The sequence below is a fragment of the Cynocephalus volans genome, chromosome 12 (assembly GCF_027409185.1).
Source record: "Cynocephalus volans isolate mCynVol1 chromosome 12, mCynVol1.pri, whole genome shotgun sequence".
Taxonomy (NCBI): domain Eukaryota; kingdom Metazoa; phylum Chordata; class Mammalia; order Dermoptera; family Cynocephalidae; genus Cynocephalus; species Cynocephalus volans.
The window spans coordinates 72904409-72965356 of record NC_084471.1 but is presented as its reverse complement, the minus strand read 5'-3'; the positions used below and the strand labels follow the sequence as shown (position 1 = coordinate 72965356).

At 39.0% G+C, this 60948-nt stretch overlaps 1 protein-coding gene across 1 annotated transcript; it reads right to left on the bottom strand.

Moving 5' to 3' along the window:
• Nucleotides 1-12753: 12753 nt before the first annotated feature.
• SLC38A2 (solute carrier family 38 member 2) lies at nucleotides 12754-26612 on the bottom strand. Its single transcript, XM_063074743.1, has 16 exons — nucleotides 26318-26612; nucleotides 25034-25231; nucleotides 24641-24722; nucleotides 24377-24492; nucleotides 21511-21584; nucleotides 21317-21409; nucleotides 21090-21171; nucleotides 19726-19808; nucleotides 19249-19307; nucleotides 18996-19163; nucleotides 18499-18578; nucleotides 18297-18397; nucleotides 17574-17698; nucleotides 17067-17211; nucleotides 16861-16958; nucleotides 12754-15747 (listed from the first exon to the last, which is right to left on the bottom strand). The coding sequence occupies exons 2-16, from the start codon at nucleotides 25147-25149 to the stop codon at nucleotides 15649-15651; spliced, it is 1521 nt and encodes a 506-aa protein (XP_062930813.1). The 5' UTR covers nucleotides 25150-25231; nucleotides 26318-26612; the 3' UTR covers nucleotides 12754-15648.
• Nucleotides 26613-60948: the final 34336 nt, after the last annotated feature.

Sequence of the window (60948 nt, the reverse complement as noted above, 5' to 3'; positions counted from 1 at the left end):
ATCATAAAGAGTGAAATACTTAGGAATTAACTTAACCAAGGAGGTAACAGACTTCTACAGTGAAAAGTATAAAACATTGCTGAAAGAAATTGGAAGAAGACAAATAAATAAAAAGACATTCCATGTTCATGGATTGGAAGACTTTATATTGTTAAGATTTTAGTATTATCCCAAATAAGCTACAGATTCAATGAAATACCTATCAAAATCCAAATGATGGTTTTTGCAGAAATAGAAAAACCCATTCTAAACTTCATATGGAATCTCAAGGGACCTTGAATAGCCAAAACAATTTTGAAAAAAAATCAAGCTGAAAGACTCACAGAACCTGATTTCAAAAATTACTACACAGCTACATTAATCAAAACACTGTGGCACTGTCAATAAAGACAGACATACAGACCACTGGAATAGAGGAGAGAGCCCAGAAACAAACCCTCAAAAACATGATCAAATGATTTTCAGTGAGGTGCAGAGTCATTTAATGGGGAAAGGACAGTCTTTCCAACATTGTTCTGAGAAAACTGGATACCCACATAAAACATAGTAAAGTTAGAGTCTTACCTAACATCATATACAAATATTAACTCAAAATGGATCCATGACCTAAATATAATACCTAAAACTACAAACCTCTTAAAAGAAAACATAAGGCAAAATCTTCATGACATTGGATTTGGCAATGATTTCTTGGATATGACAAATAGGCAAAACAGACAAACTGGACTTCACAAAAATATTTAAAATTTGCACATCAAATGGCAATAATGGTGGTGAAGGTTGCACATTATGAATGTGTTTAATACCACTGAACTGTGCACTTAAAAATGGTTAAGATGGTAAATCTTGTGTGTATTTTGCCACAATAAATAAAAAAACTGAAAAAAAAAAGAGTATCAACAAAGTAACAAAGTGACCGTAGAATGAGAGACAATATTTGCAAATCATATATCTGTTAAGGGATCAATATCCAAAACACATAGAGTACTCCTAAAACTCAACAACAACAAAAAACTAACATCTTGATTCAAACATGGACAATGAAATGGAATAGACATTTCTCCAAAGAAGATATATAAATGGCCAATAAGCACATGAAAAAATGCTCAACATCACTAATCATTAGGGAAACGCAAATCAAAACTAAAGCAAGATGCTACCTCACACCCATTAGTTTGGCTACTATCAAAAAACCCCAGAAAACAACAAGTGTTAGTGAAGACGTAAAGAAATTGGAGCCCTTGTGCACGGTTGTTGGGAATGTAAAGGAGTACAGCTTCTGTGGAGAACAATATGGCTGTTCCTCCAAAAATTAAAAATAGAACCACCATATGATCCAGCAATTCCACTTCTGGGCATATACCCAAAAGAACTGAAAGAGGATATTGAAGAGACATTTGTACACCTATATTTATATCTGCTAAAATATGGATGCAACCCAATGTCCATGGATGTATCAATGGATAAGCAAAATATGCTACATACATACCATGGAATATTATTCAGCCTTCATAGGAAGGGAATTCTGACATGTGCTACAATACAAATGTACCTTGAGGACCTTATGCTAAGTGAAATAAGCCAGTCGCGAAAAGACAAATACTATACGATTTCACTTACATGAGGTACTGAGAATAGTAAAAATCAGAGGCAGGAAGTAGAATAGTAGTTGCCAGAGGATAGGGGAAAGGGAGAATGGGAAGTTATTCTTCACTGGGTATAGTTTCAGTATTGCAAGGTGAAAAGAGTTCCAGAGTTCCAGAGATGAATGGTGGTCATGGTTACACAACAATATAAATGTAATTAATACCACTAAACTGTGCACTTAAAAATGGTTAAGATGGTAAATTTTATGTTGTGTGTATTTTACCACAATTAAAAAAAAAATCTCTGAGGGATAATCCAAGGAATTATCCTATGAGCAATATGTGTGAATATTAGTGCATGGAGTTTATAAAACCTATTTTGACTTCTTATACATTCTTTTCGTTTCTTTCCTGATTCCCAGCTCTATTTCATGCAAAGGAGCTAGCCAAATAGTTAAGTCTTTTAGCAAATTGTCTTATAAGTTTCTTTGCCCTTGTCTAGGTTCATAACATGTAAAGGTACGACTATGGAGTGGGTAAAAATTTAGGCTCTGGAGTTAGACCTGAAAAAGTTGGAAAGACAAGGATTTGATTCTGAGCTCTACAAATGACTTTGGGAACTTATGCAACCTAAGTCTCAGTTTATTCATCTGTGAAATGGAGATAAAAAGTTAACCTTTGAGGTCTCTTATGAGGGTTAAAAAACAAATGCATATGTAACGAAACCATGCACAGTGTCTGACGCCAGTGAGAGCCAACGCATGCTGTCACACTGAGAAGCCTCAACAGGGTGGTGAAAGGATTCTCTCTTTCTCATTCTACCTGCTGACGAGCTGACTTGATCGACGTTATCAGTGTAAGATAGCCAGCTCACTTTGCAATGTGGAGTGAGAATTATGCCTACACCATTGCTTTATTAGTAGGCAATATCAATGAAAAGGGAATCTGTAATGGATTTTATAAAAAGAAGAATGACTTCTCAATTAAATTTAGAAAACAGGCACGTGGAAAATATACTTACTTCACTTGAGTTTATCCTATAGTCACAAACTGGGCTGGAGGGAGTATGTGGCTTTTTAGAACAGGGATAAAATAAAGCCATTCAAGACTTGATTGTACAAAATTGGTTTTCTCTAAAAGACCTGGAAAACAGATATTCAAGAGATACTTTTAAAACAACATTAATATTTACACTTGAAAGTCTTCTTTCTCTGTTACTTTTTATTTGTCTTTTGGATGAAGCCTGTATATACACACATATACATACATACGAGATGTCTTCAAAAAGTTCATGGAAGAATTTATGTTATCTTTTAATTTAATTTTTTTTTACAAACTATTGAAGTACCCTTGTATATACATATATACAATATATATGCATAGGTATCATTTATGTGTATGTGTAAATGTATATGTGCATATATACATACATACATATTCATGGATGTAAGCATACAGTCATGCATCCCTTAACAATGGGGATATGTTATGGTATATATGGTATAGCCTATGGCTCCTAGGCTACAAACCTGTACAGCATGTTACTATACTGAATATTGTAGACAATTGTAATACAGTGGTAAGTATTAGTGTATCTAACCAGATGTAAACATAGAAAAGGGACAATAAAAATACAGTATTATAATCTTATGGGACCACCATTGTATACATGGCACATGACTATATATATGTGTGTGAGTGTGCTATAGACTGGATGTCCCCCCAACCTCATTGAAGCTTAATCCTCACTGTAAATGTCTGCTCTCTCTGCTTCCACCATCTTTCCAGGTGAGATCCCTGGGTCACTGTCACCACCACCAGATGAACTTTGGACTTCCAAGCCTCAGAAACTGTAAGCATAATTTTCGTTTTTCTTTATAAATCATGCAGTTCCAGGTATTTTGTTATAAGCAACAGAAACGGACTAATACAGACACATATCGTATGATTTCATTTATATGAAATGTCCGGAATAGGCAAATTCATAGAGATAGAAACTAGACTAGTGGTTGCTTAGTGCTGGGAGAAGAAAAAAAATGGGAAGTGAGTTCTAATGGGTATGGGGTTTTTTGGGGGGGTGATGAAAATGTTTCAAAATTAGATAGAGGTGAAGGATGCACAACCTTATGAATATGCTAAAAATCATGTATTTTATACTTTTGAAGGATGAATCTATGGTATGTGAATTATACATTAATTAAAAAAAAATGCTAGACTCGTGGTGATACATTGTTCAGCTCTAGCACTTAATTCACTGAGAAGGATATGGGCCAGAAGAAGAAATGAGGCTCACTTCGTACCCCATGAAAGTCTTAGAATCATTAGCAATAGAACACATTGAGGCTTTCTACCCACGATCTGATGAACCAGAAAAGCATCAGCCCAGGCAGGACAGAGGTTGCATACATGTAAAAGTCAACTATGGACAAGAACTCCTACCTCATGTACTTGCCCAAGTCTACCCTGCCCTGAGTTTCTTCAACCCACCTGTGCTGATTAATCACTATTTGCCCCACTCCCAACTTTAGCCTATTATTTTCTCTTTTCCACCCAAACTGTGATTCTTGAGGTTGACCTTCAGCAATGCATCTCCTGGGCTCTTTGATTACCTTTTAGAGATCAGTTGGGTTTGGCCAATGGGAGGCACTGGAGGTTAGGTTGGCAGGTAAAAACAAAGAGGTTGGAATATTTATTCTTCTGGTCTTCCCCCACCCCACCACTCTACCTACTACTCCCGACGCTTACCCTCTAGTGATCCTAACAGTAGCTTCATTCCTCTACAGCCATAGCTCCTGTTAGGGGGATCCCTCCTCCACATCTCTAGCCCTCACTAGGCTCTACCTTTCCCTCCCCTTCCCCTTTTCAGACCAAAGGGTGATAATGGTCCCTGCTATTGCTTGTTCCAGATGCTTCACCATTCCTTGTCAGTTCCTTTAATCCTGCTGTTTCTTGTGGGGACAATGGCTGACATTCTATCCCTTTCTCTTTGTACCTCCCTGACTGTCTAACTCTACGGCTTCTTGATATAACCCCTGATACACAATTCTGAACTCCTTCCTTATTCTCTAGAGATAACCACATTGATGGAAGAGGGAGTGGGGAAGGTATGGCATATTTATAATTCCTTTCCTTCTATTTTATTCTTCAGTTATTGAGAGATGGCATCTACCTGAGACACAGTGCAGGGCTCTCTCTAAGGATGGTATTAAGGTCAGAGAGACAGAGACAGAAAGAGGCTCAGTGGGCAGCTTGGCTGTGCGCCAGTGCAGTTTTTAGAGATGGCCTTTCACCCAAGTTTCCCTGAAGCATTTGGGACTTCAGGTTTTAGTCATTGTTATTTCTAAACCCCATAGCTTTTTTGAGTGAGGGCTTGTGTTATATAGACCAGCTGACTTCACTTTTTCCAGGAAAACAGTAATCTTCAGAATGCTAGTGTAGTTTAGGGTCAAGACAGGGCCTGACAAGAACCTATAACTATTTTATTATATAAAATGCAGATCTTCTAATGTCAAAAGTTCATGATAAGTTGAACACCTGTCTTAGCCTGATCAGTCCAAGACCACTAAAAGCAAACCATCTGTCAGGCAAAATCAGGTTTATTGGCCCATTGCAATGATGGACACCACACACTAGAGGAATCAAGAGGCGTCTTACCAAACAAAGGGAAAGATAAAGGTAGGATAGAAATCTAGGGAAGGGTAGAGTTTAGATGAAGTTTCAATAAAACATTGTTTCAAAAGTCTCAAAGCAAAGCAGGGCAGTGTAGTTGACATGACATCCAGACTACACACTAGACCCAGTGTAATGCTTCCTTGGAAAAAATGTTTTATAAGAAAACAAGAAAGTTAAGATAGATGTGAAATGTTGTGTGCAGAAGAAGTCCCTTATTTGAAACTCTGCCCTTTGGCTGTAAATGGAGACTGTGTCTCTGTGTCAAAGTAACTTAGATCCCCAGGCAGAGTGGGTTGTTTCTTTCTCACTCATGTAATTTCAAACAATTTGAATCAAACCATTTAAATTTCTGATAGTCTCTGATTTTAGAGGACAAAGTTTCTCAGAAAGCAGTAGTTACTTAAGGAAAGGGGTTGTTATGACACTTTACAGCTGCATTGTGTCCTTGGGGGAAAATACTGTTTCCTGTTAACTTTGCAGCTGGCTTTATCTGTGTCTTTTATGCCAGTCTGATGAATAGCAAGGCAGATTTTTACAGTTCAAGCTAATTTTTACTTTCTCACTACCTTGATGAACTGCATTGGACATGTAGAATAAGCAAAGAATAAACTTTTGCAAGATTAAACTGATGAGATTTGGGGTTTCTTTCATTCATTTGTTTTGTTTTATTGGAGCATAACCAAGCTTATCCTGGATGACATAAAAATTTCTGTTTTAATTAAACTCCCATAAAATGAGATACTGGCGTAGGAGCTGGTGACAAGTGGCAGAAAACTGTTATTGGATGATGGAAGGATGTATATACATATTATGCAGTGGCAAAACATTTGGTAATGTTTTCATCTGACGTAATTTGGAAGGCGCATCATATTTCTAATAACTTGTAGCCTTTGAAGAAGAGATTGGGAAGTAGAATGTTAATAGCCTGTGCTGGTTGCTGATGACTATGTTTGGCAAGGTATTATAAGAAATAGATGAACTCAGAGAAGAATTGGCCAGTTTTCCAGTAGAAAAAGGAATAAACAATGTCTATAAATTTGGGTAATTATAGTATTGTAAATACCACGATTGGTATTAAGTTTGGAAATCACCTGTCTTCCTCATAGCCTGGGCTGGGGGTTAGCTGATGAGTTCAAGATGCAGCAGGATAATGTGCATGCCTCATCACACAAGCAAGCCAGAGGGAAACCAACATTTCTTTGTTTTGGGGGGTGGGGGTTTGTTGTTATTTTGTGGGTTGCTGTAGATTGGATAACCCCCTCTCAACCTCACTGAGGCTTAATCCCCACTGTAATTCTTGAGGGTGGGAAATTCTGTTATGGTAATTGAAAGGTGGGGTCTTGAAGAGGTGATTAGATTATAGGGCCACACCATAGTGAATGGATTAAAAATGGTGGTCATGGGCATGTTTTGGAGGGCTTTAAAAGGGGTGCATGAAGAGTGTCTCTCTCTCTGCTCTGTCATTTTCACAGTGTGATACCCTCCCATCACTGTCATCACCACCAAGGCCTTCACCAAAGGTGCTCCCTGGACTTTGGACTCCCCAGCCTCTGAAACTGTAAGCAATAAATTTTGTTTTCTTATAAATTACCCAGTTCCAGATATTTTGTTACAAGCAACAGAAATAAACTAATACATGGGTTTTTTGTTTTGTTTTGTTTTTGCTGGATAGTAGAGGGAGAAACCAATATTTGCTGATATATGTTAGGTCAAACCATACGAAATTTCCAGTTTTGTAGGTAGAAAAATGATTAAAAATTGGCAATTTTATATGGTTCAGCTTGTGGAAAAGTCACTTTTTTACAGATTTCAGAAGAATATAACCAGACTGGGTAATCAGCCTAGTGTGCACAGCACACTCATGATTGGTCCTTGTCAATCCTCTTGTCTGTCTGTATATCAATTTTTCGTCTTTCCCGTATGAAAACCAGGGAAGTGAACATTGACAGTAGCTTCCATCTGTCTGAATGCTCTCCCACCACATCCTTTCTCCCTGTCCCCATCCCCCCGAAACTAACGACTGTCCTGAATGCTGTGTATATAATTCCCAAGCTTTCTTTAACTGTTGTATCAAATATGTGAAATGCTAATATATATGTTGTTTTAGTTGTTTTGAATTTTATAAAAGGTATATAATGTATGTGATATTATGGGACTTGCTTTTTTTCATTCAACTTTTTATTACAAAAATGAACTGTAGTTCATTCATTTTTTTAGTGCTGTATAACGTTCCTTTGTGTGATGTACATAGTGAAAGGCACTTTCTGGGTTACTTCATTTAGTATCTAAAACAACCCTAAAAATAGGTGTTTAATATTCATCCTTACTTTTAAAGTGAATAGATTAGTAGCATGGGATCAGGAACAGCTTGAGTCTCAGCTCTACCACTTTGAAAGCAAGTTTCTTAACCTCTTCAGGTTGAGGCTTAATCTGCAAGCCTCAGTTAATATGGATAAAAACAGATACCTGCTTCAAGGGTTGTACTGATTACCTTCAGTGCTGTACTTGGTAAACACTAAATCGTGTGAATTATGTTAAATTCAAAATTGTTATAAAATGAGCCAACTGAGGCATGGACAGGCAAGGAACTTGCTGGAGATCACACAGTTAGTAATAGCAAACCAGAACTTGAATTCACCTCTGCACAATTGCAAAGTCATTCTCTTTCCTCCAGACCAGGAGAGCTTTCCAGAAACAATGTGGCATAGTGACAACCAGTGTGGAGCAATTACTGGCATTGTTGATTATTAACTCTTCTGTAAATATTATAGTAAAATATGTGATGGCTTATTGGGAACCATAGCCTTTTAAGTGTATTATTTTTTGCATGGGTTTTGTTGTTGTTGTTGTTTTAAAGGAGAAAGAATGCTTGTTTAGAATATAATTCACTAGTCTCTCCACCACAAGCAAGAAGGAATGCTCTCTTGCTTCATTGCCTCCAATATAAGCTATAAGTACTAAACATTTCTTTTTGGAGCAGTTTATGAGAAAAGAATGTTTCCAAATTTATGAGGCTCTCATGCATTTTGGGAAGAGATTTTCATACTCCACATATTTCCTTCTTTGGATCTTTCTATTTAGGGATCAGTTTAAAAATACAATTCCTCTATCTGGAGCTGAAGGGTTGTGAACCATGAGTTCCACATCTCTTGAGACTTTCAGTTACTTTAGAGGGAAATACAAAGAAAACTAAAGGAAAAAAAAAAAAGAAATACAGCTTATTTTTGGCTTGGAACATAACATGATTCAATGATATTATAAATTAGAGATGCTGGAAGAAAATTTATCATTTACCAAAACTTAATGGGCACACTCCCCATAAGAAAAACAAACAGTTGCTTGTTGGAATTATATCCTTAAAATAGGCATCTTCAATATATTTGGTTCTTTTCATTGCCTATTGACCACATACCTCACTTTAAAAAGTGATATTGGTTTGTGATTTTGCTGCTTTTTCAGTAAGAATGTATGATAACTTTGGAAGCTTACATTATCCATTTAGAACCCAGGAATAATTCCCCAAATTCCTGAGAAACAGATGATTCAGAGAATTGGTTTATGATCACTTGCCATAAAAAGACCTTCAGAATTAGATCTAGCTGGAGGTCAACACATTTTTCTTTAAGGTGTCTTCCTGCTACCTATTTAAAAAGACTATGATTTCTTTTAGCAAACCAAAGGCAATTCTCAGCAATGATGTCGTTGTTGACTAGGGAAAAGCAGCTTGATTATGGGACATCTGTATCTATTTTCCACTTTGATTTCTTCACCCTCTCCATCTTAGAAACACCTGGAAGGATTTAAGTATCTACTCAGCAACACGTTCACAGTCAAGGAGATCTGGCCTCTATATGAACCTCCTGTCAGTCTTGAGGTTGTCGTGTTGTACTGAGATCAAGATGATTGGGTGGGTGGTAGACAGAAAGCTAAGGCCACCACATTGTCAATAAGGAGAAAGAGAGGCTGTTCTCAGAAAATGAAGACTCCATAGCTGAGCTTCAGGCAGGTGGGATTCTTGTCATCTTGGGGTCTTGTTCTCCTGAAAGAACTTAGAGCTATGTTTTTCAAACCACATTTCGTAGGGCCTTAGTTTAGGGCAGCACCTCATGGGAGGGATGGTAGGAGGTTGGGAGGCTGAGTTCTTGGGCTCTAGACCTGACCCATGACCTTGTTCCAACCAGAACAGCTCTGCTTTTATCTACTTTATAGGTTGGGCTCTCCTTCAGATAATTTTAATATAATCAGATGAAAAAATTGAATTAAGCAGAACTCTTTCAGGGAAAATACTGTTAAGTGGTTAGAGAGAATACTTAGAGAAATCATTTAGAAAGAGTGGGAGTCGGAGTAAGATCTTCAAGAGCAGAATGGAAATAAAAACAGATGGCCAGTAAACTGTCATCTGAGGAAGGTAAGTCCTGAAAACTTCAAAACTTTTGTTTCTCTGAGAAGAATAGGCAGGTTTGAAGGCAAAGCTGAACCACTCACGAGAGGAGGAGACATGCTATGAATGGTATGGAAGGGCAGACAGACTCTCCAGTTCCCAACACAGCCAGAGGGACTTGGGAAAAGATATGTCACCTGGTATTCTATGAAGTTGCATGTAGTAGGATGTGCAATGTAAAAGTCTCCTTTGCTATCTAACCCTCCCAACCTCCAGACATTATTTAGTAAAACTTGCTCAATAATACTTTGGGGCTTTCCTTGAGAATGGATTCTTCCTGGAGAAGCCAGAAGACACTCAAGTTTGTAAACTGATGGTTTAGAGAAAAGCCAAAGACCACACATGTTTCATTTGCTGATTCACCAGGTGGACCCCCGATTCTCAATAGCAGGTAACACTCACTGCCAAGATTCATTACAGGAAAGGAAACAGAACATAAGAAACATGAAAAAGATATGCAACAATGGATTCCAGAAAAGTCCAGCACAGGCTTACAAGACCTTCCTTGTCTGAAGCCACACAGGAGAGCTAGTGAACTATAGAGACTCAGGGAAGCCCAAATGAGTCTTCAGGCCCAAGGCTTTAATGGCAGCTGGGGGGGAGGGGGGGTGGGGAGGGGAGTCAGCTAGTCACATAGGCATATTCTGCTATGTAACCAGCCTTGGCCGCCCCAACAATAAAACCAAGTGTACATCATTAATCTTGGTGTTCATGTAAAGTAACTTGATAAACCAGTACAGCATGTTCCATTGCTCCAGATGAATATAACAAAATCACCAGTCACTACCATAAAGAACATTCCGAGGGCCACATTCCCAAGATTTGGCCAAGAGTTACTCACGGTTCCCTTGAGAACATAAGAAGTAAGCAACCAGACTTGCTGTGTTTACTCTTTCCTCACAATACGGTATGTGCGGACAACCAGATCTGGCTAGGATTTGAAAAAAAAAGGATTTCAATGCCACAAAATAACTTATGTGGTAGAGTTTAAAGATAGTTTCTGCCCCTTGGAGGCAGATCATGGGCTAAGCAAGAAAGCCTAATGTTGTAGGCCTCTGGTTGAAGATAAGTAAACTACATCTTTTAAGGCAAAGTATCCTATTTCATGGTATGTGCTGTATTTATCTTGCAAGCATTTAGTAAATTTGTGCTTTAAAGTTCGAACCTCACTTCAACTATACTATAGAAAATAAAGGGCATATTTATTAATTCAACAATTATATTGAATACTTATGTACCGTTTGTTAGACACTGTTGTGAGTGTTGGGTATAAATAAGTGAAAAAACAGATGTCTGCTCCTATGAAGCTTGTAACTCTTGTGAGGGAAATCAGAAAAAATGTGATTTGAAGAAGATACAATCCTTTAAGTTGGGGCAAAGTCATAGAAGAAGGTTGATGTACTGTATGGAAGTCTAGAAAAAGGAAATCTAAAGAAAATGAATTTATTGGTATTTTGGGGCTGTTTTTTGGGTGCCTGCCTAGCTAGGATTACCAACCAAAATAGTTTGCCTGGGACTCAGGATGCATGACTTTCAGTGCAAAAACTGGGACAGTTGGTGACTCTATTTGTTGGCCAGGACCATCCCACCCTTCCTCTGAAAACTATTCTCCCAAACCATGGGGGTGGGTCCTGGTAGCCATTTGCTATACTAGTATTTGAGTAGATCAGGGTGGATACTTGACCCATTACTGGCCAATTAGTTTATCTTGAGAAATTGAAAGCTCAGAATCTAATTGCACAGCTCCGTAGTAAAATTACACACACTTCTGTCATTGAGATCTTGAAAACAAATCCGGTTTTTTACTTTTGGAAGAAGTTTCTCTAACTTCTGTTTAATTCTCTGAGGCAATCTCCTTCTAACAAGTTTTCTCCATCTACCAATTTTGCTTAAGCTAATTTAAATGGATTTTCTTTGTTACCAGGAACTTAACTAAACCAACTCTCTAGGTAAGGGTATTTCCAAGTCAAGACAAGCAGCTGATTATTTAGAAACGTTTCTAGAATATTCCTCAGGCTTAATGGAAACCTCTTGGAATTAGCTGGCTAACTGGTTAGAGTACTATATTTTCATCTTGAATGGACCTACCCACCAAATATATTTCTAATTGTAGATTAATAAATTATCTTGGCGATTTTTTTTTTTTTTAAAGCATAATCAAAGTGTACAGATTGCTAGAACCCATTGGTCTGATACATAATCCCGCCATCTTTCCCATGGCTACATTAGTTGCACATACACGTAGGTGTCCGGTTAGCTTGTGAAAATTCCACAAGTCCTTTTTCTTCAATTCAGATTTGTTGCAAATTCTGCTGCATTTCCTAATCACAAAGGATTCTTTTCATTTGACCGTAATTAGTAACTGGGTATTAGTTTCTCACAGTAAGGTTTCCTGCCTTTGGAACCACTTCCAAGCACACTTGCTGTCCTGAGGTATCTTTTTTTTTTTTTTGGTCCAGTTTTGGTTATTTCATGCTACAAGCCCCAACCTTCTAAGGTTACCAGTAGGCCTTATCTATCCTGTGTATCTTAGTAACCCTCACTTCTAGTGTCACTCAGGTAAACTATGCTGTTACATGATGTACATTGAAGCTGAACTAACCCGACTTTTTCCCCAGCCCTTTTTCAGTGCTCAATTGTAGCTGTGCACCAGAATCACCTGGGTAGCTTTCTGAAAACACAAAATCAGATCCTGGACTAGACTGCACTCCAGCCAGAGCTAAGCAGACTATTTAGGCAAGTGCTTCAGAAAGCCACATTTTTAAGAAGCTCTCCAGTGAATTCTGATGCACTACTGGCCTATTTAGTCCCTTCAGCAGGGCAGGGTCCTTCAGATAACTTTTAGCAACTTCCCTCCAAATCCTCAACAAGACTTCATTCCTTTCCACTTTGTAAATTTAGAATCTTTAGGAAGTTAAATTAAAAAACTTTTTCTGATCATTTTTCCTTTATCATTATAATCACTAACATATGGACACCTACTAAGTGCTAGGCATTGTACTTAAAATACACCAGACAATGCTTATCTCACTACCTCAAAGAAAACACCACTACTCAGGATTAAGCATGTATTTATTTAGTTCAGTTAACACAAACGTACATAGTTTCATTGAAACGGTGTAGCACTCTTTGCCAACAAACCATACTGGAATTGTTGGCCTCTAACAGTACAGTGGGGATATTTATACTATATACACAAAGTTAAACACACTCAGGTTTTCAAAGTTCTTTCATGACACTGGATCACATTTGATTTCATTACATAGATCACATTTTGATTACTACTGCATTTTGAAAATTTAGACCTTAAAATTTAAATAAGAGATCTGAACTTATACCAAGTTTTCATGAAAAAATTTGATACCCAACCAGTTATTGCAAATACAATTTAAACAAGTGTTTCTTCAGTATTTGTACACAATTTGCCAATTTTTAAATATCAAATTCTGTACAGGTACTATTGGGTACAATTTTTATAGATACATAATGTGAATTCAAAATGCAGTTAAGTTACAGGAATATATACACGTGAACCCAAAACCCAAACCTGACAGTATATACAACCTATTTACAAATACATATGAACAGACAATATATGTACATAGATTATCATAAATATTGAAAAATAGGTTAGCTTTAATGGATTAATGTTGTTCTATAAATAACATTACAGTTATAACTGAAACATCCACGGAAGACAGTAATGCAAAATGAAGTGACAAGACAGTGGTTTTAATACTGAAGACTGCTCATTAATGGGAATTCACCATTTAGGAACCTCAAGGCAGACAAGATAGCTCCAAGAAAATCATGCATTGAAATTTACCCAAGGCAGTTGATTTTGAACCTCAAACCACCAAAGAGGATTGGAGGAGCCTCCCCACATTGATTTGCTATGAGGATTCTTTTTTTCCATTCCTTCCTTGGTGCCATTGCTATTTCTTCCCATGTGAAAGGATGTAAAAACTGTAGAAAACAACTTTTTACTTGGTGTTGTTCCCCGGCAGGTCTTAGATACAAAATCAGCAACTCTTTCCAGGAACTCAAGTGGAAGTGCCAATTCTTGGTCTGAACTAGAGGTGAGGTTCTGGATTCGAATGGAGTGCCCATGTCCAATTAAATGAAAGCAGTGCTGTAGAATTCATCTTCTCACTGCCGTTTAATTTCTAGATGGTCCTCAATTATTTTATCTTCGTAGAAACAAAGAAAAGTGGACCATTGGTTTCACCCAATGTAGCACTACAAGACGTCTTCCAGTTCCATAACGGTCTTTAGTTACAACGTATCTTGTCTGTAAATTTAGTCACATATAATACAAGAATGCGTAACATAAACCATGTCTGCCACATTTCTGGTCCTTGCCCAAAACTAAAAATGTTTAGTTCAAGAGAAAACCTTACAGCCAGATGACCAATTGATGATTCCATTATTTGCTTCCCTCAACCACTTAATGGAATTATGTATATTAGATTTTAGACATTATGCCTGATGAGCAAAGTACCACATTATTTAATAATATATTCACCATACACTGTAACGTACAATAAATGTGCTCTTAAAGCCAAGTTTCAAAGTAATGTTTTCACTCCTAACTGGGATTGAAATGGAAGGATGAACATGCAGTTGGACCAAAACAACTACTTACACTCAGTTTGCACTGTTGTTCCTAGCTAACCATTTGTTGGATGTAAACAAATAATTCTACATTGTACAAGAATGAGATGACAATCCAGTGCAAATGAGTTTAAAAGCTTACTGCATGAGTAACCCAGTGGCCTATATGAACAGAACTTGTATTATACCAAATATCGGCGTAACCTGTCTCTATTGTAGACAAAACATGAACACAACTAAGCCATATAATTGTCAAGTAATTCACACTTCCAGTAGATGAGCATTTTGAAAAGTTGTACTCTCTGGATAAAACAGTTTTGGCCTGTTGCCATCAAATGCCCATTTTCAACTGCTGGAAGCAATCTCAAAAAAGGGCTGGCCCAAAAAAAGACCCAGAGCTGTCAATACAACTCTGGAGACAGATGCAACCGAATAAACCCTGTTTTACCCAATTGCACTATTTGGTACCTCAAAATTAGTTATTTTATTTCCCACAGAAACATCTGCATTATCTTCCAATGTAATAGGTTGAAAACATAAATATTTCAGTCTGAATGAACCAAATTATTTGGGAACAGAGAAGAAAAGTAACAGAGTTCATCTGATTTGTTATAGTAATAATCAATTATCCTTTAAGTAATGTTGAGGTTGAAATGGAAAAAACTATGCTAATTCATGGTACAATTTTTCATTACATCATTTTCTCTAAAAATTATTTTGGGTAAAAAGTATTTGGCTTTTTATGCCTACAAAAGGCAAATTATTTTGTAATATTAATATTCATTTTTAAATATCAATGAAATTATTTTATGGAATTTACTGACAACCATTTCTGGATAAAGTTCAAAAAAAGCATTTCTTAAAAGTAAAATAGTGCTGCCTCTGAGGTCTTTAATTATTTTTGGTACAAAAAATAATTCTGTTTTTCTCAATGGCTATTTCAATACTTTGCTGTAAATTAAGAATTGTTTCTCACATCGAATGGTTCCATTAGGCACATTCAAGTAAAATCATAAAATATCCAAGTTAAACAATGACACAGCCAAACATGTGGCCTGATAAAAGTTAAGAGTTCGTCCATTCTCTGGAATGGAATAAAATCGTCACTTCCCCTAACCCGAGACTCGTGGTTTTGTTGTCATATCCATTTCTAACATACAGATAAGTTTCTTTAAAAAAAAAAAAAAAAAAAAAAAGAAGAGTTCACTTATTCTGCACTCAGAAGAACCAGCGAGGAATCTGCACTTCAAAGGAAGTGTAGGTGAAATTTCATAGTCATTGAGAGTTGACTCAACACTGGCATCAGATGGACTATTGGAGTTTGAGTGGTGCCAGTTAATGGCCACCTCCAGGGGCATTGTGTACCCAATCCAAAACAATCAAAGCCATGCTTCCGGTCATCACCACTATCCCACTTAACAGGAAGAACATAGCCTGCAATGAGCACACAGAGAAAAGCACAGAGAAAACTGATAAGCAAACAAAAAAAATATATGCTAAACATTTCTCTTTCTTTTCAAAAGGGACTTATAATTATTAAAGTTACATTTATTCTATAACATTCTACAGAATTACAGTTTTACCTCGCTAAATAGAAACTGCTTTAAGTGATCAAGGAGTTATCTATAGTTCAAAAGAACTGTACTCTTTTTAAGTCTTCAGAACTTTCACATTTTTTCATTCCTTTCTCTTAAATGAAAAGGGAATTTCCTTTCTGAATAAAACTGCTTCATATAGAGCTGGACTGGGTTTTTTGAGTAAAAACTGGGTTTCAGAGTAAAAACTAAGTCATGAAATCAAATCCAAGTTATGCTAAAATGCAGCCTGAGACAAAGCCAGAGGTCTTTCTCAGAGACATTAGTAAGTTTACTTATAATCCTACTCCCTTCAATTACTGCCACTATGTAATTTTCAGTAAAAGAAGATAAATTAATGGTTTATAAACAATTCTAGTACCTTAATCAGAACATAATGGTAGTGGAAAATAACAACTGAAAAGAAGTGTTTCCTAAATATCTCCACCAAGAGTCTGGTACCAGAACCATGCTGTTTGTGGTTAGCATATCATACTCTTTGTAACCAGTTGTACTTTAGAGTAAGTACATAATAGTGAACGCTACAGACAGAAGGCCCCCCAGAGCTTGGCTTTGAAGATGGTCAGTCTTATTCAACTAAACACCCCACTCTTTCCTCTTCTATATACTCAATGCCCATTTAAGTGCCTGTCACACAGTAGGCAGTATAATAAATATTAAAAGCTGGGTCAGTGTCTTTGCTTCGCTCTTTATTTCTATTCCTCCCTCTAAAGTATCTAGTAACGTTCTAGCAATTAACTTAAGTATTTTATTAAATGGCAAACTATCTTTCACCTCCCCTCCACTCTCCAATCTTCCATCTGTAAAATACACCATTACAGAAATGTTTTCTAGAAACTTAAAAGTGAAACTACAACAAATGACAGCTAAGAGACTAAAATTAAAATCAGCTGGGAGAATTTCTAACATTAAAAGGTTACTACGACTTCCATAGTCATAATCTTGCACTCACCCCAATCTTTTGTACAGATTTCATAGGTTCTTTCTTCACTAACTTGATATAGAAGGCAGATGGAAGAATGAAAATCAACATAGCAGCTGCGGATGCACCTGTAAAAGAACATTTACCATTTCTTGAGAATTCAATAAATCACTTATTAATGTTTTAATAAAATTCCTGGTATTTGAATCAACTTTCATACTTTTTCTAAAACTTACCAATAAAACCAAAGATATCCCTAATAGTTGGGACAAAGATGACAAGCAAATTGGTAAATCCCAAGAGAGACACTGTAATGAGACTATGACGCCACCAACTGAAATCTTTTGCTGCACACAACAAGTGAGTTATGGAACTCCGGATCTGCAAAATAAATAAATAAATAAATAAACAATTTCAAAAATCCAGCTTTAATTAATGAATGAATTCCCAAGTAGTAGGGAATGTATCTAAAACAGCAATTATTTCTAAAGTAAAATTGTGGCCCCTCCTCTGCTGCTGTTTCCTAAAGATCTGAACGCATAAAGATCATCCTGTATCTTCAATTATTAAAAAATGCCCCATGTTTTGAAAACCCACAAGGTATCAAAAAATCCCCTTCAAAACCACCACCAATTTGGTATTGCTCTAGCAGTGTCTCCCTATTCCCAGAAGATGAAAATCTCACAAATCTTCACATGTTTAAAAACTCATACACACTGAAAGCAGGGCTGGTGATTACTTACTGGGAAAATAACTACTGGTACTGTCAGGGTGACAGCCATTAACACAGCCAAACGGACAATGAGCAGAAGAACATCAGTTCCCACGACAGCAGAGTAGGTATGAAGCAATTCTGACTCAACGTGTTCTATGGAGAAAGACAAAACAACAACAACAACAACAACAAAACCTTTAAGTGTGCCATTTTCCCTGGAGATCAAAAAGAAAATCTAATTACAGTGAAATTTGCACCAAAGTTATTAGCTACTCACAGAAAGACTACAAACTAAGAGGCTAATAAGATTAATTTGGAATTAATGGTTAATGCAATTAAAATAACATTGAAGGAAAATTTTTCTAAATACCAAGAAGAGATTTAGCCACATGACCCCCATTAAAAACAACAGGAGTTAAAACAGCTAAATCCCACAGTTTGGCTTAAACTGAGTGTGTGTTTTATACAGTTTGAAGGTAATGGGAGATGAGACAGGCAGAATGAATTCAGAGGCAAGCACATCATACAAACATGTCACCAAATGATTAATGGTATGTTTTTAAGTGTGGATTTAGAAATTACTAATACTGTACAGGAAATTCTAAGGTCTAAATTCAATTTCTCATCACAAAATATAAAATATACCACAACAGACTGTATTTTTAAAGTGATGGAACTATACACAGAAAAGCATCAATTTCATTTCAATAAGTGTTTATTGTTTTTTTTTGGTAAACTAGGCATTATTTACCATAAAATGTCAGGTATCCAAAGAGGGCAGCCAGCAGATACATGAGAAACATAGCAAAAAATGAAATCTTGGACACATTCATCATTCTTCTACGGCTGCGGCTATGTAAATTCAAAAGAAAATGCAAATATATATTTTAGCACTAGTTATAGCAGTAGTCTAACATTTTCCCAATAAATTTATATAAAAACAAAGTACTCACCCTTTTAACTCTTCATAGATGGGAAGAACAGCAGGATGACAGACAAATGAAAAGGTCAGAATTGGCACAGCATACACAGTCTGAAAAAAAAAAAAAGTAAAAATCTACTTAATATCCTGATGGAACTAACTCAAGTGTTGTCACAATTCTACAGCTTGTAGTTTTTAGAACTAATCTTATAATCAGTCTAAAATAAATAGTTTCTTTGCATAATTAGCCTTCATTCTTCTAATCTGTTCAAGTGTGATCAATATCCTAACTTCTGAATGTCAACTATTGATACCATATTATTTCATTTCTCAATCTATTTTAAGATGTAAACTAACACTGTCTTTACATGCCTCAATCACTAGCTAATCACACATATTCTAAAAAGCATCTATTATGCCTCCTCCCTTTACCATGAGTTATTTTTCAATTTCCAGTGAACAGTTTCCCTCTTTTCTTCCCTAAAATCTTCCTTTGAGAAAATAAAGATTATATTTATATTTAATTACCTGTGAGTTGAAGATAAAGTAACGTGGCGTGCAAGAGTGACCATCAGTCATGTTAAATTCCCCAGCAGATGCAAAAGCTCTTGGTTGTGTTAAGGTGCTGTTTACTGTTTCATTAATTATCAAAGCCACTTCCACAGGACAAGGAATCTGAAATTTCTTGCAAATCACCTGAAAATATATTATTTGCATTTGTTAGACTGAGTAACGTCACAGGGCTTATGAAAAATATTTTCTAAAGAAAAATTATACCTACCACAATCAGAAAGAACATCATACACAATAAGGAAAGGCCACTGGTATATCCCAAATATCCTATAAGAGGGGAAAAGTAAAATCATTATTAGTTTAACGAAATGAGTTTAGAACGACTGTATTTTCTCCACTGAATAACTCGATTCTGTTGTGAAGATTTTAGGCACTAAAGTGTGCATACAGTATTAAGTTTCTAATTCTTACATACTGATACAAAATTATACTCGTCAAAACGAAAATAATAACGGAAAAAAAACCACCATTTTGTATTACTTACAAAGCACAAGATATTATAAATGTCCACAAAATATTGTGGCCCCTTGGTAGCTATCATATCCTGCTAGGATTTTGAAGGAACTGCAGGTGTTGCAACGCTGCAACTCCCAATGTTTTTAGGGCTTTTGAGCTCTCATTAATTTCTATTAAGAGAAAGCTAACTAGCTGAGAAGAGGTTCTCTTTAGAGACAGGTTTGCTCACCTAAATTTCTCAGCAGCGACAAAGGAAGAATGAGCACCAATGACACCAGGAGAACCAAATAGTCACCGTTCAGATACCACAATCTAAATTAAAGAAGAGAGAAATAAGGTCAACACCAATCACAAATATCCTCAGAATAATATAAATATCTTCTAACAGGACTCATTTTATAGAAATACCATTAAAAAAAAAAGGTTTGGAAAAAGCATCTCTTATTCAAGACAAGAATAACTTTTTAACTTTGTGTGCTAGATGAATATTCACTCAACTTAGAAATGGTGTATGGAACAGTGTAACTACTGTCCAACTGTTTGCTCTGGGAAGACTGCCAGCTGATTCATAACATAAAATGCTTCTTAAAGGCTTGATACTAAAACAGGGAACACAAAGCTGCTTTGTTAAGCCAGTAATCTTATCTTTAAGTACTTTTAGAAAAATTGTCCACCAACTTTGTTATACCTTTAAGCTTGTGATTTCTAATGCTGGAAATAAAGAAATTTTAAAACAAGGTGTTTTTTTCCCCAGGCATTTGTTAGCAAAACTTATTAAGCATTTCAACAAGGAAATATTTTTATACTTAGATAAAATGCATGAGCAGAATCAAAAAATACAAAACTCAATCCCCAAACCAGGACTTATTCCAGGTTGTCAGAGTATGTATGACACCTTGACCCACCTTGACTCTGAAAATATCCAAGAGATCCCTTCTGAACTTATTCTAATTGTGAATTCCAATTCACTCACTTTAGCTTTAAGGACCCCACAGAAAAATAATATTTAAAGATCAGTTTATTAAACTAAATTCCTAAAGCCACACCAGAGATAGCCACAACTCCCTATTTTGAGGTCATGTGCTGCATGAAAGTCATGAAATAAATTATCCCTCCCCGTGTTTACTTTAGGGAAAAACCTCTTAGTCCACTGGGATGATAACTTTGCTAGAAGAATAAAGTTTCTATGTTTTCTGGTAGCCTGTATTAAACAGATAAAGCTTTAAGAATTTCAAATGTATAAAAGTCTGACAGCGATTGATTCTCAATGTAATTCAAATTTTCAGTCCTAACTTAGGTTGGGGTATATGTTCAATAGCTGTAACTTCTTAAGTGTGAATATGAAGAGAGAAGAACGCAAATTCCAGAAAACCTGTTTATGCACACAGATTAGAAATCAGATATGCAGTGTTATAGGGCTAGCCACTGTCTTTCGCCTTTCATTCTCAGAAGTTTAAATCAGTTTATAGGGGACTTCTTTGTCAGTTTCAACAGAAACATTTATGGAAAATTTATTGATAATCATTCTGTATCCAACTTCAATAAAATGTAGACTATAATTGTTTCTTATGAGTAACCTTACTTAGCACCTACCCAGTTGTATCTTCAATGTTCATTAATGCCTGGATCACCAAAGGTAACTCATATTTCACTATGAAGAGGTAGCTTGACATAGCTGGAGGAAAACAAAATTATACCATTACAAGTGCAAAATGTGGCATGTGACACTAAAACTCACATGTCTCTACTCTGTGCTACACAATGAGCAAAAAGCCTATCCAAATCACCTGTAAAAAAAAAAAAACAAAAACACCTCTTACCTCCAATGTTCTGCATTGTAATTGATCCAGAAGCTGCAAGCTTTCCAACCAATCCAAATGCCTTATATCCCAGCTGTTCATATAATAAAGACCCTACAATTTAAGAACACAGAAGCATGAAGCAGGTACTTTATAAAAGGAGAAAATCATGATAGGTACACATTGTTTTAGAAGAGTCAAGAATGCTACCATACCTCCTTCATTGGCAGTCTTCAAAAGGAGATGAACAGAATACAGGGAAAATATTGACACAAATATCAACAGAATTCTGATGAGAAAAGGAAAAGACACAGGGTTATAAACAAGCATGGCTATATTTAAAGACAACTCTTTTTAGTTGGTTAAACAACATTAGATATGGAATTTGTCCTTTTGTGCCAAAATGCACTCAAGAACTGGTGTTCCCTCTCCTGCTACCTGGAGTGTCAACATTGTCCCTCGCCTGGCACTAAAAACTTGCACCATGCCTCAGGTGATAGTTTCTACAGTATTGGTCAAGAGCAAGGATGTTCCACTGAGCCAAACATAGCAGGAGATACTAGAAAGCCCAACTTCCCAGTGGTGGAGTTATGAGAGTGGTGGTTGTATTTTGATTCTGGCACCATAATAATCAAATGTATGCTTGCCACTTGCGTCTTCATAGTTCCCTTCAACTGTAAAATGTCGACACTATCTGCCACTAAACCCTGCCCACAGAAGGTTCTTAAGAAATTCACTTGAGATAGGTTCAGGAAAAGTCTTGAGACCACAATGGACTGTATAGATAAGGAGAGGAATGGGAAGGGGGAAATGCTACTAACAGTTTAAGTGTCAGGCACTACAATCTTTAGTAACAACTCGGTACAAATCAGAGAAGCAACTACTTACACTGCACCCCAGAGTAAGGAATACAGGCTCAGTATTGTCAGAAAGTTAAACAATGCCTGTGCTAGAACAAGCAGCCTATCAGACTGACTGTTTTCTCCCTTGAACCTTTCACTTGGATTGGGAAAAAAAAAAAAAAAAAGAACAGAGAATGACAAAAGGGACCGTAATGTCACTTGGTTTTCCTTTAGGGTATGGATTCTCTCTCGTTCCAGCTTCACTTTCCTTCTACCCAGGTAAGCCAAGAAAAATAGGGATTGTTTTTTTAAAACGAATAAAGAAATCAAAGAAACACATAAAAAACACTGCGAACGAGAGTCACACGGTTTTTGACTCTGTATGGACAAACTGTACACAGAACCATTTAAGGTGCTGGTAAACAAACTGATGTCTATTAAATGCAGGAAGTGGCATTAAAGCTACCTTTCTAATGCCAGAAGTCTTAAGGGGTCTAATCTGAGGGGACATCATGAACCTCACTTCTAGCTGGAGAAACTGTTGATTTAATTAAAAACAATTAAGTCCTCCCATGTCTTACACAAAAATGACAATGCGGGAGAAATGGACTTCATAATCTTTGAGTTCACTTTCAACCTCAAGATTAATTCTATTTAAGGTTACCTACAGAGTTGTTTGAGCAGACCATGACACCCATGCGGCTTTTGGACCATTTACGTCTATATTTCTAAGTATAATGGAAGTACTGATGAAAAAACTCACTGTAACAATCCTCATTATTATTTAGCCATCTACTGAAACAGTTAATCAAACAAATAATCACCTATTAAAGTACAAGTAATTCCAAAAGTGCAAGGGTATCATCAATATTTTGCCTTTACTAATGAAATGGAGGTGCCACTTTCTCATTTAAATTCTGCACTATAACCACAATGGCAACATTTTAAAATTGCCTACAGTCTTTATACCAAGAGCTAGGAAGGGTTTCAAATACTTAACAGCGATGCCATTCAAGTTCCCCACTAAAAACTTTGAAATTCTGGTGTCTTTTCTATTTAAATTCCTGGACCTTCAGCTTAATAAGAGGTCTCAAAAAGCCTCATTCTAACGAAGCAAGCCAGACTGAGTCCTTCTAGTACTCAAAGCCAGGCTTAACTTTAGTGTGGAATTTCACAAAGCAGAACTTTGCAAAGGTCTGCTTTTCTTTTCATGCACATTCTATCATGCTGGAGAAAATAACTTGAGTAGAAGGCACCAGTCAGCTAACTAAAACAAAGCGGCTATTCCATGCTATGCATGTGTGGTTTCCTCATCTGTACAAAAAAGGTATTAAGTTACACACCCTCCACAGAAATTACCTTCACCAAGAGTCCATATGTACTTAAACTTAACAGCTATGACAAACATCATTGAAAAACACATGTTTAAACTTGCATGTATTTTTGTTTTGTGCTTTTTCTGGAAATAAGGTCCGTATTTTTTCCACCATATTCTCCAAGGGTCAATAACCCCCAAATGGTTAAGAACCACTGCTCCAAAGTCTTCTGTACTTCCAATATTCTACCCAGGTATTTATGCTGGAAAGGACAGGAGTAACTAATTCTATCTGGGCAATTAGGGGGAAAAACATTTAAAAGAAGGTACTTATTAAAATATTTTTTTGCCACAGCATGTGGCAATCAAGCAGCTGGAAAAAACAAACATTAAAAAAAACACATGTACTGCTTTTCAGCGTCAAGAAAATTATGACTCACTTGTCTGAAAACAAACATGTTCCAGGCCAGGTAAATACCACCACACCTTATAATTTAGAATAATTCTTTTTCTTATGCATGTAAGGGGTCACAGGTCTTTGGGGAGACTTTGTCAATTTACCAAACTAATTTAAAGACACTATGCTTATTAATATTTTTGGCTTCTGATTTTGCCAGAACAAAATTTGTAGCTACTCTGGATTCATCAATAATTCTTTTTTTTAATATCCAACATCTGCTACAACTTTATTCCCATTGACTTAAAAGACTTCTGGCTTTGTCTGTTTTAAGTGTTGTCCTATTTTTTTCTACCTGTAGTAGAATGAAGAGAATTGAAGTTCCTTATACTTTTAATTTTAAGCAAAGAATTTCTACTTTTAAGTCGACTACTTCAACTTTAAACTCAGTTTCTGGAGCCAAAATATATGTTTTACCGTCATATTAACTGCCCTGCGTGGCAGACTCACTACTTACACATACTTACATAAAAAGAGCAATTCCAGTATTAGCCATGGCATAAGAAAGCCCAAGGATTCCACTGCCCACAATCGCATTGCTCAGATTAAATACTGACATTCCAAAGGAAGTAGTACCTGGATGCTACATAGAGGGAAAACGATAACCAAACATATAACAATAATTAAAAGGAGAAAACCAGCTTTGGGCAAGTTAGATTTGACATCTAAAAGTAATACTATTCTTTTACTCCTTAAAGCCACAGACAAACAAATAATTATTTTTGACTTACAAAGTCTGTTTCATATTTCTTCTTCCCCAAATTCGATTCAAGTAAAAAGTTCTGGTTTTCAGGATCTACATCTGCATAGTGGCTGCAAAAAACATATGCATATATAATTGTAAATTGTACTAAGAAATATACAGACAATAATAAACCAGATTGCTTTAATATAAAGTAGCCCCCCCCCCCGTAGTACTTGTCACAACACCGTTACGTAAATGTACAAATATTAACCAGGAGTCAACTTTCACACGAGATACTGCCACTCTAATAAGACAACCGCATATTCATTCGGAGATCACGCACTCTTTCCCAATGTTACAGTAAATTAAGCAACGGAAGCAGAATCCTAGGTACTCTGTTCCAACTTTTTTTTTTTTTAAAGTGCACAACTTCTCCCACCTTTTCAGAGCAGCTTGCTTGGTGGGGTAGGAGTAGTTGAAGTCGCTGTTGGAACTGTAGCTGCTGCTGTCCTCATCCGGGGAAATACTGAACCTTCCCATTTCGGTTTTCTTCATACTGAGCACCGGCAGGAATCGGGTGCGGCGAGCAGCTCTGGGATCCTTTTGTCCTTGGGGGTACACCGGCCTGCGCGGCTGCCTGTGAAGGTAGAGGCGGCGTCAGGATTGCAGAGCCCGCCCGCCTGCCGCGGTCACGTGACGCCGCCGGGAGGCGCAACTCGGCTGATTCATCCCCGGCCAGGCGAGTGGAAAAGTACCAGCCGAGCGCGAGGGGCGGGGGCGCGCCGAGGGGCGGAAAAGTACAGACGGCGGAGCCGCGAGAACAAAGATGATCCCATCGCGGCGCTGCGCCCGCCGCGGCCCCTTCTCCAGCGGATTTCAGAGTTTCACCCTCTCCATTGTCCTGAGTCGGAGCGGAGGGGGCTGGGGGGGTCTGTTTTGCTTTTCCCCAGCCGCTCTGCTCGTGCACAAGACGCAGGACACACATCCCGCCCAGGCACTGGCTAGTGTCTATGCAGCCTAGGCACACAGCTCACTCTAGCATTCGGAACAGCAGTGTCGCGGAATCCGTCCTTCACTGCCCGGCGCCCCCAGAGGGGAAAAAGCCTCTGCGGCAGATAGCATTCCGCCTGAAGGAAGCGGAAAGGGCTGACATATCCCTCTCCAGCCCAGAAGGGGCGAACGCCTGGCCCCGGGCGCGGGGGCGCCGAGGAGGGCTTGTTTACCCGCGCACGCCGGTGCCCTCGAGCACACCCGTCCACAGGCATTTGGCTCGCCAGTGCTTCGCCGGCCGGCCCCTCCTATGCCCGGAAAGGAAACTGATGCAATATCGATCGTCGATTGTCAAACGTTCCCGGCCCCTCTTCCCAATCCTGGCCTCTTTTAATAAAAGCCGAAGCCACCTCCGCCACCCCCAGATTCCTAGCCCCCTGGACTTAATTTTTTTATTAAAGCAAGTCTGTCACAAGACTTGCCGCAGCGGAGCCGCGGGCCGGGCTGGCTCCCCTCCCCCTAACGGGAAGATGCGGCTCCGTGTCCCCTCCCCCGCAAGCCCCACGGGGCTGCCACCCCCGTACGGCCGGCCGGGGTCGAAGGCGGGCCCCGACAACCGAAAACGCCCGCCACGGGAGGAAACGGGCCCCGCGGTGGCCTTCCCGCCGCGACCCCTCCCCCACTCCTGTCCGGGCCCCGCGCCCTCTGCACAGACGCCCCCCGCGCGCCTTACCTCGGTGGTCTCCGCTCCTATGCCCCGGAAACCTCACGCAAACGTCTTCAATGGGGTTGTTTCAGTCAAACAAAAATTGTAAGAAACAAGCAAAAAACCCAAAAAATCCCACAACAGGCAGAACAAAATTTTAAGAGGAAATGGCAAATTGCCGCCTCAATCCCCCGGCGTCCGCCGTGTCAAGGAAAAGGCGCGAGTGTTCGGGAACGCGTGGTCGGGGTGCCAGCGGCGGTGTGGGGAAGGAATTCCGGGGCTGCGGCGTCGCAAGGCTCTGGAGCAGCTTTTGCCAGCAGCGGGTTATAGCGGCACCGGGCGGCCGCGTCAGTGGGCGGGGCGACGCGGCCGCCCGGGTGCCTTCTCTTTGTGTATCAACACCACCTGGGTCCGCCCCGGCCGGCCCCGCCCCCGGCCCCGTCTCTCCGCACCCCCCGCACCCCTTCTCCCGCGGCCCACTCGGGCGGCCCCGCCTCGCCCGCCGGCGCCCCGGACCCTCCAGCAAAGGCTGAGCCCACTCTCTCCAGCTTCCTAGAGAGGCTGGAAAGACCCACCCCCCCATGCCTCCCGATGCCTATTCATTTCAGCCCCGATTGGTGTCCAACACACGCGATTGAGGAGCCGTCTCTTTGCAGTTCCCTTCGGTGCCAGTCACCAGCAGTCTCTGCTTTTGGGGAACACATCAAGGCTTTTTGGGGACACATCCCGTCCACCAAACCCTTTCCTGACTTATTTTTGTGATTTATATTAGGGTTTTCTCTCGCAAACTTGGGCCAAGGCAGCAACGTTGTCCTGGTGGTTTCTGTTCTCGTTCTTTCTTTTCCACCTAGACCTGCTTTCACTCTTCAGAACTAGCCTGATTAGGTCGTTTGGGAGCTCCGTTTGGGGATAGCCTTTCTGTACGCATGGAAAACCCTACTAGGGAAAAAGTTACGTTCGGACCAGCAAGCCAGACTCCTTGAAAGGAAGGAAGGCCCGATTGGGGGTCTGGCTCTCCGGAGGCCGTTTAGGAGTCCCCAGTTTTCCCTTTGCCAACACATCGCACTCATCCACCATCCCCACCCACCAATTTGAAAGCTCTTCTTTCCCTCTTCGCCTCCCTTTCCCTGCATTTACAAAGGCTCTGCCTTCCTTGGAATGCCCGTCTGAGATGCTTTCTCCTGGGCCTGGCCCTTTCCTTCGGTGGCGATGTGGTCTTGCTGAGCACGGTTACTAGGGCGCCCCTTCGCTGTGGAATATTTGGTGCTGCCGGAAAGGCAAGAGTCCTTCCCTTGCGGGAAACAAAGACCCTTCGGGAGAGAGAAATGTTAGTTGAATGAATGAATAAACAAACGACTTTGACCTACTGCTCTCTTCCTTTTGGGGACGTGGAATAGATTGGGCAGGGCACAGAGGAAAGGGTTGGGTGTGATCACAGTTTTTGCTTTCAATGTTTTCCTGAGGAAATCTGTACAACTGCCTATTTCCGTGGCACGTGAGGATTCGGTGCTGCACCAGTGTTCATGACTGACAGGAGAGGTCCTGATTTCTCCTTTACACTTCTGTGCTCTCCACTCCAACCCTTCTACTCTGGTCGCACCAGTCTCAGTTAAACAATAGTCTTTCCTGCTTAGTGCCTAACCTCCCCTTACCCCCTCAAATGCCATCGTCACTCAAGACTTACTCACTGAGCCTCAGGAAAGCCTCCCTCTGCCTTTCTTAATCTCTCCCTTCTCAAACCTCTTTTTGCAGGTACTATTTTCTAAACCATGTGGTGCAGGACTTTTTTTAAACCTATGCTGTCTTGTACTCAAAATTGTTCAAATTTGTCTGTAGTCTTGTCTACCCAAGGAGATTGTGAACTCCCCGAGGGCAGGTTTGGAATTTGACACACAATCAGGGCCTAAAAATTTGATTATCTTCCTTCCACATACAGTCCCTGGTAACAACAATCAACTTTTCTTGTCAGAAAAACAATCTTAGTGGTGGTTTAGAGAGGAGTCCCAGGAAGTTCCTTTATATCGGGTTTCAACTGATAAAAATCAAAAGGTTTTAAACCACTTTTTCATTCCAGGTGAATCTACGGTCATTCCTCTGCCCAGTCAGAGGTGGTGAGGAAGCACTCTGGGTCAGTGGTTATGGCTGTCAAGTAGCACTCACAATTACACCTCTTGTCCTTTGGACTTTTTGGTGGTTTGTATTGCAACACATATTTGAAAGAAGCACAATACCTGTAAAATTGAGAGAGTGTGTGTGTGTGTACTAGGGGCGCTGTAATCTTGATCTGATCTCTGTGATCAGAGCCTGAACAGTAAATGACAAAAGAGAAAAGGAGGGGTTGAAACTTCCATTTTCCATTGCCAGTTTGATTCATGTTTTTCAATGGCCAATCTGACTCAAGTGTCTTCCAACTAAGGACTAATGTGCTTTGGGTTTTTGCTGTTATGCTTTGGCTAGAGTGCATGAGACACAGTGCCCTCACCTGATTTCTGGCCAACTATATCATTAAACGCCTGTTGGTCAAAGTGCTACAATTTTGTTTGATTTCTAAGCTAATGTTCTAGAAGAACAGTATTTTTCAAACTGCAGAATGGGACCAAGTAGTGGATAGTGATGAATTTAGTGGATTATTACCAGCACTTTTATTTTTTTTAATGCAATAGAACAGAATAGAATTTTTAAAAAGATCAGTATGCCTTATATAGTAATATTATGTCTTATTTAGTAAATCTTTTATTTTGATTATGTATAAATGTGTATTGAGTTGTGATGTAAAATGTATTTCTTGCTGTGTGTTGGAGGTCAAAGAACTTTGAAAGCTACTGAAAGTGAAACAGCCTATTCTAAGACAGAAAAAGTCACAAACAGTTGTCAATTCTGCATTTTCAGCAATGCATTGTCAAGGCAGGTTATTATAACTTTTTAGTGAGGGTAGATAGCTCTTTTTGGAGAATTATTTGACCATTTATTACCTGATAAAACAGAGTGGTTTTGTTTCCTGGAGGCTGTAACTAGTTAACCCTTTTCAACTTGTTAAACAGCTGGTCTTTAGGATAACCCTCAAAATTCTGTTTATCCAACATTTCAATTTGCCTATAGTGGGCTTAAACGTTAAATTTGCTTCTCTCTACCCTCTATTTTCAACTGAATGGTTTCATTCTTTGGTTGGCTTCCATGGCTTTCTTTGATGTGGCCCAACCTATATTTCCAAACTTATCTCTTATTATTCCTTGTGGTAGGCAGTTTCTAAAATGGCCCCCAATAAATCCTATCTCCCAGTATTCACACCTATTTGTTATCCCCTCTCCTTGAGTACGGGCGGGGTCTAATGATGCATTTCTATTCCGCAAAAGTGATGACATGCCACTTCTGAGACTAGGTTACAAAAAGACCGTGGCTTCCGTCTTGCTCTCTCTTGCTGGCTTTCTCTTGTTCTCTCCCTGATTTGCTTTAAGGGAAGCCAGCTGCTATCTTGTGAACCATCCTACAGAGAGGCACTTGTGGCAAGAAACTGATGTCTCTGGTAACAACCAGGAAGGACCTGAGGCCTGCCAACAGTCACATGAGTAAACTTGGTAGCAGATCCTGCCTGGTTGAACCTTGAGATGACTGCAGTCCCAGCTAATATTTTATTTTAGCCAGAGGACCCAGGCAAGCCCAGCCTGGAGTTCTGACCCACAATAATAAGTAGTAATAAATATTTATGGTTTTAAGCCACTAAATTTTGGCACAGTTTATTACCCAGCAATAGATAACTAATACATTCCTCTTTATGTGCGGTACGCTTTTGCCAAGATGTATTCCTCAGTGTTCTCAGTATAAACCATTTTCCATTTAAACCATTCCCACTGCTTGGAATGTTCTTCACACCTCCTCTTCCCTTCTATTACTATATATCTAAATTCTATCTTTCCTTTGAAGCCCGGTTTAAATACCACAACTTTCATTCGCTCTTCTTTATTTGATGACCTGTTCGAAACTGATCTCATTCTGCTTTCAACTTAGTTATTCATAAATATCTTTTTGTGATGCTTCTTTTTGTGTTGTCTATGTACTAGATTTTTGTTAGTGTCTTTCCAGGGTAGACTCTGACTGGCTAGTCACACTCAGCACAGTCACTTGTAAAAAAAAAAAGGTACTTTTTTAACACATGCGTGATTTAAATACATTTTTTCTTTATATTCTTTACAGTATCTTTTACCACCTGAAATTGTGTTAAATACATTTACTTATTTACTTGTTTATTGTCTGTCTCCCTCACTATAATATAAGCCCACGAGGGCAGGGATTTAATCTGTTTTGATCACTGCTAGCTCCAGCACCTAAAACGGTGCCTGATAATACATTTTTACTAAGTGAATAAGTACAGGAGTAACTAGTTTTGAGTTTCTCTAGAACCTGGAGAAACTATAATATGTCTAAAGAGCATAGATCTCATCCCCTACTGGCGAAAGTGGAACTTTTGATTTTCCTATCAAAACTGTTCCTTTTCTACTCTTTCCAATCTAGAAGAGTAAAACTGCATGATTCATGAGAGAACTCAGGCCCCAAACCAGGGAGTCATCTTGAGTCCTCCTTTTCCTCAAATATCCAATTCATCAGCAAGTTTTGAGGGCTCTACCTCCAAATGTATTCAGAATCCTGCCACTTCTCACCATTTCCCCTGCTCTGGTGCTAGTCTGAGCAACCATCACCTCTCTCCTGGATCACAGCCTTACTCATGTGTGGGCTTCCATTCTTGGTGCTCACAGTCTACTCTGCACCCTGCAATCGGAAAGATGATCTCAGACCATAAATCAAATCTCTTGCTTAAAGGGATAAATCATTTCCCTTACTTAAAGCCCTCCAGTGACTTCTAATTGCAATCAGAATGAAATCCATATTCCTCACTTAACATGGTCTTACCTGGTTGTGCCCTTCCTACCTCCTCAACCTCATCTCCTACCACCTTTTCTCCTTTTTCACTATGTACTAGCCACACTGATTTTCCTTTTGTTCCTAAGACACACTAAGTTATTCCCTTTCCAGGGCTTTGCGCTTCTGTCCCTTCTGCCTAGAAATCTCCTTGCCTGTATATTTGTATGGCTGCCTTCTCATGTTCAGATCTCACCTTAAACGTAACTGCCACAAAAAAAAAAAAAAAAAAACTTCCTTAACCATTCCAGCAAAAGTTGTTCCTTGCACTCAAGTTTCATTTCCCCATTGTCCTATTTCATTTTTTATTGCATTTTTTTTCATGATATGAAAACATACTGTTTAATGATTTATTTGCTTGTGATCTCCCCCTTTCAGCATCTTCCTTCCCAAATCCCTTTCTGCAATGTTAACTACACGAGGAAAAGAAGACTTGGTTTGCTCATCATTCAGTCTTCAGTACAGTGCCCAGAACAGTGCCTGATACACAGGGGTTTAATTAATTAATACATTTAACTTTATTCCTCAGTGCCTAGCACATAATAAACTCTGAATAAATGTCTATTGCAATGGTTTGAATAAATGTCTATTGCAAAGGACAGTTTTGTTTTTTTCTCAGACCCAGTCTTCTGTAAGCCACAAGGAGGAGAATGAATTCCAACACTTGCTTTCTAAAGGCTTTGTTTCAACAAATTAAATGACCCTTTGCTATGTACACAGCCTGAATTCCTTGTCTCAGGACAGTGTTATTCAAAATTCAAGTATGAACGCTGGCATTATGGAGAGAGAATGAGGTTACTTTTCTTCCCGTCCATCTCCTTTCAAACCACACCCTTCCCTTTATTTGAATGACTTCCATATTTTCTTTTTTTAAAATTTATTTTAATTTTTAATTGACAAATAAAAATTGTATATATTTATCACATACAACATGATGTTTTGAAATATGTATACATTATGAAATGGCCCAATTGAGCTAATTAACATGCTTTATCTCACATACTTATTTTTTTGTGGTGGGAATACTTAAAATCTACTTTCTTAGCAATTTTCAAAATATAATACATTGTTATTAACTATAGTCACCATGTTGTACAATAGATGTCTTGAACTTATTTCTACTATGTAACTGAAATTTTGTATTCTTTGACCAACATCTCCCCAACCCTACCCTTCCCCAGCCCCTAGTAACCACCATTCTACTCTCTACTTCTATGAGTTCAACTTTTTTAGATTTTACATGTAAGCAAGACCATGTGGGATTTGTCTGTTTCTGTCTGACTTATTTAACTTAATATAATGTCCTCCAGTTTCATCCACGTTATCACATTCCATATTTTCTTTTCTTAATATTAATCTCTGTCAGGTCTCTCGGCAGATTCCTCTCTCAACTCTTTTTTTTTTTTCTTTTTATCATTCTGTATATTTTATTCTTGGGATCATGTTTACAAGATGCATAATATTTATTGGGTTGTATTTAATCTTTGTAAGGCAGCTCCCAAGCCTAAAGCAACAGTATTGACTCACTGAGCACTTTGCTGACTTTGGCATGTTTTTCTTTTCTTTACTTTCTTTTTTTTTTGGAGGTTGGCCTGTACAGGGATTGAACCCTGAATCTTGATGTTATCAACACCACATTCTAACCAACTGAGCTAGTGGGCCAGCCCTGGCATGCTTTTCTGATGGTGAAGAATACAGTACTAGATACTGGTTGCTGTGTAACAAATTATTTCAAAACTTAGTGTCTGAAAACAACAATAATTCATTATTTCTCAAAGTTTCTATAAATCAAGAATTCAAGAGCAGCTCAGCTGGGTATTCTGGCTTGGGGTCGTTTATGAGGTTATGAGCAGTTAGCTGTGAGGGGACTGTAATCACTTGATGGCTTGACTGGGACTGGAAGATCTGTTTCCAGGGTCACTCATTGACATGATGGTAAATTGGTTCTGACTAGCTGGTTCCTCTCAAAGAAGGTGTCTCCACAAGCCTAAGCCTGATTGAGGGTCCTCACAACATGGCAGCTGGATTATCCCAGAGCAAGTGATCCAAGAAAGAACAAAGCAGAAGCTGCAATGCCTTTATGAACTAGCCTTGGAAGTCACACTTTTATCACTTCTTCCATATTCTATTAATCACCAAGGCAAGACCTGATTCAACACAGAAGAGGACTATACAAAGGCGTGACTACCAGAAGGTGAGGATCATTGGGGGCTATCTTGGAGACTGGCTACCATAGACAGGTTGTCAGCAGCAGGAAATTTTTATTGCAACAAACACAATATGCAATTAAAAGTGGTTTAAATGAAGAGACTTACTACCTCACATAACAGGAAGTCTGTAGAGAGGGCAGTTTGGGGGTTAATTCCTCCAAGACTAAGAGCTCATCATCTTTTCACTCTGACATCTTCTCCCATTATGGTCACATGTTGTCTGCAGTGGCTTCAGGAGTCATAGGCAGACAGGACCACATCTACTGAAAAAGAAAGGAGTGTCAATTCTGAGAGTCAATTTTATTATGGGAGAGAACATTTCCTGGAAGTGCTGCTGTCAATGTCTCTGATTCCATTGGCCAGGATTGGGTAATATGGTAATGCATAAAAAATACATTATATTTTGAATCCATATATTTGCAAGCATTCATGTTTTGTAAATGCATCCTTCATTTTTCAGCAAAAAAAAAAAAAAAAAAAGAAAAGAAAAGAAAATTATGGTGCCCACAAAAACTCAACCTTAAAAAATTTTTAGAATAGTTTTCCAGATGTTTTAGTATAACCATATTGAATTCTGTCCAGATTGAAGAACTTTCCAGGGACCTAGAATCAGTTTCTTTCTTCTCCCCAAATAAAAGGGGGAAAGAATAGCTTGACTTTTTTGTGATGCTTATCTATTGTCATTTTCATGTGACCCTGGAATGGTCCATTTTCCTAGGTGCAGTGTGTACTAATAAAGTGAAAGAAAACAGTACCAGAGAGTTGAAGGATTTATTGACCATGGTTCTTTCACTGGATAAACTGACACCTGCTAATTAGCAATGAGTGGCTCGGAAAGTGAAATGAGAAAGCAGAATCACAGATGTGAGTCCTCGCATATGTGTACACAGGTTATTGAAAGCATGCCAAGGTTACAGCAAGAATCAAGAATTAAGCCAGAAAACAAGGTGTGTATATACTTAGTAAAGATTTATAGGTTTTATTGAGTATACTATGCTCCATTGTTTTTAAAATGAGAAATTTCAGACCCTTACAATTTTCCAAAATAGAATTATTTAAAAATACCTTTATTTTTTACACTTAATTGTTAGCGGTCTGTCTTCATTGTTGAAAGAGAAATGACAGCGACTGAATGAATGTGTTCTACCCAAAACACTCATAGGCCACAATGAACCTACATTTCTGGCCTTCAGTCAGTTTCCGGATCTTTCTTTGCCCAGGGCTAAGATACTGAAATAAGGATTTATTCAAATTAACATACCTGCAATTCTGGTTCTTATTAAATATACGTGCTTGGTTCTGAGATCTTTACTGAAGTAAAACTCCCACTGTTTTGGTGGAAGTCTGGCACTTTGTGAGTGATTGAGACACCTGCATCCGGTTCCAACTAACCTGTCTTGAGACACACCTGGAACTAAGGCCACTTCTCAACCCCCTTTCCCACTCAGCTACACCCACCGAGACAACAGTCCAGAACCAAGCAGTCGCTGAAACTCTTAAATGTGTTTGTTTTCTTGAGGCCAACCACGCGCCTTTTGAGGTGAACAACACACCCCTTTTGAGTGAAATAATGTCATTGTGTAGCCATTTGTCACCCCTGGATGGAAGAGGTCAAACTCCTCAAAGTTGCTGTCTCAGGAATACATTTCGTTCGTGGTTGAGTGGAGAATGTTATGGGACAGGGAAAATAGCTTGTTTATTTTCCTGGTGGTTAAGCGGGGGCGGATACAATACAATTGGGCCGCGTCTGTGCTTTGTGTGGACGACCATGCAGTGCGTTAAATGCGAGGCAAGATGCCCATCTGAACCGTCTTCTCCCTTTGTTCTACACTCCACCCTGGAGGTGTGGGTCATGTCATGAGGATCTGAGGTGGCGGGGCTTGGGGGGGCCGCGGCGCCTCAGAGGCTAAGGCGGAGGCGCCAGGGCGCCCCTCCTCGCTTGTCACGACGCCAGCCGACGACACGCAAGGTCGAGGGCAAGGCCTCGCCGCGGCTCGGAGCTGCTAGGAGGGGCGCGAAGGAAGCGGGCGGCGCGGGCGGCGCCAGGCTGGAGGGCTGCAGCGGGCAAGGCGTGCGCAGCGCAGATCCCCCGGGAGAAAGGAACCTCCGCAGTGGCGGGTCGGGCCGCGGCCGGAAGGTGGGGGGAGGGGAAGGGGGAGGGGGAAGGCGGGCGGCGGGCGGGGCCTCCAGCGCGCAGCCCCAGTAGGTCTCCGGAAATTTCCACTAAGGCTCCGAGCGCCGGAGCCACCGAGGCGCAGTCCGCCTCTGCGCACCCGGGGCCCACGTGACGGAGATTCACCGAGCGCGGTCTCCCGAGCGCGCCGCGCGGGGATGGAGGAAGGGAGGCTAGTGGGGAGAGGGAGGGAGGGAAGGAAGGGGGGTGGGGAAACAGGGGAGAAGAGGAGGAGGTGACGGGGCCGGGGCAGGTACCTGCTCTGCCACAAGGGCCTGAGGAGCGGGGTCCCGCAACGCCCCCTCCCGTCTAGCCTGGGCGAGTCGAGAGGCTGCCCAGTGCGCGCCGGCCGCTCTCGCTCGCACCCTGGGAAACCTAGAGAGCCCTGAAGCGAAACGTCAGGGCTCTTCGCGGGGCGCTGTGAGGAAAGCCGCGCGGAGACCTCGAGGCACCGAGGAGTGTTCGTGAAGGCGGTGTGCGGATGCCCTGCCTGGGAGATTCGCAGTCTGGGAAACGATCGCGCCCTGTTGGCGTCTGTCCGTGCTTGTGTACGTGGCTCCTGACGTGGAGGACTGGGGCGGTGGGAAGCGTGCACCGGAGAGAGGGACGAACGGGGGTAGTATCGGCCCATTATTGTGCCCGAAAGTCCCCAAGGAATCAGTAGTTGTCAGAGTAAACCCTCAGACCCACGAGAAACTCCTTGGGGCTTCGGTGAACGTGGGGTTTGTCGTGCCGCTAGTTCCTGATGGTTCCCAGTTAAGGCTTTTGGAAATGGCAGCACACCAAAGATTTCCTCCTACCCTTCCGCTGTGTTTGAGTAGACATTACACAGACACCTCACCCCTATCTCGGCTCTGGTGAGGAAACATTCATTACAAAAATACTGCAACCGTTTCATCTCATGTGCTTTTAGGGTCTTTCTAGTAATTGTGACCTTTTCCTCTCAAGTTGTTCCATCAAAGTCTGGAAAGCAGATTAAAAACAAAGCAAAACTAGCCTGAATTAGAAATTTAAGATCTTTGTTTACCAACTGCCTTTCCTGGGAAGTCAGCCTTGTGGGTTTGCTCTGTTCAGGTTTCCTCACAGCCTCGCCTGGGGGCCTTTTTTCTCTCTCTCCCACTCTGGGGCAAAGGACACAATGGAGAAAGCTGCTGAACTTGCTGTGGGTGTCCCTTATTTTCCACATTTGTTTTAACTTCTCCAAAACTATGTGTATTGTTTTGTCATAGGTTTCTGCAAATAGGATTATTGTAATTCGTAAGAACAGGTAATATATATAGTGCTTAGTGTAGGTACTATTTTAAGTTCTTCATAAATATGTGTATACTTAATTATCTCATCTACTCTGTGAGGTAGGGGCTGTTCTTATCCCATTATCCACCTTTAACACATGAGGAAATAGAGGCATGGAAAAGTTAGATAACTTGCCCAAGGCCATCAGCCTGTGATGTGGTGAAACGGGCATTTGAACCCTGAGTGTCAGGTAAATCCTATGCTATGGTCACTATACTATAGGAATTCCCTATTAACAAACTTAATTGTACTGAAATATTAAACTTACATTTTGGTGGGATTTTTTAATCTTCCCTTTTATTTATTTTGCCTTCCTGATGGTTTTTTTGGAGAGATGTTTAACTTTAGTTTGGATAGAAAACCACACACAATTTTTTAAAAAGAAATTCTTACGCAGAAATCATTGCAAAGCAGTTACACTTTTCTTACATAAAGATTATTGAAATATTTGACCTAGGAACTTATTCTTTCTTGGTGAATCCTCCAGGAAAATGATGACGAGGCTCTTCAATCACCAATGTTTGGTGAGTATACGAGTACATTGATTGAAATGTACTCAAGAAGTGAACACCCTTGAAAAAAGGTCATGACATAATGCCAAATGAAATGGAAATTTCCAAAAGAAACATAAATATGGATAGATTCAACAGGAAGATACTACTGGTTTTTTTCTTTCTGGAACCTTTTTTCCTATACTTGAAACCTTACTTGACTGGCTGAGACTGGGTTAGAAACCTCTTCTGTGTGCTGTGTGGCACCCTTGTGGTGGTACTTAGCACATGGTATTCTCATTGCCTTTTCCACCTGGCTGTACTTCCCAGGAGATTAAGTTCCCTGAAGGGCAGGCATTCTGTCCTGCTCAACAGTGTGTCCCCAGAGTTCAGCAGAGTTGTTTGTCTTAGAATTATGAGAGTTAGAGAGCTCAGCAATATTTGTTAAAAGGATGAGTTTACATGATTGGTCAGCCTCGTCTTGTTAGGTGCACTGAATTGGGATTTAACAGAAACTGTGAGACCAGTGTACCGGTCAGGAACATAGTCTCTGTCTAGTCTTGGTCCATACTGAACAATTCTCCCCCACTTCCCTCCTTTCTCACATTTCCTTGTATTCTTTGTATATACATAGTATCTCTCTTTACCAGTAGATATAAACTGCCCAGGGCCAGGGATATATATTTTATTTGAGTCTGCATATATCCCACTCATGTCTCACATGTTATTTTGCACACAGTAGTTTTTGATGTTTATTAAGAACAAAAACAATCTCTGAAAAATTTTGTGTCCAGTTAGCTAACTTTCTTTCAGCCCCCAATTAATAGTTGGAAGTTTAATAACTACAGACTTAATCCTGGCCTCACAATTTGGAGACTTCAGTATGTAGAATTATAGGATTTTTTTTTTTCTTAATTGCTGAAGGAGACCTTATAACCGCTCTGTCTAATACATAGCCACACATGGCTACTTCGATGAAGTAAAATTAAATAAAATTAAAAATTAAGTTCTTCAACGGCATTAACTATGTTTTAAGTGCTCAATAGCCCCGTGTGACTAGTGGCTACTTTATGGGACAGCACCGATATAGATATTTCCATTATCACAGGAAGTTCTATTGCACAGAGCTGATGAGTTAGAAAACAATATAGTTAAAAGAGTATAGTTTTATTAGCTTAAATATGTCACCGTCACTAAAAAATATTTCAGATTGCCTAGCAGTAGTATGCTTACATACAAAGAATATCAGTAATATTTCAGATGTCATTTTATATAGGATAAAAAAAATTCTTCCTTAACAGTTATGTTTAAATTAATGCACGTTTAAACATATTCAGGAGAACTGATGGTTCAGAAGAATTCCTCTTGTATTTCTTTAAAATGAACATTCACTCCAATTGATCCTTTGTGAGTCTTAATTTTTTTCTGTTTAAAAGTACCGTGATCAGCTTGAGTCACTGCACAAGTCTGACATTCATTAGATTTGGCTGTGCTTTTTAAGCTCGCATGATTGAGAATCTAAAATTCTCAGTAATGTTGGTAAAGGACAAATGCCAGATAGTTTTGGACAGACCAAATATATATTTAATGACATCACACATGCAATACAGACAGTTCTCAATTTACAAATGCTCTATTCAGAAGCAGTCCGCGTATAAAACATACTGGATGTACCTTCTTTAAAATCCTCCTTAGAACAGTAGTGACGAGGTAGCCATTGTATAAAGAAACAAATTAATAAATAAAAAAATAAAAATAAAAATGTCTCGGAATTCTTAGAGAACGTGTAGCTTGAGTTGTGGAGGCAATAAAGAGACTGTGAAAACCCTTGGGGTAGTTAGTAGAGGTTATTTCCACAGTAGAGCAGATTTGTTTAAGTGGTAACCCCCTGACAAAAATAGTCTAGTTCCACCTCTCTCCACCATGCCCTGCCCCTCCATGCTGTGCATTCCCCCCACTCCTTGGTCTTTTAAAATTCTGCAATTTCATTTGTACTCCAGTTTCAGTTCTGTCACTCAAAAGTTTTGTGACTTTGGGCAAGTTTGCTAGCTTTTTTGAGCCTTAGTTTTCTAAACTATAAAATAGGAATAACATGCTGAGTGCCAAGAAATGGAGAAAAATTCGTTCGAAAATATGGATTAGAAAACTAATACAAACGCGAAGAATTTTGAGTATAAATATTCGTAAAACTCCAAAATCCCTCAGAAGGGTAAATGACCATCAGTCATGTGCATATGAAAGAATGTGGTCTATCAAATCTTTTAAGCATGTTGATGGCTTAAAGGTTCTTGGCCAGGTGAGAGGAGGGTGCTCTGGGAGGTCAAAGAGAGATTAAAAAAGGAGATGAAGACTGTGAAAGAAAACAGTTCTAAATGGAAGGAGTTTGGGTAAATACCACCTGTCCCTTTAAGGAATAAGTGTAATTGCTCGCATTTTCTCTCTACTTCCTTCTTCTGTTTCATTGATTATTCCTAAGGCTAAAGTTTCTACTTTACATTCTAATTCATCTGACTTAGCATGTTTTTTTTTTTAAAACTTAGCATTACTTACTTTGATTTTCTAGTTGTCTTTTGCTGATGGAGCTTCTGTGAAGGGCAAATTCAAAATACAGCTAGCTGCTGCATGCAGGCATAGAAAAGTGGTGGTTGTGGTTATGGGGGAGCCAGGGCAGCAATGCCTTTAGCCCCTGGAGAGACAGGGCCAGTCACAGCTACTTGCTAGTCTAAGGAAGAGGCAGCAGTAGTTAGATCAGACCAAATCAAACCAAACCAAGCAAAGACAAACAAAATGAGAGAAAGAAAGAACAGGAGAGTGGAGGTAGGTGAAGAGGGAGGGATGGACACCAAAGAGAGTGATAGATAACATAAATAGTTGTAAGCAGGTAAATGTATGAACTCACTTAAGCTTCATGACAACTCTATGAAGTAATTACTGTAATTTTTATTGTCGCCTGAGGCACAGAGTGACTGTGCAGCTGAGCAACTGTGCCCAATGTCACACAACTCCTAACTGGTAGAAGTGAGACTTGAACTCAGGCAGCTAGCTCTGGAGTTTGTCTCCTTAACCACTACAGTAACAGTTCTCAAACTTTCTGGTCTCAAGACCCCCTTGCACACTTAAAAGTTATTGAGAACCACACAGAGTTTTGTTTAGGTGGGTTATACCTATTGAGATTTATCATATTATAAATTAAGACTAAGATGTTAAAAAATAGTTAATTCATTTAAAAATAATGGTCAACTCATGATATGCTAATATGAGGACACTTCAGACAGCTCATGGAAAAATAGACTTAAAAGATAATATGAATCTTTTCATGAACTTTTTCAAGTACCCTTGTATAAATAACATTTAAAAATGAAAAAAGCTACATGGCTATGTGTCTCAAAATAAAAAAATGCTTGAGAATGGCATCAAAGAATGACATCATTTTACAGTTTTGCAAATTTCTGCACTATACTGTACCTCTTTTGGTGTGATCATGATTAAGAAGAGGAGAAGAAAGGACTAAAGGGTATAAGTGATGGGATCCGAAGACCTATCACAGTGAGCACCGCGTGTGGCCTGTGTGAGTAAGAAATGATAACTAAAGAAGAATCTCTGAAGAGTATACAGCAGCATCTGGATTTTTGTGCCTAGTTTAATCCTCAGTAGGTTATTTGGGTTCATATTCTCTCTCTCACTTCTTCTCTCTGTAAATCTATTTATAGATAGGTAGATAGATAGATAAATACAAACGTATATATTTGAGGTTCAGCAACAAACTGAGTCATAGCATAGATTCTAAATTGTAAGGGATTTTAAAGATTATCTGACTAACCTTCTTATTTTATGGATGGATGCATCTGAGGCTAGGCAGGAAAATGACTTATCGCTGGTTGAACTCCTGGTTAGTGGCAGGACTGGAAGTAGAACCCACACCTCCTGCCTCCTCATTCCACTCATGTCATGTCATGAGTAAATCTAATTATTCAACTATTAGGGAAATCTATTTCCACCAAAAAACTTGTGAATTGACAACCATAAAATCTGTGGTAAAGTCATTGCTTCCTCAACACCATTATGAAAAGTTGCCCCTCTCCTTCCCAAATTGCCTCTCCCAAAAGGTTTGGTCTGTTCGCTATTTTGTTAGGATTTGTTACAACGTCTTGCTTATTGCCTTTTGTCTCACAGGTAGTGCTGAAGAGAATATGGCTTGATATTGAAAAGAGATTAAGAATATGAGAACCAGCAATTCTGTGACACGTGGTAACACCAATTGGCCGGTCCCTGTTATCTGCAGGATCTGCTTTTCTTAAGGATGAGCATATTTTCGTCCACAGGTTTCCAAAACAAGCACATTCCTGCCAACATGATAACTGGACAAGCTGTTCTGGAATTTGAACTTGCTACTGAAAGAGGGTTAAGTCCAGGACACACACACACATTTCAGTGGGGGGCGAACCATAGTTGGCTATGTTAGCACCTCATTATACAACAGTTCCAGGACAAAGTGATTCCAGATGTGCTCTCAGCAAGTACCTAGTACTTATGTTTTTAACCCATTAAACTAGAACCCACTTTCTGAATTTTGGGGAAGGAATAAATTAGTTAACTAGTCATTCCTAGTTATTTCATGAAGTTGATTGTAGGTGACTATAATTTGCAGTATGCTTCATATAAAACATATTTACACATACATACATGTATTCTCACACATATGTGTCTTTGACAATGAATAAAAGTTCATGTGGAGTATTGGTTTAAGTTCCTTTGTCCTGGAAATTTCACTTAGAAAGGTTAGGAGAACATGTATCTAAGAAGTAGTATTCTAGTTTCCTTCCTCTGATTGATCAAGCTGCAATGACAGTCACTGTGATTCTGAAAAGTGAACTTCATGGGTAAGTCCTGATTAAGAACTTCCCTACGTTTTTATAAGACAAGATTTGGAAATTTTCTCTTTTGTAAGCTTTGTAACCTGAATTTACAGAAAAGAGTTGGAGAGGAAAGGTGATGAATGCCTTCTCTGATAATTCAGATTATTATTAAGACTATGGAATTTTTGCATTACCTGACCCTGGAAGGTGCAGAACTGAGGGTGAGCATTTAATTTTGCTTTCAAATATTTCAGATTTGTCTGTAGAAATTATGTTTTCTGCTGAATGCAACAGAAGCATTCTTAGCTAGTCTTTACTTACTTTAGTTGAGAATATTGCATCTTAGTTTACTCTTTTGATATGATATTAAAACAGATTTTTAAAAACTTAGGTATTAAATCTGGCTTCAAGGACCACAGCATTTATTTGCCAAAGGCTGTAATTTAGGACATTATTCACTGGATAGGAATATTGGAAAATATATTCTTCAGAGGTACCTATTTTGTCATAACTAGAGTAGCACCTACAGCAAAGCAGTCTCAATATGATGGACTCTGGATCCAGACTACTTAACTTGATTCCTGTTTCTGCTTTTTACTAGCTGTGTGCTTTGGTTTCACACATTTAAAGGATGAGTAATAACTCGTGAAGATTTAGTGAGTCCGTGCTTGTAAAGAAAGCACTTAGTACCATACCTGGCACACATTAAGCACTGCAAAATGTGCAAATGTTGACTTAAATAAACAAAAATCTCAAATTTTGTCTTTGCCATGTCAGAGATGCCAACATCACGTGTCTGGTTAAGCAACATATAACTAGTTAAAGTGAAAAGAAAAGTGATATTTGGGATTAGTTCTCTTTTGTGAAAAGTCTACGTGCTTACATCCAACTAGGGCTAAAGCTAGAAGATACGAAGGTGAGGAAAGTACAAAAGAATATGACCACCATTGATCAAAGACTCAGGCTGGGGACTTGCTCCATATATTTTGTTTATATTACTTCCAGCTGGAGATAAATACCCTTGGTGTTACCCATCAATAGGAGATGGACTATAGCCTGTATGTAGATTGTCAAAGCATTTGTAGTTTAACAATGTGAAGAGCTTTCTTTGAAGGAAATGAAAAAGTTGTAATTTTTTCTAAGTCACTTAGAGAGTCACTACTGAGCTAGCTGGGCTGGGCCTGCTGGTCTATACAACAGTTTTGTGAAAATTAGTCTTGTGCTTTTGCAGCCCTTCAGACTCATGGAGCCTTTTGTTTAGAAGGCCCCTCTTCTTCCTGGCTGACACAGCCCCATCCCAGGGTGCAGGGCCTGACAAGTGGATTTCAGCCCTCACTACCCTGGATGTCAGCCCTCATTGTCCCTCCACCCAGGACTTGGTGTGGTACACGGGCAGCACATTGAATGCAGTAGCCGTGAAGACAGGTTTTTGAATTTTACTTCCTGTGCTTCAACTCAGTAGATATGTTGGTCATTCTGTCAAACTTAGTCTACTAAATTGGATTTGGGGAAGATATGGTTCAGTATTTTTTTGTCATTGAATCCAATGTTCGATTACTAATTACTACTTGAGATAATCCACAAGCATCTTGCTGACAGTCCAAGACTGTTTTCTATCAGAGGTTTTATTCAGCCACTTAATTTAGGATTGAGGTCCTACTAAACCTTATATGAGTCTAAAAATGAGGAGAAAGGCACCAGAATTTTAGATCCTTTTAGGTATAAATCATATTTGTGCAATGCCATTACTACCTTTTCTCTACATGCTCTTATGATTTAAAATGATGCTTTTAATTTTATTTACAATGGTTTACAAGCTGTAACTGAAAGACTGAGTGCTCAGAAAAGGCCCTCGCTAAAAACCAGTCTATTGATATAGAATCATGTCAGGAGTGGCATCAGGAGATTTGCAGGTTTTGGCCTCTCTTGTTTCTCATCCAATATTTCTTTTCAGTATTATCACAGTTAAATTCCTCATTGGACATGCAATAGATTAAAATCACATTGAAGTTTGGACTTTGACCAAACATAGCAAAAAGTGTTGGTTCTTTGACATTACCACTCTAGATTCTTCTATTGCAGTTTCTGTGATCCTGAACTTTGGAAGATGTAGATCAGGTAATAATTCTACTATCCCCTGTGAAGAGAATTCCACCTATAAGAGGGCAATGAGAAGTTTTATTGTTTCAAATACAGCATATTTACCCTCATTCTTAGGGAAACTTGAAATAACTTCTATTGTTCTGTTCTTTTTCCTTTTCATTTAGAAACGTTTCATTTCCATTCTCATCTCCTGCCCTGAGTCTTTTCCATTCGAAGTGAGTAGGAACTCTGCTTTTTAGCTCACTCATGGCATAAGCATAGCTCTAGAAATAGTTGTTTCGATTATCAATTTTAACATGCACTCAATACATTACAGTTTCTACAGTACTTTTCAAATGAGTTATCATATTTAATCATCACAGTCTTTTGAGATGGCTATTATGATTTTCTCCATTTTTACAAACTGGAAAACTAAAGCTCAGAGATCCATATAATGTGCTACCCAAAGCATATAGGAAGAGAACCTGAGTTTACACCTTTTATTGATTAAAAAGAGATTTGTTTCCACATTTTCCATGGGATTAACCAGTACTGAAATTTTAAAACATCCTTTGCTTTCTAAATTATGTGTAGCATAGTACACATGGTGTGGTTTAAATTGGGAAATATCTAAATTAGTAGCTACCTGTGAATTTGTCCCAACTTATTTAGAGAATTTTTTGGAATGATTTAAAATTCTGAGGGTTTTCAGCTCAGACTATACAACAACAACAACAACAGAAATAATTAACAACCTTTGGGTAAAATTAACAGTAGTTAGCATATCTGCAACCTTTCAAAGTAATCAGTCAGAGTACCTTGAATTTCTGTTTTGTTTTGCTTATCATGTGCCCCAGTTAATTTGATATTTTCGTTTTTTATAACATTTTATCAGGGTATGTTGACACTCAGGTTAATTTTGAGTAGCTTTTAAGAATATCTTGTCCATAGCATATTGTAGGCATTTAATACATTTCAAATAAATGACTGAATTGTTCACCATAGCAAATGGCAATTTGTAAATAGGTATGCCTAAATGCAATAAATGTAATAGTCACATTTATGTATATTGTTTTAAACTAGAAGGTTTTGGCATAGTCTCAAATGATATTGTAGAAGGAGCAAGGATTTTGGAATGTGAGAAGATCTGGAATGATTCTTCACTCTGCCACTTACTGCTTGCTACTATACCTTCCTTAGGCAATCCATATAACTTCTCTGATCTCTAGTCTCCTCAATGCAAATTTGGGATTATATTACCTACTTTGCAAGATTGCTTTAAGGAGCATCTGAAATCATGTGTGCAAAGTACCCTTCCCAATGCTTGATGCATGAAATATGCTCAAAGCTCACGCCCAGAATTTGATGAAGGCAGAAATAGCTATTGTGGCTCTAAGTGATTGTAATTTTAAAAAGATATTTCTGAATTCCATTATGTAGTAAGCATTTGAGAGCAATGTGAAGATGCGTATAGTATTATCCTGTCTGTGCAAGAATCCTACATTTGCTATTGAGGCAGTGACAAGCCTGAAGTTTCTGAAGATGTGCAAAGACTAATTTAAGTCTTATCACAGAAGTGTGGTTAATGTTGAGGGCTCTGAGGGGTAGGCAGCTTGGAAGTGCTAGGGGAACAGTGTAGATGAGGCAGGACATTTTCAACCTCACCATCCATCCATCCAGTGGTAGGGCTTCCCCTTGTGTCTTCAAGAACGTAGGAAACTGTTACCAGATACTGACAGTGATCAGGAGGAGAAAGAATTATTAGCCAGTGATTGCTGCTGATAGGATTATACAATGCAGAGTGAAATGGTCAAGTCTCTTACTAAGGAAAGACCCAAAGTCTGTCACTGTTCATAATCAACCAAAGTCCTAGAGCAATCATTTTGATATGGTTTGGAGATAACAGCATTTTTAGAATTTATTTGTATATACGACTTAGCAGCTAAGCTCCCAGTTAACAGATTGTATATTTTCTGATTAACTTTTATATGTAAAAATCCAGCTGTATAATCTCTAGTGTGAAATAGCCACAAAGATAATAGTGGTTTAACAAGCTTATTATAGATTTTACATAGAAGAGCAAATGACCAAAAATAGTAAAGATAATTTTGAAATAGAACAAGGTGCATATTTGTACTTTAATAGATGTCAAAACCTATTATGAAGTTGTAGTAATCAAGGCAGGATAGTAGTGGCAAAGGCAAATAGACATATATGCTGATGAGACAGCATGGACAGTTAAGAAACAGGTCCACATAGATATGAAAACTTGATGTATAGGAGCGGTAATATAGAGAAAAGTTTGATTATTCAGTAATGGATTTTGGTACAACTGGTTATGCATATGGGAAAAAAGTGAAATTATATTCTTATACCATGCCACACACAAAAATCAATTACAGGTAGATTGAAGACCTAAATATGAAAAGCACATTTTTTAAGCATCTAAAAGAAAATATTTTATGACCTTGGGATAGGTAAGGATTTCTTAAACAATGTACAAAAAACATAACCTATAAAGGAAAAGATGGATAAGTAAACTTGAATGTGTTAAAATTAGAAATTTCTGTAATTAGAAGACCCTAAACAAGTGAAAAGACAAGTGATTGAGTGAGAAGGAGATTTAAACATATAAAAAAATGTCATACACAGAGAATATAAAGAATCCCTATAAATCAGTAAGAAAAAGACAACCCAATAGAAAAATAGGTAAGTGATATGAACAGGCAATGGACAGAAAAGACAACCTGAATGGCCAATAACCATGTGAACATAGTGATCAGGGAAATGCAAAATTAAAACTGTCAGAAAGTATGATTTTAAATCCACCAGAGAATAAGTGTTGGTGAGGATGTAGAGCGAAGAGAAATCTTATGCACTGCTCATGGGACAATTTCACTGACACTACCACTTTGGAAAACAATTTAACAAAATCTAGTATGGTTAATAATGAGCCTACCATGTTACCTGCACCTCTACTCCTGAGTCTAATCCCTACAGAAACTCTCCCAGCACCTGTCAGTTCCTGGTACTAAGAGCTCAGTAAGTAGATGTTAAAAGAAGGAAGGAAGGAAGGAAGGAAGGAAGGAAGGAAGGAAGGAAGGAAGGAAGGAAGGAAGGAAGGAAGGAAGGAAGGAAGGAAGGAAGGATATTTATGTCATTGCTTCTTTTTGCTTTGTTCTGGGTGTTGTGGGACTACTTCTTCCTTTCCAGTGTGGTCCCAAACCACCCTAAAGGTCTATCAACTCCAGAGTAATTTTGGAGATCTCAGAAGTTTAGCCTTTACATCTCAGATTCTGCTGTAAGGATTTTCATAGGTGATGTATTTGGATACATTCTATAAATGTATTTCCTTACAGAATTAATAATGGCATTTCTTTAAATAGTAAGTTCTAATTGCATGTTGAAAATGAATCTATTTAATGTGTAAAATGAGATGTACTAGTATATTGTGGGTAGCATAAAATATTAGTTATTACTGTATCTTTACAATTCTATTGGCAACAAAAAATAGAACTTGGTGCCCTGAAAAGATAAAATGTCTTTTTTAGGTATATAAGTAATCAAAAAATATTTCACTTGTTTATGAAGAAATGAGTATTCTTTTTAAATAGTAAATATTCATATGCACTAAACCAATCCTTTCATAACATATATTCTGTAGAGCATAGAAAACATGGCAGCTCTTTCCAAAGCCAAAAGAATGTGTGGTTTCCCTGGCAATAGCATCTTAGTTCTTGCTTCCAAGTACCACCTGGTGATTTCAAGTCTAACAGCTGTGCAGCATCTACATTTCCATTGATGAAATAAAATGAATGCGTGCATCATCTCATCTCGTTAAGAAGAAACGAGCTTGCAAATTTGGGGAAGGAGGGAAAGAAATGACACTACGTGCCAACAGAGCCAATTGAGGTTTAAAAGCCCTAACTGCAGTCTTGGAAGAATGCCCGAAGTGACCCAAGATACCACGTTACGGTTGTAGGATGGTGAGGTAGATTTCCCACCAAATTCTAATATTCACAAAGGCTCAGTAGACTAAGATAATTTTCTTATCCCTTACTCAAATGTATACTTTTAAGTGGAAAATGGTACTCTGCATCCTACCAGTCATTTAAATTAAACGGTTGTGCGCTCATCACTGGGCAAGGTAGAAGAATATGAAGAAAACAGTGTTCTTAGTTTCATGCTTTCTTCTCAGTGATCCTAATTTTACCCAAAGTTTTGGGACCTTCTTTAGATCTGGTTGTATTAAAAATGCCTAATCCTTCAATAATTTCAATAGAATGAGTTTTGTGAGAACTTCTGAATTAGGTAGTTGAGTGCTGGGGGAGGTATAGCATTGCTGTGCTGCAGGGGAAAAGGGGCTAGGGAATAATTTCCTGTTCTCTCAAAAAAACAACAAAAAAAAGACTGAACTGTTTAAGGTATATATTATTTAAAGTTTTTACTTTCCTTTTTTCCCTCTGATTATTATGATTCTACATATATATTATTGAAAGTTTAGAAATAGTAAAAATATATAGAAACAAGAAAAAAAATCACAGAAGTTGCTAACATTGTTAATATTTTGGAAAATTTTGCGTCTTGTATATACATTTTTTTGCCTTTATGCTACGTTTTAGAAGAGCTACTCAAGTTATCCATCCATATCACTATTGATTTTCTGCAGTACTAATTATAATCTTTCCTGCTTCAAAGGAGTACTTTAATTCTGGTATGGAAGTTTGTGTTTTCTTGCATTTTTTTCTTATTCAAGTGGCTTCATGTTCTTTTCTCCTTTCATCTTAGTGTATTCATTCTTGAATTTCCTTCATCTTATTTCATAGATATTGTGTTTTTATACACCTCTTTTTAGGACACCAAACAGATGTTATTCAAAAGATTCTTTGGTACTGTGGAATCTTTTCAGAGATATCATGTTGGTTTTGTCCTGCCTCACCCTTGGGTAGGGAGAAATCTTTCCAGCCCAATATAAATAGGGTGAGTGTACAGAATGTCCTTAGCACTGTCTACTTGCATTCTGACCACCTCTCCCTCTCTGAAGTAAACATTGAAGGCTGGTTATGTGCAGAGCCTCTGTTCAGTTCCAGGGCTTATGATTCCTTCACTCAATCACTCCATAAATGCCTGAATCCCTAGTAGTTGCCAGATACTGTTGTAGGTGTTGGGGATACGGCACTGAACAAACCCAGCTTATATAAAATAAGTAAACCTATAATTGGATAATGTAGGTTAATGTGAAGCTTCTGATAAGGGAGATAGAAGGCTAGGAGGTGGTTATTTTATATAGGGTTGCCAGGGAAAGACCCACAGAGCGATAAGGTGATGTTTGAACTGATAGAATTGAGGGAGTGAGTTCGGTGATTATCTAGAGGAAGAGTATTTCCAGGAAATAAATCAAAGAAAGCCTTGTAAGCCATTCTAAGGCTTTGGCTTTTATTCCAAGTGCGATGGGACACCAGTCCAGGGCTGTGAGCAGAGTGATATCCCAGTCGCTGAGTGAATCAATGTTTCAGGAAAGAGGGAGTGATCAAGTGGGCCAGGTGCTGCTGACAGGGTGAGCAAGAGGTGGGCTGAGAACTGACTGTTGGACATAGCAACATGGAGGTCATTGGTGACTTTGACAAGAACTACTTTGATGAAGTCATAAGGGTGAGAGCTGTTTCAAATGGATTCCAGAAGGAATGGGAGGAGCTGGCCTGGAGGCAGAGTAGAGATTGTATTCTAGAGGAGTTTTACTCTAAAAAGGAAGAAAAATGGGGTGGTAGCTGGAAGAGGATGTGGGACCAGCAGAGTTTGTTTTTTGTTTTATTAAGTCAGAGAAATTAGAAATTATTACAGCACATTTGTATGCTGGGAGTGATCTAGTAGAGAATAGCAGCTTGATGATACCAGAACAAGTGGACAGTGGCTCAAGCGATGACTTTAAGTAGGTGAGAGGGTATGGGCTCCAGTGCATAAGTGGCAGGATTGGTCTTCGACAGTCACATGAACCATTCGCCATGACTACAGCACAGAGGCTGCGTATGAGGCACCGACATGGGTGGGAGCACAGGCATCCAATCAGTGTAGCCTCAGCTGGCCTCTTGCTGGCAGTTAGTACAATTGATGAAGGTGCATTGTGTGTCCTCTGTGCCATGTGCACCAGAGCACTGCATGAAAGGCTGACCCACTGCCTCTTCCCTCCTAGGCACACACGGACATGCGCTCTTCCCAGGCCTATTCTTGTCACACACCGGTAAATGGTAAAGCATGGAATTATTGAACGCAGACATTTTGACTGTTTCTGGGTTCTTCCACACTTATACCAGGTTGGATTGGGGAAACGGGGAAGGTACATTCTATGAGTATTTCCAAAGACTCTGGGATTCGATGTTTTTCTCCTGCTCTTGTTTAGACTGGAACCCCTCCTACCATGGAATGGTTGTGTGAATGCACAGGAGTGCCTTTACCAGATGGAGGGGAGCTCCAGGTGTGTGCAATGTACAGATGGGCTTATTACCCCATTTGCTGAGCAGGGGCTCTGAGCTGGGAGCTTCCTTCTCTCATCACAGCCTTTGAGGGACTGAACTCCAGCTGCACTTTCCTGCCTGCTCATCTCTCTCCACCTGTAAGTTAATGCTCCACTTTTCCCTTTTGCTCTTTAGATTTGGGGAGAAGCAGGATTTATTTGCTCATTCAGTTGTCCATAAGCAGAGACTTTTTGAACTCGGAAGAAACCATCCCAGGACCTCCGGTCTAACCCTCTCCAAATCCACTCTGCCTTCTTCAGTTGCCTGTGTCAGCATCTCAGGCACCACCTAACATCTATTTCTAGAACTTTCTACCCTCAACACAGGAAAACACACAAACACCACACACACAAACACACACACACACACACACACACACACACACAAATGCTTTGCTCTTTTTTTTTTTTTTTTTTTTTTTTTTTTATAAAAGATGACCGGTAAGGGGATCTTAACCCTTGACCTGGTGTTGTCAGCACCACGCTCAGCCAGTGAGCGAACCGGCCATCCATATATGGGATCCGAACCCGGGGCCTTGGTGCTATCAGCACCGCACTCTCCCGAGTGAGCCACGGGCCGGCCCAAATGCTTTGCTCTTTTTTGGAAGAAGCTCTAAAAGAAAAGGTGTGCAGATTTAGCCTGAAACAACTCTCCCTGCTCTTCCAAGGGCTGTTATTGCAATCATTATGTGGGGCCACTGGAGGTAGGGCTCTGGCATGCATCTGGCAGTTACCCTATTTACAACGCATTCTCCTCAAAATCTGCTACTTTATACTAGGTGAACTGTATATTCCAAGAGGTAGGTGTATCCTATTCCACATGCATAGTGTGTGTTAAGTCTCCGTTGACTATTGTCATGCCATGGCTAATGAGTTCAAACTCCTAATTATAATGAGGTGTTATTAAAAAGGTTCAGAGGTATAGGTGGATGAAAAGAGTGTTTCAAGTACTGAAATGGGACTCATGTAACCAAGGAGTATATTAGATGCCACTTAAACATACCTAAAGAGTTAAAGTTTAGGTTAAAAAGTATTTAGAAAAAGTAAAGTTGGAGAGTGTTTGAATGTGTATACATAAAATATTTTAGAGCCACAATACTGAAGGCTCAGAAGCACACCTACTGGAAAGCACCTTGGAATGGAAGGAGTTTCATTCTGTCCCCTCACGGAAAGTTTTGCAAAGGTTCACACTTCGATTTGCTGCATTTTGCATCCTCTGGTCCTGAAGGGCCCCTTCCTTTGTGGAAATGCTCATGCATGGCTGTGTAGACAATCAATCATTTCAAAGTGAGTGAGAGAGGCTTTATTAACATTTCCATATATGTTGATTGTGTGTGTGGGGGTGGGGGTGGAGGATTAGGCAAAAGCTAGAATTAGTCATATGAATTATGGGCTTGTTTGGATACTGGGCCACTCCTGCCCCAATCAGTGCCAGTAAATCCTGCAGAAAGCTTCAGCACCACAACTCTGTTTCTATCCCACTCATATAAAATTCCATGCCAAGGTACAAACCACAATCCTCCCTTTCTTGGTTTTTTCATGCAAAAACTATTTTAGAATAAATTTAAATGTCAAACCTTCAGGAACTTTGAACAGAGGAGGCTTCAGCTCATTGAGCTCATAGTGTAGCTAAAAAATATTTTTTTAAAATTCTGATGAAAGTATTAAAATTTGAAGCCTATATTTTTCACCAAATTTAAATTCTGGAGAGAAACAAAATTGCTATGTTGGAGGAATAGAATAAAAGAAGAATAGAAAAGAAAAGGAATAGAACTGAGAAAAGCATAAATATCAACAGCAGCACTTTTATGCCCAGGAGAGGCCTGGAGAACCCATGTGTGAATAACACCGCAATGGCTGCTCTATGCAGTGTGTAAATAAACATGGTCCCCACACCATGTAATATATTCAACATTGACCTAAACAGGCATAGACATAAAATGCCAGTTCAGACAGACTTTTATGAATATACGCATAGAACACATTGCAGGAGGAACTTGGTGCCTTTTTCAAATACTTAATTATGTACACATTTCAGACTACATAAATATTCTGTATTTATAGTCTGAGCGATAGTAAACACATTTTTCATCAGTCCTAGACAGCAGGAGAGCTTCCTACAGAAGTTCTAGAAGGTTTACTCTTCATATAACAAATGTTTATTGATAATAGAAGGAAAGGAGCTATATGACAACTCTCTAGCTTCAAAGCTTAAAATGTGGTAGAGATCTTAAGGGGAGTTTGGACATCAGGAAACTTAAGAGAACTTTCACACAGCTATATAAGAAAATTGCAAAACCATAAATAGGAAAGAGGAGGCCAGAGCTGTGATTCCAAAATTATAAACTAAAAAAGAATGTCCAGGCAATCTGGAAAGGTCTTGATGTAGAAATAATTGAACCAAGAACAATACTATGAATTAATTAGTCCGATGCCTCCTAAATTATGGAATGTGTTTCAATGGACTTCTTTGAGAATGTGATGAAAGTTATTGGCCCAGAAAATTCCATGTATCCTTAAACTTTTACACAAAATGTCAGGAATTTGGTGTCCTGACATTGACCATGGGCTTTATATTTTAAATCTTGTACAGTTACACTTACATGGTTAATGTGTTATAGATATTATTTGCATTCCTGTCTCCTCCACTAGAATATGACCACTTCTAGGACAGAATTGCATTATGTCTTATCTTTTATTCAAACCCCTTTCTATTTAGCATTGTATTTGTTGCATAGAAGGCACTAAAAATGTTGACTGCCCACTTACCTGTCTGCCTTGGTGTTTAGGTGCTAGGTTAATACAGCATCTTCCAAATGTCTGACATTTGAGTAACACCCTCACAGTTTTTTTTGCCAGAGCTCTTTACTGCTTGTATTGTAATACAAGATAATGATTTTTGGTGATGGGCAGCATTAAATAATATCAAATTTCAGAGTAAGTATGCTATTTTCATTCCATTTTCTTTCAGCTCAACTTAACACCAAGGAGAGAGTCTTGGTTTAGTTCTGGTATATCTTTACTATCTCTCTGACATTTGGAGAGCTTCTTTTGGAACTTATAGAGGGGCATCTTCAGGCAGCAGTATCTGCCTAGAAGTGGATAACATTGCTTTGTTTCTTCTTTCATTGTGTTTAGATTTATGGCAAGAGATACTTATTTTTTATTTATGGAAGTGAAAAGAATTTTCTTTTAACATATACTTAAGTAAAAAAAAAAAAAAGAGTTGACTCAAAGACAAGCAGCACCTCAGTTATCTATTGCTGTGTGATAAACTACCTCCAAAAGATAGTGGTTTAAAAATGCAAAACAAAGACTTCTTAGGCTTCTACATGTTGGATGGGCTCAGCTAGGCAATTCTTCTTGTCTACATGATGTCCATTGCAGTTATTTTTCTGGCTTGAGAGTTTGGCTGGAACTGGAAGATCCAAGATAGCTTTACTCATTGCTGTTGCTGTGGTCTGAATGCTGGTGTTCCCTCAAAGTTCATATGTTGGAATCTAATACCCAATGTGATAGTATTAAGAAGTGGGGCCTTTAGGAGGTAATTAGATCATGAGGACTCCGCCATCACAAATGGGATTAATGCCCTTTTAAAAGGCTTGAGAGAATCTGTGTGTCCCTTCTACTATGTGAGGGCACAGCAAGAAAGTCACCATCTATGGAGCAAGAGCAAGCCCTCATCAGATACCAAATTTGGAAATCTGGGACTTCCCAGCCTCCAGAACAATGAGAAATACATTTCTGCTGTTTATAAATGACTCAGACTAAGGTATTTTGTTACAGCAGCCTGAATGGACTAAGACACTCACATTTTCTGGCAGCCTAGCTGGAGTGGCTACAATGGCTGCAGCTGGCCGAGCCTCTCTCTCCATGTTGTCTCTCATCACTCCGTAGTCTGGCCTGGGCTTTTTTCATCATGGCTGGATTCCAGGAGAGTAAAAAAGAAAAGTGCAAAGGCTTTTATGGCCTAGACCTGGAAGTCACAAAGCAACACTCCTGTCACATTTTACAGTCAAAGCAACTGACAGGACATGTCCAGATTCAAGGGGAGGAGTAGACTGTACATTTCTTTGGAAGGTTAATGGCACATGTGTTCAGGGATGGGAAGAATCTTTGGTAAAGGCTTTCCAAGCAATCTACACAAATGGTAAGTAGATAACAGAACAGGTTTTAGCAGATAATGGAAAAAATTGTGAGGGTGTTATTCAAATGACTGATGTTTGGAAGATTCTGTATTAACCTAACATCAAAGTACCGCACTAGACAGTCAATTGTCATTTTTTAGTACCTTGTACATACTAAACACAGTGCTATAAAAAAAGAGTTAAAAAAAAAGATAACACATGATACAAACTTGTCCTAGAACTTCTGTTCTAGTGTAGAAGACAGCTATGTAAATAGTTATAATACAATAAACATGGCACATGTTACAGTAAAGGGTTTAAAATATAGAGTACTGACATTTTATGTAAAAGTTTGAGTACATATGGATTTTCTTGGGCCCATAATTTTTAGCAGATCTCAAAGAAGTGTGAAGCCCTAAAAAGACCTAACAAGTACTGAAAGGATCTAAAGCACTGAAGAGACACAGTAGAGTGAAGCTTGGAGATCAAAGCTACTAATTGTAGTGGTAAGGAAAAGGTTTTATGGAAGTAATAGCATTTAAGTGGGAAGGAGGGATGATTGAGGAGGAAGGACTGGGTGTGTTGGAAGCCAGTTAGATGTGGGAGGTGAGGTAGGTGTAGGGGAAGGAAGAGGAGAGTGGCAAAGGAGGATAGGAATGTGGGGAATTGGAGGAAGGGGAAGAGGAGAGAAGCTAATTCAAGGATGACTGGATTTTTTAGCTGGGGAGAATGGTAGATGGTAGAAAATATAGGGGGGAAAGTGGGTTTTCTGAGAACATCTTCCTAGAATTCAGTTTGGTTCAAGTGATAATGGAGGGGCCCATGTGATAAACCAATAAATAATTGGCAATGCAGGTCTAGAACTTGTCTACCTTGTGCCAGGCACCTTAGTAGGAATTGGTTATAAAGCAGTGAACATCCTAAGAGAGCTTACGTTCTACTGTGGTTGGCAGAGGGTAGGGGTGGGAGGTGGGGGAAGGAGACAATTAGTCTGCAAAAATGTTAATACAAATTTTATATAATGTTAAATACCAAGAATAAAATAAATCTGATTAATGGAATAGGGAGAGTTGGATCAGCTACTTTATCTAGGGTAGTATGGAAATTGAAGGCAGCTTTCTGAAATATAACTCAAATCTGGGAAGGAGACTGACCCTCTTTCAGCTTAATATGGTAGGAATACTGTACTAGTGAGAAACTAACCTTTGCAATCTAAGGTGGTCTCCCCGGAGACCAGATCATTGTGAGGAACTCTTCCCCTACCACCTATACCCACAGACATCTGAGTCTTCCCTGTCTAGCAGCAGAACCGTGTAGAGCAGATAATGAACATGAGTGAAAATCCATTCTGGTGACCAGGACACCAGAGAAGTGGAAACTTCAGGGAGAGAGGAACTATGAGAGAGGGGAAGAGAATGTATGGAAGAGAGTGGCAGGGGTCAGTCACTCTCTGACCACTGATGGGATAGACATATGAGGCTCCCATAAGTCTGGGATAGACAGTACCTAGAAATGAGGTAACTAGTCTAGGGATGCCACTCTCAATACCTCACCACATTTTGGATGTTGTACAGGATGGATTACATCACTGTATGAGATGGACTATATCACTTGAACTTGACTGAAGAGCTGCTTGTACAATCTCCTGGGTTTGGGGTGTGCCTATTGGAGGTAGTGCTAGGACACAATCTTCCCTCACCACCTGCCTGCATATTTCTGGACCCTTCCACTGGGGAGCGAAGAGAGTTGCCTCTGGACCAGTCTACCTCCAGGAAGACTTTGCCTTCTGACCATTCTACTCCATCCCTACCAAGTTAAGGGTATATTCAATTTTTAAGGAAATTGTATATTATAATATTATTCTGATTTTTTACTTACTTATTTCTGAATATATCTCTTCCCTCCATGAAAAATGTGTACAATGTTAAGTATATCAGTCTATTTCAGTGATTCTGACCACGTCTACTTGGCTGGTGCCAGGATGTCTCTCTCGATTTAAGGTGAACAAGGATAAATTAGTTCATGATATGTGTTGAAATTATAGGATTCCATAAAATAAAACCTACAGTGATTGGAACTTATCATTTTAGAACTTGTAAAGATGTCAAATATTGAGTGGGCAAAAAAAGAATTTAAATGATTGGGTTTATCATCTTTTTTTTTTAAATCTAAGGTAAAATATCATTTCAAAACCACAGTGTTTGAGTGTAACTAGGTTCTGTGGGCAGAAGTGAGCAGCATGCCACTCTACTTGCCACAGCACTTAACCTCTGTCTGAAAGAAGAGGTTCGGTTTCAGGAATTATATTAGACCACTATTTTTCTGCTGTTTACTGTTTTCACCCTGATTCAATCTATAAACTGTAGTGTTATTTAAAATATAAATGTTATCAGAGAAGAATTAACTCATCAAACACAAGCACTATTTAGGACTCTAAAATGCTAAAAAGTGCACATTAAAGAAAAGTTGGAGAAAACTCAAGGTTGGTTATATGGTGCCACTGTTTTCCTTTATCCCATTGTTTGTGACCTTGACTATTTCAATCATGATGTAAATCCACAGAATCAAGTCACTAACATGTTTGTAATTCTTAGTCACATTTGGTAGTTATTGACACTATAGAGGTGGCAATGTCACTGTCCTCATACAGTGCCTTCTGTCAAGAGAAGATGAAACCTTCCAGTAAAGTCTCAGAGCACTGGCTGTAGGCTTTAAGTTCGTCCCCTAGCACAGGCTCTTACAGTAGCAATCTGAACTATTCACCCCAAACTTAGTATAAGGGAGAAAAAGATAACAATGCTGGGATCCCTTGTGTTGGTGACAGAGAGTACTACTGCTACTACTAGTAATAATAATAACGCAAATAATGGTTAGCAATCACTGGTATTGACTATGTTCCAGGGACTATTCTAAGCACCTTCCATACATTAACCAATTTAATTCTCACAATGGTAATCTATTTCGTTACTGCCCTCCTTTGACAGATGAGGAAACTGAGGCCCAGAGGGGTCACATATGTAAATGGAGAAAGTGGGATAGAAGCTGGTGCTGACAGGTGAATGATACTGACAGTAAAAGTGAGGAAGATAGCATTTTTTCAGAAGATGAAAAAAATCACTTGGGAAAAGCTGCTTCATCTTGGAAGCCACTGTTAACTGTGAGGACCCATGTCAACCTCCCAGCCCCAGGCCTTGCAGCTGCCCAGGCTGGGCCTTACCACTGGGAGGAGGGGTCCATGGCCAGGATAGAGGCTGTGTATGGGGGGCTGTTTCTGAGAATCTTCTCATCTACAGCCACGCATCCCAGAGTTCTGAGCTGAAGGATGGCTAGGGACAGAGAGGGCCTTGAAGCAGCACATAGCCTGAATGTTGGGATACAGGGACACTTTTTTTTTTGGTCCTGGGAAAGGAGACATTTTTATTTTGGTGGGAGAAGTGGTTGATTGTGCAGGCATCTGGAGTCCCTGTTTATCTGTACCTCCTGTCCTTGACAGACAGGAATCACAAGGACAAAAGTTAGGATAAAGGGGTAGAGATACCACTAAGTTTTATGGAGAAACGTGAACAGGAAGGAGACCTACAGGCAGGATTTATTTATAGCTCTGTGGGGACTGTATGGATCTGTGTTTATGGGTAGGGAACATTTAGGAACTGTGCCTGGGGTGGGGCGGATTCATTATTTTAGTTGATGCTATTGGGAGAAGTCAGAAACTTCAAAATATCTTATTTCCTCTCAGAAATTCATGCTGGCGTCTCTTCATGAGTGCTTCTCTCCCGGGCGTCCCTTGGTGCCCCACATTTTAGACATGGGATTATGACTATCACCTGGACACTTTGGGGTGAAGTCATGGTCCACTCAGGCATGTAGGAGAGAACGCACCTCCCACTGCTGCTGTGTCTTACCCCAGCCCTCTCATTACTGTGACCAGAAAATCATTCCCTTTGCCACCTCCTAATTATGCCTCTGGATATTTTTATGGTAAGGGTGACATTTTTCTCTTGACAGGCACTATTATAGTATAGAATTGTCCTTGTCACTCTTTATTGCTTTTAATAACTACAAAATCTCTTACAAGATGTGTAGAACTTCATAAACATATGTTTATGGCATTTTTTATCCATCCTGAAATGGTCAAGGTCACAGACAATGTGACAGAGGACGGAAGACAGTGAACACGCTATTATAAATAGAAGTGTAGCTTGAAAATGACCCTTTCAGACGTGGCACTATTAGTTGGTAATAAGGAAGGAAGAGATGAAGTTCAATAATAATTTTATTTTATTTAGGAAAGTTTCCAGGTGTATGCCAGATATTGCTATTGTGTTTGATTGGCATCTTAGCATGTCAGAGATTTAAGCATTTATCAGTTATTTTATTACAATGAAAAGTGAACTAAAAGATAAGAATAGAGCAAAAGTACAGTTTATTCAAAACTGTAATATATAATTTTAACTTAGGAAATCTAAGTGAAACATGTAAGAACAGTGGACCTTACATTTTGTCATTCTAAACTTTTAAATACATAAACATGGGGGACTGCATTTTAGGTAGTACTAAATTCTGTTTCCTTGCCTCTTGATCTCTCATTCATCTTCAGAAGGTTTATTTTAACAATAAAACATCTGAAAGGTATATTGGTATTATTATTTGGGGATCAAAAATGTCCCCAAGGCATTGGTTTAGACTTGCTAGTATATGAGTTGATGATTTGTGCATGAGACCTCAGAACTCCCAGCATCTGCAGAGAGAGAAAAGCAACAAAAGCAGTGTCACTCTCACAGCAGTGAGAAGTGTGTCACTATTTTTCTTCCTTTATCCAGGTCAAGAGTTTCAGTATAAGCATGGAGCTGAGATGGTAAACCTGACTATCTGATCTTCCAGGCCCAGAACAACTGATAGTGGTTATTGGGAGAGGAATTGCAGGAGGTAGGATCAATTGCCTAATTAGGGGTAATTATGCAACAGGTCATATATCAGTTTGGGGGAATTATATGTATTTCATCCAGAGCAAGGCTGGAGTAGACCTACTACTACATAGGCAAATATAAATTTCCCGGTTGATTTCAACTGGTCAAGCTCTTTCTTTCCTGAGCACTGCTTTGAAAGAAATGATTTTCCATTTTCTCTTTTCATAAAGCTTTCTTCTTTCACTCTCCTCTGATGCTTTCCTGGACTAATAAAATGTAAGAACGAGAATAGGAAAAATAGGGAATCCTTGGTCTTAAAAAGAGTAAGCAATTTTCTAAAGGCAGGCAACAGAGTGTTAGCCTTAGGTTCTTTCACTCTATAAAGAAAAATGTCCTCAGAATTACTTTTGCCATTTGTGATCCTTTTAGTAATACCTTTATTTAAATAATTCTATTTCTACCAATTATCATGACTTTAATAAATAGGTTGCATTAGGTCTCCTAAACTTTACATCTCCTAAACTTTACTGTAAACAGAATAACTTAATTTCATAGAGTTCTGTAGAATTTAAGTGTCAGTTAGATGAGGACCATGTGTTTCCTTTCTAGAGATATATCCAGAGAAAAGAAGGTACATGAAAAGAGAGAAGGAAAAATAATGGGTAGTGAGTAAAGTCAAGAGGAAACATTTTTTAAAAAGTGAAGCATTTATTGCAATGGATAGACTTCATTTTCGTTTTGATGGAGAGTACGTGAACTGCTTCTTATTCCCAGTGATAAATAAACTTTGGTTGGCTTTTTCTACACACACAGTGATAGTCTGCTCTGTCCCCTGCCAGCATTTCAGTGTTGATTCCATTCCCGGATAGTGGGGATGATGGGCATGCAGCATTCCACTCCTGTTCCCAGTGTGTTCCATCTGTGGCACTTTCTGTCATTTAGTTTCCAATTTGGTTAAAATTGTTTATTTACTCTGGAGTAAGATGGTCCCATGTTGCCAGTGACAGGCTTTTCAGCTCTGTCATCAGAGAGCCCTGTCAGTATAGTACGAGAAAATAAAAAGCCAACTGGTAGAGGCTGGATAAAGCCAGCAG

Bases quoted from the DNA above. Each gene is read 5' to 3' on its own strand.
- SLC38A2 (XM_063074743.1), bottom strand. From the start codon at position 25,149: ATGAAGAAAACCGAAATGGGAAGGTTCAGTATTTCCCCGGATGAGGAC. The intron at 21,172-21,316 runs GTAAGAGGTGTT...GTTTTCCTCCAG, and splicing joins TACAATGCAGAACATTGGAG to CTATGTCAAGCTACCTCTTC. The intron at 19,308-19,725 runs GTGAGCAAACCT...CCCCTCTTATAG, and splicing joins GTCGCTGCTGAGAAATTTAG to GATATTTGGGATATACCAGT.